This window comes from Gorilla gorilla, chromosome 8 (genome assembly GCF_029281585.2).
Source record: "Gorilla gorilla gorilla isolate KB3781 chromosome 8, NHGRI_mGorGor1-v2.1_pri, whole genome shotgun sequence".
Lineage (NCBI taxonomy): Eukaryota > Metazoa > Chordata > Mammalia > Primates > Hominidae > Gorilla > Gorilla gorilla.
In genome coordinates, this window is record NC_073232.2 from 74,700,851 (window position 1) to 74,772,939 (window position 72,089).

Sequence of the window (72,089 nt, forward strand, 5' to 3'; positions counted from 1 at the left end):
TTTCTAAAGTTGGTCCGAAATCGCTTGACATCTCCACATGCAAATTCCTCAAAAAGAGGGTTTCCAATCTGCTCTGTCTGAAGGAAGGTTCAACTCTGTGAGTTGAACACACACAAATCAAAGAAGTTTCTGAGAATTCTTCCTTCTAGCATTAGATGAAGAAATCCCGCTCCCAACGAAATCCTCAAAGAGGTCCTAATATCCACTTGCAGACTTTACAAACAGGGTGTTTCCAAACTGCTCTATGAAAAGAAAGGTTAAACTCTGTGAGTGGAACGCACACATCACAAAGTGGTTTCTGAGAATGATTCTCTCTAGTTTTTATTCGAGGATATTTCCTTTTCTACCGCTGGCCCCAAAACGCTTGAAATCTCCACATGCAAATTCCTCAAAAAGAGGGTTTCCAATCTGCTCTGTCTGAAGGAAGGTTCAACTCTGTTAGTTGAGCACACATAAATCAAAGAAGTTTCTGTGAATTCTTCCTTCTAGCATTAGATGAAGAAATCCCGTTTCCAACGAAATCCTCAAAAGGTCTAAATATCCACTTGCAGACTTCACAAACAGAGTGTTTCCAAACTGCTCTATGAAAAGAAAGGTTAAACTCTGTGAGTGGATCGCACACATCACAAAGTGGTTTCTGAGAATGATTCTCTCTAGTTTTTATACGAGGATATTTCCTTTTCTACCGTTGGCCCCAAATCGCTTGAAATCTCCACATGCAAATTCCTCAAAAAGAGGGTTTCCAATCTGCTCTGTCTAAAGGAAGGTTCAACCCTGTTAGTTGAACACACACAAATCAACGAAGTTAGTGAGAAATCTTCTGTATAGCATTATATAAAGAAATCCCACTTCCAACGAAATCCTCAAAGAGGTCCAAATATCCACTTGCAGACTTTACAAACAGAGTGTTTCCAAACTGCTCTATGAAAAGAAAGGTTAAACTCTGTGAGTGGAACGCACACATCACAAAGTTGGTTCTGAGAATGATTCTCTCTAGTTTTTATACGAGGATATTTCCTTTTCTAATGTTGGTCTGAAATCGCCTGAAATCTCCACATGCAAATTCCACAAAAAGAGGGTTTCCAATCTGCTCTGTCTAAAGGAGGGTTCAACTCTGTGAGTTGAACACACACAAATCAAAGAAGTTTCTGAGAATTCTTCCTTCTAGCATTAGATGAAGAAATCCCGCTTCCAACGAAATCCTCATAGAGGTCCAAATATCCACTTGCACACTTCACAAACAGAGTGTTTCCAAACTGCTCTATGAAAAGAAAGGTTAAACTCTGTGAGTGGAATGCACACATCACAAAGTGGTTTCTGAGAATGATTCTCTCTAGTTTTTATACGAGGATATTTCCTTTTCTACCGCTGGCCCCAAAACGCTTGAAATCTCCACATGCAAATTCCTCAAAAAGAGGGTTTCCAATCTGCTCTGTCTAAAGGAAGGTTCAACTCTGTGAGTTGAGCACACATAAATCAAAGAAGTTTCTGTGAATTCTTCCTTCTAGCATTAGATGAAGAAATCCCGCTTCCAACAAAATCCTCAAAGAGGTCTAAATATCCACTTGCAGACTTCACAAACAGAGTGTTTCCAAACTGCTCTATGAAAAGAAAGGTTAAACTCTGTGAGTGGATCGCACACATCACAAAGTGATTTCTGAGAATGATTCTCTCTAGTTTTTATACGAGGATATTTCCTTTTCTACCGTTGGCCCCAAATTGCTTGAAATCTCCACATGCAAATTTCTCAAAAAGAGGGTTTCCAATCTACTCTGTCTAGAGGAATGTTCAACCCTGTTAGTTGAACACACACAAATCAACGAAGTTACTGAGAAATCTTCTGTATAGCATTAGATGAAGAAATCCCACTTCCAACGAAATCCTCAAAGAGGTCCAAATATCCACTTGCAGACTTTACAAACAGAGTGTTTCCAAACTGCTCTATGAAAAGAAAGGTTAAACTCTGTGAGTGGAACGCACACATCACAAAGTGGTTTCCGAGAATGAATCTCTCTAGTTTTTATACGAGGATATTTCCTTTTCTAAAGTTGGTCCGAAATCGCTTGACATCTCCACATGCAAATTCCTCAAAAAGAGGGTTTCCAATCTGCTCTGTCTGAAGGAAGGTTCAACTCTGTGAGTTGAACACACACAAATCAAAGAAGTTTCTGAGAATTCTTCCTTCTAGCATTAGATGAAGAAATCCCGCTCCCAACGAAATCCTCAAAGAGGTCCTAATATCCACTTGCAGACTTTACAAACAGGGTGTTTCCAAACTGCTCTATGAAAAGAAAGGTTAAACTCTGTGAGTGGAACGCACACATCACAAAGTGGTTTCTGAGAATGATTCTCTCTAGTTTTTATTCGAGGATATTTCCTTTTCTACCGCTGGCCCCAAAACGCTTGAAATCTCCACATGCAAATTCCTCAAAAAGAGGGTTTCCAATCTGCTCTGTCTGAAGGAAGGTTCAACTCTGTTAGTTGAGCACACATAAATCAAAGAAGTTTCTGTGAATTCTTCCTTCTAGCATTAGATGAAGAAATCCCGTTTCCAACGAAATCCTCAAAAGGTCTAAATATCCACTTGCAGACTTCACAAACAGAGTGTTTCCAAACTGCTCTATGAAAAGAAAGGTTAAACTCTGTGAGTGGATCGCACACATCACAAAGTGGTTTCTGAGAATGATTCTCTCTAGTTTTTATACGAGGATATTTCCTTTTCTACCGTTGGCCCCAAATCGCTTGAAATCTCCACATGCAAATTCCTCAAAAAGAGGGTTTCCAATCTGCTCTGTCTAAAGGAAGGTTCAACCCTGTTAGTTGAACACACACAAATCAACGAAGTTAGTGAGAAATCTTCTGTATAGCATTATATAAAGAAATCCCACTTCCAACGAAATCCTCAAAGAGGTCCAAATATCCACTTGCAGACTTTACAAACAGAGTGTTTCCAAACTGCTCTATGAAAAGAAAGGTTAAACTCTGTGAGTGGAACGCACACATCACAAAGTTGGTTCTGAGAATGATTCTCTCTAGTTTTTATACGAGGATATTTCCTTTTCTAATGTTGGTCTGAAATCGCCTGAAATCTCCACATGCAAATTCCTCAAAAAGAGGGTTTCCAATCTGCTCTGTCTAAAGGAGGGTTCAACTCTGTGAGTTGAACACACACAAATCAAAGAAGTTTCTGAGAATTCTTCCTTCTAGCATTAGATGAAGAAATCCCGCTTCCAACGAAATCCTCATAGAGGTCCAAATATCCACTTGCACACTTCACAAACAGAGTGTTTCCAAACTGCTCTATGAAAAGAAAGGTTAAACTCTGTGAGTGGAACGCACACATCACAATGTGGTTTCTGAGAATGATTCTCTCTAGTTTTTATACGAGGATATTTCCTTTTCTACCGCTGGCCCCAAAACGCTTGAAATCTCCACATGCAAATTCCTCAAAAAGAGGGTTTCCAATCTGCTCTGTCTAAAGGAAGGTTCAACTCTGTGAGTTGAGCACACATAAATCAAAGAAGTTTCTGTGAATTCTTCCTTCTAGCATTAGATGAAGAAATCCCGCTTCCAACAAAATCCTCAAAGAGGTCTAAATATCCCCTTGCAGACTTCACAAACAGAGTGTTTCCAAACTGCTCTATGAAAAGAAAGGTTAAACTCTGTGAGTGGATCGCACACATCACAAAGTGATTTCTGAGAATGATTCTCTCTAGTTTTTATACGAGGATATTTCCTTTTCTACCGTTGGCCGCAAATTGCTTGAAATCTCCACATGCAAATTTCTCAAAAAGAGGGTTTCCAATCTACTCTGTCTAGAGGAAGGTTCAACCCTGTTAGTTGAACACACACAAATCAACGAAGTTACTGAGAAATCTTCTGTATAGCATTAGATGAAGAAATCCCACTTCCAACGAAATCCTCAAAGAGGTCCAATTATCCACTTGCAGACTTTTAAAACAGAGTGTTTCCAAACTGCTCTATGAAAAGAAAGGTTAAACTCTGTGAGTGGAACGCACACATCACAAAGTGGTTTCCGAGAATGATTCTCTCTAGTTTTTATACGAGGATATTTCCTTTTCTAATGTTGGTCCGAAATCGCTTGACATCTCCACATGCAAATTCCTCAAAAAGAGGGTTTCCAATCTGTTCTGTCTGAAGGAAGGTTCAACTCTGTGAGTTGAACACACACAAATCAAAGAAGTTTCTGAGAATTCTTCCTTCTAGCATTAGATTAAGAAATCCCGATCCCAACGAAATCCTCAAAGAGGTCCTAATATCCACTTGCAGACTTTACAAACAGGGTGTTTCCAAACTGCTCTATGAAAAGAAAGGTTAAACTCTGTGAGTGGAACGCACACATCACAAAGTGGTTTCTGAGAATGATTCTCTCTAGTTTTTATTCGAGGATATTTCCTTTTCTACCGCTGGCCCCAAAACGCTTGAAATCTCCACATGCAAATTCCTCAAAAAGAGGGTTTCCAATCTGCTCTGTCTGAAGGAAGGTTCAACTCTGTTAGTTGAGCACACATAAATCAAAGAAGTTTCTGTGAATTCTTCCTTCTAGCATTAGATGAAGAAATCCCGTTTCCAACGAAATCCTCAAAAGGTCTAAATATCCACTTGCAGACTTCACAAACAGAGTGTTTCCAAACTGCTCTATGAAAAGAAAGGTTAAACTCTGTGAGTGGATCGCACACATCACAAAGTGATTTCTGAGAATGATTCTCTCTAGTTTTTATATGTGGATATTTCCTTTTCTACCGTTGGCCCCAAAACGCTTGAAATCTCCACATGCAAATTTCTCAAAAAGAGGGTTTCCAATCTACTCTGTCTAGAGGAAGGTTCAACCCTGTTAGTTGAACACACACAAATCAACGAAGTTACTGAGAAATCTTCTGTATAGCATTAGATGAAGAAATCCCACTTCCAACGAAATCCTCAAAGAGGTCCAAATATCCACTTGCAGACTTTACAAACAGAGTGTTTCCAAACTGCTCTATGAAAAGAAAGGTTAAACTCTGTGAGTGGAACGCACACATCACAAAGTGGTTTCCGAGAATGAATCTCTCTAGTTTTTATACGAGGATATTTCCTTTTCTAAAGTTGGTCCGAAATCGCTTGACATCTCCACATGCAAATTCCTCAAAAAGAGGGTTTCCAATCTGCTCTGTCTGAAGGAAGGTTCAACTCTGTGAGTTGAACACACACAAATCAAAGAAGTTTCTGAGAATTCTTCCTTCTAGCATTAGATGAAGAAATCCCGCTCCCAACGAAATCCTCAAAGAGGTCCTAATATCCACTTGCAGACTTTACAAACAGGGTGTTTCCAAACTGCTCTATGAAAAGAAAGGTTAAACTCTGTGAGTGGAACGCACACATCACAAAGTGGTTTCTGAGAATGATTCTCTCTAGTTTTTATTCGAGGATATTTCCTTTTCTACCGCTGGCCCCAAAACGCTTGAAATCTCCACATGCAAATTCCTCAAAAAGAGGGTTTCCAATCTGCTCTGTCTGAAGGAAGGTTCAACTCTGTTAGTTGAGCACACATAAATCAAAGAAGTTTCTGTGAATTCTTCCTTCTAGCATTAGATGAAGAAATCCCGTTTCCAACGAAATCCTCAAAAGGTCTAAATATCCACTTGCAGACTTCACAAACAGAGTGTTTCCAAACTGCTCTATGAAAAGAAAGGTTAAACTCTGTGAGTGGATCGCACACATCACAAAGTGGTTTCTGAGAATGATTCTCTCTAGTTTTTATACGAGGATATTTCCTTTTCTACCGTTGGCCCCAAATCGCTTGAAATCTCCACATGCAAATTCCTCAAAAAGAGGGTTTCCAATCTGCTCTGTCTAAAGGAAGGTTCAACCCTGTTAGTTGAACACACACAAATCAACGAAGTTAGTGAGAAATCTTCTGTATAGCATTATATAAAGAAATCCCACTTCCAACGAAATCCTCAAAGAGGTCCAAATATCCACTTGCAGACTTTACAAACAGAGTGTTTCCAAACTGCTCTATGAAAAGAAAGGTTAAACTCTGTGAGTGGAACGCACACATCACAAAGTTGGTTCTGAGAATGATTCTCTCTAGTTTTTATACGAGGATATTTCCTTTTCTAATGTTGGTCTGAAATCGCCTGAAATCTCCACATGCAAATTCCTCAAAAAGAGGGTTTCCAATCTGCTCTGTCTAAAGGAGGGTTCAACTCTGTGAGTTGAACACACACAAATCAAAGAAGTTTCTGAGAATTCTTCCTTCTAGCATTAGATGAAGAAATCCCGCTTCCAACGAAATCCTCATAGAGGTCCAAATATCCACTTGCACACTTCACAAACAGAGTGTTTCCAAACTGCTCTATGAAAAGAAAGGTTAAACTCTGTGAGTGGAACGCACACATCACAATGTGGTTTCTGAGAATGATTCTCTCTAGTTTTTATACGAGGATATTTCCTTTTCTACCGCTGGCCCCAAAACGCTTGAAATCTCCACATGCAAATTCCTCAAAAAGAGGGTTTCCAATCTGCTCTGTCTAAAGGAAGGTTCAACTCTGTGAGTTGAGCACACATAAATCAAAGAAGTTTCTGTGAATTCTTCCTTCTAGCATTAGATGAAGAAATCCCGCTTCCAACAAAATCCTCAAAGAGGTCTAAATATCCACTTGCAGACTTCACAAACAGAGTGTTTCCAAACTGCTCTATGAAAAGAAAGGTTAAACTCTGTGAGTGGATCGCACACATCACAAAGTGGTTTCTGAGAATGATTCTCTCTAGTTTTTATACGAGGATATTTCCTTTTCTACCGTTGGCCCCAAATCGCTTGAAATCTCCACATGCAAATTCCTCAAAAAGAGGGTTTCCAATCTGCTCTGTCTAAAGGAAGGTTCAACCCTGTTAGTTGAACACACACAAATCAACGAAGATAGTGAGAAATCTTCTGTATAGCATTATATAAAGAAATCCCACTTCCAACGAAATCCTCAAAGAGGTCCAAATATCCACTTGCAGACTTTACAAACAGAGTGTTTCCAAACTGCTCTATGAAAAGAAAGGTTAAACTCTGTGAGTGGAACGCACACATCACAAAGTGGTTTCTGAGAATGATTCTCTCTAGTTTTTATTCGAGGATATTTCCTTTTCTACCGCTGGCCCCAAAACGCTTGAAATCTCCACAAGCAAATTCCTCAAAAAGAGGGTTTCCAATCTGCTCTGTCTAAAGGAAGGTTCAACTCTGTTAGTTGAGCACACATAAATCAAAGAAGTTTCTGTGAATTCTTCCTTCTAGCATTAGATGAAGAAATCCCGTTTCCAACGAAATCCTCAAAAGGTCTAAATATCCACTTGCAGACTTCACAAACAGAGTGTTTCCAAACTGCTCTATGAAAAGAAAGGTTAAACTCTGTGAGTGGATCGCACACATCACAAAGTGGTTTCTGAGAATGATTCTCTCTAGTTTTTATACGAGGATATTTCCCTTTCTACCGTTGGCCCCAAATCGCTTGAAATCTCCACATGCAAATTCCTCAAAAAGAGGGTTTCCAATCTGCTCTGTCTAAAGGAAGGTTCAACCCTGTTAGTTGAACACACACAAATCAACGAAGTTAGTGAGAAATCTTCTGTATAGCATTATATAAAGAAATCCCACTTCCAACGAAATCCTCAAAGAGGTCCAAATATCCACTTGCAGACTTCACAAACAGAGTGTTTCCAAACTGCTCTATGAACAGAAAGGTTAAACTCTGTGAGTGGAACGCACACATCACAAAGTGGATTCTGAGAATAATTCTCTCTAGTTTTTATACGAGGATATTTCCTTTTCTAATGTTGGTCTGAAATCGCCTGAAATCTCCACATGCAAATTCCTCAAAAAGAGGGTTTCCAATCTGCTCTGTCTAAAGGAAGGTTCAACTCTGTGAGTTGAACACACACAAATCAAAGAAGTTTCTGAGAATTCTTCCTTCTAGCATTAGATGAAGAAATCCCGCTTAAAACGAAATCCTCAAAGAGGTCCAAATATCCACTTGCACACTTCACAAACAGAGTACTTCCAAACTACTCTATGAAAAGAAAGGTTAAACTCTGTGAGTGGAACGCACACATCACAAAGTGGTTTCTGAGAATGATTCTCTCTAGTTTTAATAGGAGGATATTTCCTTTTCTACCGCTGGCCCCAAAACGCTTGAAATCTGCACATGCAAATTCCTCAAAAAGAGGGTTTCCAATCTGCTCTGTCTAAAGGAAGGTTCAACTCTGTGAGTTGAGCACACATAAATCAAAGAAGTTTCTGTGAATTCTTCCTTCTACCATTAGATGAAGAAATCCCGCTTCCAACAAAATCCTCAAAGAGGTCTAAATATCCACTTGCAGACTTCACAAACAGAGTGTTTCCAAACTGCTCTATGAAGAGAAAGGTTAAACTCTGTGAGTGGATCGCACACATCACAAAGTGATTTCTGAGAATGATTCTCTCTAGTTTTTATAAGAGGATGTTTCCTTTTCTACCGTTGGCCCCAAATTGCTTGAAATCTCCACATGCAAATTCCTCAAAAAGAGGGTTTCCAATCTGCTCTGTCTAGAGGAAGGTTCAACCCTGTTAGTTGAACACACACAAATCAAAGAAGTTACTGAGAAATCTTCTGTATAGCATTAGATGAAGAAATCCCGCTTCCAACGAAATCCTCAAAGAGGTCCAAATATCCACTTGCAGACTTCAAAACCAGAGTGTTTCCAAACTGCTCTATGAAAAGAAAGGTTAAACTCTGTGAGTGGAACGCTCACATGACAAAGTAGTTTCTTAGAATGATTCTCTCTAGTTTTTATACGAAGATACTTCCTTTTCTACCGTTCGCCCAAAAAGCTTGAAATCTCCACATGCATATTCCTCAAAAAGAGGGTTTCCAATCTGCTCTGTCTAAAGGAAGGTTGTACTCTGTTAGTTGAACACACACAAATCAACGAAGTTACTGAGAAATCTTCTGTGTAGCATTAGATGAAGAAATCCCGCTTCCAACGAAATCCTCAAAGAGGTCCAAATATCCACTTGCAGACTTTACAAACATAGTGATTCCAATCTGCTCTATGAAAAGAAAGGTTAAACTCTGTGAGTGGAACGCCCACATCACAAAGTGGTTTCTGAGAATGATACTCTCTAGTATTTATACGAGGATATTTCCTTTTCTACTGTTGGCCCCAAAACGCTTGAACCCTCCACATGCAAATTCCTCAAAAAGAGGGTTTCCAATCTGCTCTGTCTAAAGGAAGGTTCAACTCTGTGAGTTGAACACACACAAATCAAAGAAGTTTCTGAGAATTCTTCCTTCTAGCATTAGATTAAGAAATCCCGCTTCCAACGAAATCCTCAAAGAGGTCCAAATATCCACTTGCACACTTCACAAACAGAGTGTTTCCAAAGTGCTCTATGAAAAGAAAGGTTAAACTCTGTGAGTGGAAGTCACACATCACAAAGTGGTTTCTGAGAATGATTCTCTCTAGTTTGTATACGAGGATATTTCCTTCGCTAACGTTGTCCCCAAAACTCTTGAAATCTCCACATGCAAATTCCTCAAAAAGAGGGTTTCCCATCTGCTCTGTCTAAAGGAAAGTTCAACTCTGTGAGTTGAACACACACAAATCAAAGAAGTTTCTGAGAATTCTTCCTTCTAGCATTAGATGAAGAAATCCCGCTTCCAACGAAATCCTCAAAGAGGTCCAAATATCCACTTGCAGACTTTACAAACATAGTGTTTCCAAACTGCTCTATGAAAAGAAAGGTTAAACTCTGTGAGTGGAACGCACACATCACAAAGTGGTTTCTGAGAATGATTCTCTCTAGTTTTTATTCGAGGATATTTCCTTTTCTACCGCTGGCCCCAAAACGCTTGAAATCTCCACATGCAAATTCCTCAAAAAGAGGGTTTCCAATCTGCTCTCTCTAAAGGAAGGTTCAACTCTGTTAGTTGAACACACACAAATCAAAGAACTTTCTGAGAATTCTTCCTTCTAGCATTAGATGAAGAAATCCCGCTTCCTACGAAATCCTCAAAGAGGTCCAAATATCCACTTGCAGACTTTACAAACAGAGTGTTTCCAAACTGCTCTATGAAAAGAAAGGTTAAACTCTGTGAGAGGAACGCTCACATCACAAAGTGGGTTCTGAGAATGATTCTCTCTAGTTTTTATACGAGGATATTTCCTTTTCTACCGTTCGCCCCAAAAGCTTGAAATCTCCACATGCATATTCCTCAAAAAGAGGGTTTCCAATCTGCTCTGTCTAAAGGAAGGTTGTACTCTGTTAGTTGAACACACACAAATCAACGAAGTTACAGAGAAATCTTCTGTGTAGCATTAGATGGAGAAATCCCGCTTCCAACGAAATCCTCAAAGAGGTCCAAATATCCACTTGCAGACTTTACAAACATAGTGATTCCAATCTGCTCTATGAAAAGAAGGGTTAAACTCTGTGAGTGGAACGCCCACATCACAAAGTGGTTTCTGAGAATGATTCTCTCTAGTATTTATACGAGGATATTTCCTTTTCTACTGTTGGCCCCAAAACGCTTGAAATCTCCACATGCTAATTCCTCAAAAAGAGGGTTTCCAATCTGCTCTGTCTAAAGGAAGGTTCAACTCTGTGAGTTGAACACACACAAATCAAAGAAGTTTCTGAGAATTCTTCCTTCTAGCATTAGATGAAGAAATCCCGCTTCCAACGAAATCCTCAAAGAGGTCCAAATATCCACTTGCACACTTCACAAACAGAGTGTTTCCAAACTGCTCTATGAAAAGAAAGGTTAAACTCTGTGAGTGGAAGTCACACATCACAAAGTGGTTTCTGAGAATGATTCTCTCTAGTTTGTATACGAGGATATTTCCTTCTCTAACGTTGTCCCCAAAACTCTTGAAATCTCCACATGCAAATTCCTCAAAAAGAGGGTTTCCCATCTGCTCTGTCTAAAGGAAAGTTCAACTCTGTGAGTTGAACACACACAAATCAAAGAAGTTTCTGAGAATTCTTCCTTCTAGCATTAGATGAAGAAATCCCGCTTCCAACGAAATCCTCAAAGAGGTCCAAATATCCACTTGCAGACTTTACAAACATAGTGTTTCCAAACTGCTCTATGAAAAGAAAGGTTAAACTCTGTGAGTGGAACGCACACATCACAAAGTGGTTTCTGAGAATGATTCTCTCTAGTTTTTATTCGAGGATATTTCCTTTTCTACCGCTGGCCCCAAAACGCTTGAAATCTCCACATGCAAATTCCTCAAAAAGAGGGTTTCCAATATGCTCTCTCTAAAGGAAGGTTCAACTCTGTGAGTTGAACACACACAAATCAAAGAACTTTCTGAGAATTCTTCCTTCTAGCATTAGATGAAGAAATCCCGCTTCCTACGAAATCCTCAAAGAGGTCCAAATATCCACTTGCAGACTTTACAAACAGAGTGTTTCCAAACTGCTCTATGAAAAGAAAGGTTAAACTCTGTGAGTGGAACGCTCACATCACAAAGTGGGTTCTGAGAATGATTCTCTCTAGTTTTTATACGAGGATATTTGCTTTTCTACCGTTCGCCCCAAAAGCTTGAAATCTCCACATGCATATTCCTCAAAAAGAGGGTTTCCAATCTGCTCTGTCTAAAGGAAGGTTGTACTCTGTTAGTTGAACACACACAAATCAACGAAGTTACAGAGAAATCTTCTGTGTAGCATTAGATGGAGAAATCCCGCTTCCAACGAAATCCTCAAAGAGGTCCAAATATCCACTTGCAGATTTACAAACATAGTGATTCCAATCTGCTATATGAAAAGAAAGGTTAAACTCTGTGAGTGGAACGCCCACATCACAAAGTGGTTTCTGAGAATGATTCTCTCTAGTATTTATACGAGGATATTTCCTTTTCTACTGTTGGCCCCAAAACGCTTGAAATCTCCACATGCTAATTCCTCAAAAAGAGGGTTTCCAATCTGCTCTGTCTAAAGGAAGGTTCAACTGTGTGAGTTGAACACACACAAATCAAAGAAGTTTCTGAGAATTCTTCCTTCTAGCATTAGATGAAGAAATCCCCCTTCCAACGAAATCCTCAAAGAGGTCCAAATATCCACTTGCACACTTCACAAACAGAGTGTTTCCAAACTGCTCTATGAAAAGAAAGGTTAAACTCTGTGAGTGGAAGTCACACATCACAAAGTGGTTTCTGAGAATGATTCTCTCTAGTTTGTATACGAGGATATTTCCTTCTCTAACGTTGTCCCCAAAACTCTTGAAATCTCCGCATGCAAATTCCTCAAAAAGAGGGTTTCCCATCTGCTCTGTCTAAAGGAAAGTTCAACTCTGTGAGTTGAACACACACAAATCAAAGAAGTTTCTGAGAATTCTTCCTTCTAGCATTAGATGAAGAAATCCCGCTTCCAACGAAATCCTCATAGAGGTCCAAATATCCACTTGCAGACTTTACAAACATAGTGTTTCCAATCTACTCTATGAAAAGAAAGGTTAAACTCTGTGAGTGGAACGCCCACATCACAAACTGGTTTCTGAGAATGATTCTCTCTAGTATTTATACGAGGATATTTCTTTTTCTACCGTTGGCCCCAAATCGCATGAAATCTCCACATGCAAATTCCTCAAAAAGAGGGTTTCCATTCTGCTATGTCTGAAGGAAGGTTCAACTCTGTGAGTTGAACACACACAAATCAAAGAAGTTTCTGAGAATTCTTCCTTCTAGCATTAGATGAACAAATCCCGCTTCCAACGAAATCCTCAAAGAGGTCCAAGTATCCACTTGCAGACTTGAATACCAGAGTGTTTCCAAACTGCTCTATGAAAAGAAAGGTTAAACTCTGTGAGTGGAACGCACACATCACAAAATGGTTTCTGAGAATGATTCTCTCTAGTTTTTATACGAGGATATTTCCTTTTCTACCGTTGGCCCCAAAATGCTTGAAATCTCCACATGCATATTCCTCAAAAAGAGGGTTTCCAATCTGCTCTGTCTAAACGAAGGTTCAACTCTGTTAGTTGAACACACACAAATCAACGAAGTTACTGAGAAATCTTCTGTGTAGCATTAGATGAAGAAATCCCGCTTCCAACGAATTCCTCAAAGAGGTCCAAATATCCACTTGCAGACTTTACAAACAGAGTGTTTCCAAACTGCTCTATGAAAAGAAAGGTTAAACTCTGTGAGTGGAACGCACACATCACAAAGTGGTTTCTGAGAATGATTCTCTCTAGTTTTTATACGAGGATATTTCCTTTTCTACCGCAGGCCCCAAAAACGCTAGAAATCTCCACATGCAAATTCCTCAAAAAGAGGGTTTCCAATCTGCTCTGTCTAAAGGAAGGTTCAACTCTGTTAGTTGATCACACATAAATCAAAGAAGTTTCTGTGAATTCTTCCTTCTAGCATTAGATGAAGAAATCCCGCTTCCAACGAAATCCTCAAAGAGGTCTAAATATCCACTTGCAGACTTCACAAACAGAGTGTTTCGAAACTGCTCTATGAAAAGAAACGTTAAACTCTGTGAGTGGATCGCACACATCACAAAGTGATTTCTGAGAATGATTCTCTCTAGTTTTTATACGAGATTATTTCCTTTTCTACCGTTGGCCCCAAATCGCTTTAAATCTCCACATGCAAATTCCTCAAAAAGAGGGTTTCCAATCTGCTCTGTCTAAAGGAAGGTTCAACCCTGTTAGTTGAACACACACAAATCAACGAAGTTACTGAGAAATCTTCTGTATAGCATTAGATAAAGAAATCCCACTTCCAACGAAATCCTCAAAGAGGTCCAAATATCCACTTGCAGACTTTACAAACAGAGTGTTTCCAAACTGCTCTATGAAAAGAAAGGTTAAACTCTGTCAGTGGATCGCACACATCACAAAGTGGGTTCTGAGAATGACTCTCTCGAGTTTTTATACGAGGATATTTCCTTTTCTAACGTTGGTCTGAAATCGCCTGAAATCTCCACATGCAAATACCTCAAAAAGAGGGTTTCCAATCTGCTCTGTCTAAAGGAAGGTTCAACTCTGTGAGTTGAACACACACAAATCAAAGAAGTTTCTGAGAATTCTTCCTTCTAGCATTAGATGAAGAAATCCCGCTTCCAACGAAATCCTCAAAGAGGTCCAAATATCCACTTCCAGACTTTACAAACAGAGTGTTTCCAAACTGCTCTATGAAAAGAAAGGTTAAACTCTGTGAGTGGAACGCACACATCACAAAGTGGTTTCCGAGAATGATTCTCTCTAGTTTTTATACGAGGATATTTCCTTTTCTAACGTAGGTCCGAAATCGCTTGAAATCTCCACATGCAAATTCCTCAAAAAGAGGGTTTCCAATCTGCTCTGTCTGAAGGAAGGTTCAACTCTGTGAGTTGAACACACACAAATCAAAGAAGTTTCTGAGAATTCTTCCTTCTAGCATTAGATGAAGAAATCCCGCTTCCAACGAAATCCTCAAAGAGGTCCAAATATCCACTGGCAGACTTCAAAACCAGAGTGTTTCCAAACTGCTCTATGAAAAGAAAGGATAAACTCTGTGAGTGGAACGCTCACATCACAAAGTGGTTTCTGAGAATGATTCTCTCTAATTTTTATATGAGGATATTTCCTTTTCTACCGTTGGCCCCAAAATGCTTGAAATCTCCACATGCATATTCCTCAAAAAGAGGGTTTCCAATCTGCTCTGTCTAAAGGAAGGTTCAACTCTGTTAGTTGAACACACACAAATCAACGAAGTTACTGAGAAATCATTTGTGTAGCATTAGATGAAGAAATTCCGCTTCCAACGAATTCCTCAAACAGGTCCAAATATCCACTTGCAGACTTTACAAACAGACTGTTTGCAAACTGCTCTATGAAAAGAAAGGTTAAACTCTGTGAGTGGAACGCACACATCACAAAGTGGTTTCTGAGAATGATTCTCTCTAGTTTTTATACGAGGATATTTCCTTTTCTACCGCAGGCCCCAAAACGCTTGAAATCTCCACTTGCAAATTCCTCAAAAAGAGGGTTTCAAATCTGCTCTGTCTAAAGGAAGGTTGAACTCTGTTAGTTGATCACACATAAATCAACGAAGTTTCTGTGAATTCTTCCTTCTAGCATTAGATGAAGAAATCCCGCTTCCAACGAAATCCTCAAAGAGGTCTAAATATCCACTTGCAGACTTCACAAACAGAGTGTTTCCAAACTGCTCTATGAAAAGAAAGTTTAAACTCTGTGAGTGGAACGCACACATCACAAAGTGGTTTCTGAGAATGATTCTCTCTAGTTTTTATACGAGGATATTTCCTTTTCTACCGTTGGCCCCAAATCGCTTGAAATCTCCACATGCAAAATCCTCAAAAAGAGGGTTTCCAATCTGCTCTGTCTAAAGGAAGGTTCAACCCTGTTAGTTGAACACACAGAAATCAAAGAAGTTACTGAGAAATCTTCTGTATAGCATTAGATAAAGAAATCCCACTTCCAACGAAATCCTCAAAGAGGTCCAAATATCCACTTGCAGACTTTACAAACAGAGTGTTTCCAATCTGCTCTATGAAAAGAAAGGTTAAACTCTGTGAGTGGAACGCCCACATCTCAAAGTGGTTTCTGAGAATGATTCTCTCTAGTATTTATATGAGGATATTTCCTTTTCTACTGTTGGCCCCAAAACGCTTGAAATCTCCACATGCAAATTCCTCAAAAAGAGGGTTTCCAATCTGCTCTGTATAAAGGAAGGTTCAACTCTGTGAGTTGAACACACACAAATCAAAGAAGTTTCTGTGAATTCCTCCTTCTAGCATTAGATGAAGAAATCCCGCTTCCAACGAAATCCTCAAAGAGGTCCAAATATCCACTTGCAGTCTTTACAAAAAGAGTGTTTCCAAACTTCTCTATGAAAAGAAAGGTTAAACTCTGTGAGTGGAACGCACACATCACAAAGTGGGTTCTGAGAATGATTCTCTCTAGTTTTTATACGAGGATATTTCCTTTTCTACCGTTGGTCTGAAATCGCTTGAAATCTCCACATGCAAATTCCTCAAAAAGAGGGTTTCCAATCTGCTCTGTCTAAAGGAAGGTTCAACTCTGTGAGTTGAACACACACAAATCAAAGAACTTTCTGAGAATTCTTCCTTCTAGCATTAGATGAAGAAATCCCGCTTCCAACGAAATCCTCAAAGAGGTCCAAATATCCACTTGCAGGCTTTACAAACAGAGTGTTTCCAAACTGCTCTATGAAAAGAAAGGTTAAACTCTGTGAGTGGAACGCACACATCACAAAGTGGTTTCTGAGAATGATTCTCTCTAGTTTTTATACGAGGATATTTCCTTTTCTAACGTTGGTCCGAAATCGCTTGACATCTCCACATGCAAATTCCTCAAAAAGAGGGTTTCCAATCTGCTCTGTCTAAAGGAAGGTTCAACTCTGTGAGTTGAACACACACAAATCAAAGAACTTTCTGAGAATTCTTCCTTCTAGCATTAGATGAAGAAATCCCGCTTCCAACGAAATCCTCAAAGAGGTCCAAATATCCACTTGCAGACTTCAAAACCAGAGTGTTTCCAAACTGCTCTATGAAAAGAAAGGTTAAACTCTGTGAGTGGAACGCACACATCACAAAGTGATTTCTGAGAATGATTCTCTCTAGTTTTTATACGAGGATATTTCCTTTTCTTCCGATGGCCCCAAATTGCTTGAAATCTCCACATGCATATTCCTCAAAAAGAGGGTTTCCAATCTGCTCTGTCTAAAGGAAGGTTCAACTCTGTTAGTTGAACACACACAAATCAACGAAGTTACTGAGAAATCTTCTGTGTAGCTTTATATGAAGAAATCCCTCTTCCAACGAATTCCTCAAAGAGGTCCAAATATCCACTTGCAGACTTTACAAACAGAGTGTTTCCAAACTGCTCTATGAAAAGCAAGGTTAAACTCTGTGAGTGGAACGCACACATCACAAAGTGATTTCTGAGAATGATTCTCTCTAGTTTTTATACGAGGATATTTCCTTTTCTACCGATGGCCCAAAATGCTTGAAATCTCCACATGCGAATTCCTCAAAAAGAGGGTTTCCAATCTGCTCTGTCAAAAGGAAGGTTCAACTCTGTGAGTTGAACACACACAAATCAAAGAAGTTTCTGAGAATTCTTCCTTCTAGCATTAGATGAAGAAATCCCGCTTCCAACGAAATCCTCAAAGAGGTCCAAATATCCACTTGCAGACTTTACATACAGAGTGTTTCCAAACTGCTCTATGAAAAGAAAGGTTAAACTCTGTGAGTGGAACGCACACATCACAAAGTGGTTTCTGAGAATGATTCTCTCTAGTTTTTATTCGAGGATATTTCCTTTTCTACCGCTGGCCCAAATCGCTTGAAATCTCCACATGCAAATTCCTCAAAAAGAGGGTTTCCAATCTGCTCTGTCTAAGGGAAGGTTCAACTCTGTGAGTTGAACACACACAAATCAATGAAGTTTCTGAGAATTCTTCCTTCTAGCATTAGATGAAAAAATCCCGCTTCCAATGAAATCCTCAAAGACGTCCAAATATCCACTTGCAGACTTTACAAACACAGTGTTTCCAAACTGCTCTATGAAAAGAAAGGTTAAACTCTGTGAGTGGAATGCACACATCACAAAGTGGTTTCTGAGAATGATTCTCTCTAGTTTTTATAGGAGGATAGTTCCTTTTCTACAGTTGGCCCCAAAACGCTTGAAATCTCCACATGCAAATTCCTCAAAAAGAGGGTTTCCAATCTGCTCTGTCTAAAGGAAGGTTCAACTCTGTGATTTGAACACACACAAATCAAAGAACTTTCTGAGAATTCTTCCTTCTAGCATTAGATGAAGAAATCCCTCTTCCTACGAAATCCTCAAAGAGGTCCAAATATCTACTTGCAGACTTCACAAACAGAGTGTTTCCAAACTGCTCTATGAAAAGAAAGGTTAAACTCTGTGAGTGGAACGGCCACATCTCAAAGTGGTTTCTGAAAATGATTCTCTCTAGTATTTATACGAGGATATTTCCTTTTCTACTGTTGGCCCCAAAACGCTTGAAATCTCCACATGCAAATTCCTCAAAAAGAGGGTTTCCAATCTGCTCTGTCTAAAGGAAGGTTCAACTCTGTTAGTTGAACACACACAAATCAAAGAAGTTTCTGAGAATTGTTCCTCCTAGCATTAGATGAAGAAATCCCACTTCCAACGAAATCCTCAAAGAGGTCCAAACATCCACTTGCACACTTCACAAACAGAGTGTTTCCAAACTGCTCTATGAAAAGAAAGATTAAACTCTGTGAGTGGAACTCACACATCACAAAGTGGTTTCTGAGAATGATTCTCTCTAGTTTTTATACGAGGATATTTTCTTTTCTAACGTTGTCCCCAAAACGCTTGAAATCTCCACATGCAAATTCCTCAAAAAGAGGGTTTCCAATCTGCTCTGTATAAAGGAAGGTTCAACTCTGTGAGATGAACACACACAAATCAAAGAAGTTTCTGTGAATTCCTCCTTCTAGCATTAGATGAAGAAATCCCGCTTCCAACGAAATCCTCAAAGAGGTCCAAATATCCACTTGCAGACTTTACAAAAAGAGTGTTTCCAAACTTCTCTATGAAAAGAAAGGTTAAACTCTGTGAGTGGAACGCACACATCACAAAGTGGGTTCTGAGAATGATTCTCTCTAGTTTTTATACGAGGATATTTCCTTTTCTACCGTTGGTCTGAAATCGCTTGAAATCTCCACATGCAAATTCCTCAAAAAGAGGGTTTCCAATCTGCTCTGTCTAAAGGAAGGTTCAACTCTGTGAGTTGAACACACACAAATCAAAGAACTTTCTGAGAATTCTTCCTTCTAGCATTAGATGAAGAAATCCCGCTTCCAACGAAATCCTCAAAGAGGTCCAAATATCCACTTGCAGGCTTTACAAACAGAGTGTTTCCAAACTGCTCTATGAAAAGAAAGGTTAAACTCTGTGAGTGGAACGCACACATCACAAAGTGGTTTCTGAGAATGATTCTCTCTAGTTTTTCTACGAGGATATTTCCTTTTCTAAAGTTGGTCCGAAATCGCTTGACATCTCCACATGCAAATTCCTCAAAAAGAGGGTTTCCAATCTGCTCTGTCTAAAGGAATGTTCAACTCTGTGAGGTGAACACACACAAATCAAAGAACTTTCTGAGAATTCTTCCTTCTAGCATTAGATGAAGAAATCCCGCTTCCAACGAAATCCTCAAAGATGTCCAAATATCCACTTGCAGACTTCAAAACCAGAGTGTTTCCAAACTGCTCTATGAAAAGAAAGGTTAAACTCTGTGAGTGGAACGCACACATCACAAAGTGATTTCTGAGAATGATTCTCTCTAATTTTTATACGAGGATATTTCCTTTTCTTCCGATGGCCCCAAATTGCTTGAAATCTCCACATGCATATTCCTCAAAAAGAGGGTTTCCAATCTGCTCTGTCTAAAGGAAGGTTCAACTCTGTTAGTTGAACACACACAAATCAACGAATTTACTGAGAAATCTTCTGTGTAGCTTTAGATGAAGAAATCCCGCTTCCAACGAATTCCTCAAAGAGGTCCAAATATCGACTTGCAGACTTTACAAACAGAGTGTTTCCAAACTGCTCTATGAAAAGCAAGGTTAAACTCTGTGAGTGGAACGCACACATCACAAAGTGGTTTCTGAGAATGATTCTCTCTAGTTTTTATACGAGGATATTTCCTTTTCTACCGATGGCCCAAAACGCTTGAAATCTCCACATGCGAATGCCTCAAAAAGAGGGTTTCCAATCTGCTCTGTCAAAAGGAAGTTTCAACTCTGTGAGTTGAACACACACAAATCAAAGAAGTTTCTGAGAATTCTTCCTTCTAGCATTAGATGAAGAAATCCCGCTTCCAACGAAATCCTCAAAGAGGTCCAAATATCCACTTGCAGACTTTACATACAGAGTGTTTCCAAACTGCTCTATGAAAAGAAAGGTTAAACTCTGTGAGTGGAACGCACACATCACAAAGTGGTTTCTGAGAATGATTCTCTCTAGTTTTTATTCGAGGATATTTCCTTTTCTACCGCTGGCCCCAAATCGCTTGAAATCTCCACATGCAAATTCCTCAAAAAGAGAGTTTCCAATCTGCTCTGTCTAAGGGAAGGTTCAACTCTGTGAGTTGAACACACACAAATCAATGAAGTTTCTGAGAATTCTTCCTTCTAGCCTTAGATGAAAAAATCCCGCTTCCAATGAAATCCTCAAAGACGTCCAAATATCCACTTGCAGACTTTATAAACACAGTGTTTCCAAACTGCTCTATGAAAAGAAAGGTTAAACTCTGTGAGTGGAACGCACACATCACAAAGTGGGTTCTGAGAATGATTCTCTCTAGTTTTTATACGAGGATATTTCCTTTTCTACCGTTGGTCTGAAATCGCTTGAAATCTCCACATGCAAATTCCTCAAAAAGAGGGTTTCCAATCTGCTCTGTCTAAAGGAAGGTTCAACTCTGTGAGTTGAACACACACAAATCAAAGAACTTTCTGAGAATTCTTCCTTCTAGCATTAGATGAAGAAATCCCGCTTCCAACGAAATCCTCAAAGAGGTCCAAATATCCACTTGCAGGCTTTACAAACAGAGTGTTTCCAAACTGCTCTATGAAAAGAAAGGTTAAACTCTGTGAGTGGAACGCACACATCACAAAGTGGTTTCTGAGAATGATTCTCTCTAGTTTTTATACGAGGATATTTCCTTTTCTAAAGTTGGTCCGAAATCGCTTGACATCTCCACATGCAAATTCCTCAAAAAGAGGGTTTCCAATCTGCTCTGTCTAAAGGAAGGTTCAACTCTGTGAGTTGAACACACACAAATCAAAGAACTTTCTGAGAATTCTTCCTTCTAGCATTAGATGAAGAAATCCCGCTTCCAACGAAATCCTCAAAGATGTCCAAATATCCACTTGCAGACTTCAAAACCAGAGTGTTTCCAAACTGCTCTATGAAAAGAAAGGTTAAACTCTGTGAGTGGAACGCACACATCACAAAGTGATTTCTGAGAATGATTCTCTCTAGTTTTTATACGAGGATATTTCCTTTTCTTCCGATGGCCCCAAATTGCTTGAAATCTCCACATGCATATTCCTCAAAAAGAGGGTTTCCAATCTGCTCTGTCTAAAGGAAGGTTCAACTCTGTTAGTTGAACACACACAAATCAACGAATTTACTGAGAAATCTTCTGTGTAGATTTAGATGAAGAAATCCCTCTTCCAACGAATTCCTCAAAGAGGTCCAAATATCGACTTGCAGACATTACAAACAGAGTGTTTCCAAACTGCTCTATGAAAAGCAAGGTTAAACTCTGTGAGTGGAACGCACACATCACAAAGTGGTTTCTGAGAATGATTCTCTCTAGTTTTTATACGAGGATATTTCCTTTTCTACCGTTCACCACAAAAGCTTGAAATCTCCACATGCATATTCCTCAAAAAGAGGGTTTCCAATCTGCTCTGTCTAAAGGAAGGTTGTACTCTGTTAGTTGAACACACACAAATCAACGAAGTTACTGAGAAATCTTCTGTGTAGCATTAGATGAAGAAATCCCGCTTCCAACGAAATCCTCAAAGAGGTCCAAATATCCACTTGCAGACTTTACAAACATAGTGTTTCCAATCTGCTCTATGAAAAGAAAGGTTAAACTCTGTGAGTGGAACGGCCACATCTCAAAGTGGTTTCTGAGAATGATTCTCTCTAGTATTTATACGAGGATATTTCCTTTTCTACAGTTGGCCCCAAAACGCTTGAAATCTCCACATGCAAATTCCTCAAAAAGAGGGTTTCCAATCTGCTCTGTCTAAAGGAAGGTTCAACTCAGTGAGTTGAACACACACAAATCAAAGAAGTTTCTGTGAATTCTTCCTTCTAGCATTAGATGAAGAAATCCCGCTTCCAACGAAATCCTAAAAGAGGTCCAAATATCCACTTGCAGATTTTACAAAAAGAGTGTTTCCAAACTGCTCTATGAAAAGAAAGGTTAACCTCTGTGAGTGGAACGCACACATCACAAAGTGGGTTCTGAGAATGATTCTCTCTAGTTTTTATACGAGGATATTTCCTTTTCTACCATTGGTCTGAAATCGCTTGAAATCTCCACATGCAAATTCCTCAAAAAGAGGGTTTCCAATCTGCTCTGTCTAAAGGAAGGTTCAATTCTGTGAGTTGAGCACACATAAATCAAAGTAGTTTCTGTGAATTCTTCCTTCTAGCATTAGATGAAGAAATCCCGCTTCCAACGAAATCCTCAAAGAGGTCTAAATATCCACTTGCAGACTTCACAAACAGAGTGTTTCCAAACTGCTCTATGAAAAGAAAGGTTAAATTCTGTGAGTGGATCGCACACATCACAAAGTGGTTTCTGAGAATGATTCTCTCTAGTTTTTATACGAGGATATTTCCTTTTCTACCGTTGGCCCCAAAACGGTTGAAATCTCCACATGCAAATTCCTCAAAAAGAGGGTTTCCAATCTGCTCTGTCTAAAGGAAGGTTCAACTCTGTGAGTTGAACACACACAAATCAAAGAAGTTTCTGTGAATTCTTCCTTCTAGCATTAGATGAAGAAATCCCGCTTCCAACGAAATCCTCAAAGAGGTCCAAATATCCACTTGCAGATTTTACAAAAAGAGTGTTTCCAAACTGCTCTATGAAAAGAAAGGTTAAACTCTGTGAGTGGAACGCACACATCACAAAGTGGTTTCTGAGAATGATTCTCTCTAGTTTTTATACGAGGATATTTCCTTTTCTAACGTTGGTCCGAAATCGCATAATATCTCCACATGCAATTTCCTCAAAAAGAGGGTTTCCAATCTGCTCTGTCTAAAGGAAGGTTCAACTCTGTGAGTTGAACACACACTAATCAAAGAAGTTTCTGAGAATTCTTCCTTCTAGCATTAGATGAAGAAATCCCGCTTCAAACGAAATCCTCAAAGAGGTCCAAATATCGACAAGCAGACTTTACAAACAGAGTGTTTCCAAACTGCTCTATGAAAAGAAAGGTTAAACTCTGTGAGTGGAACGCACACATCACAAAGTGGTTTCTGAGAATGATTCTCTCTAGTTTTTATACGAGGATATTTCCTTTTCTACCGTTGGCCCCAAAACGCTTGAAATCTCCACATGCAAATTCCTCAAAAACAGGGTTTCCAATCTGCTCTGTCTAAAGGAAGGTTCAACTCCGTTAGTTGAGCACACATAAATCAAAGAAGTTTCTGTGAATTCTTCCTTCTAGCATTAGATGAAGAAATCCCGCTTCCTACGAAATCCTCAAAGAGGTCTAAATATCCACCTGCAGACTTCACAAACAGAGTGTTTCCAAACTGCTCTATGAAAAGAAAGGTTAAACTGTGTGAGTGGATCGCACACATCACAAAGTGGTTTCTTAGAATGATTCTCTCTCCTTTTTATACGAGGATATTTCCTTTTCTACCGTTGGCCCCAAATCGCTTGAAATCTCCAAATGCAAATTCCTCAAAAAGAGGGTTTCCAATCTGCTCTGTCTAAAGGAAGGTTCAACCCTGTTAGTTGAACACACACAAATCAACGAAGTTACTGAGAAATCTTCTGTATAGCATTAGATGAAGAAATCCCACTTCCAACGAAATCCTCAAAGAGGTCCAAATATCCACAAGCAGACTTTACAAACAGAGTGTTTCCAAACTGCTCTATGAAAAGAAAGGTTAAACTCTGTGAGTGGAACGCACACATCACAAAGTTGTTTCTGAGAATGATTCTCTCTAGTTTTTATTCGAGGATATTTCGTTTTCTACCGTTGGCCCCAAAGCGCTTGAAATCTCCACATGCAAATTCCTCAAAAAGAGGGTTTCCAATCTGCTCTGTCTAAAGGAAGGTTAAACTCTGTGAGTTGAACACACACAAATCAAAGAACTTTCTGAGAATTCTTCCTTCTAGCATTAGATGAAGAAATCCCGCTTCCAACGAAATCCTCAAAGAGGTCCAAATATCCACTTGCAGACTTTACAAACAGAGTGTTTCCAAACTGCTCTATGAAAAGAAACGTTAAACTCTGTGAGTGGAACTCACACATCACAAAGTGGTTTCTGAGAATGATTCTCTCTAGTTTTTATACGAGGATATTTCGTTTTCTACCGTTGGCCCCAAAACGCTTGAAATCTCCACATGCAAATTCCTCAAAAAGAGGGTTTCCAATCTGCTCTGTCTAAAGGAAGGTTCAACTCTGTGAGTTGAACACTCACAAATCAAAGAAGTTTCTGAGAATTCTTCCTTGTAGCATTAGATGAAGAAATCCCGCTTCCAACGAAATCCTCAAAGAGGTCCAAATATCCACTTGCAGACTTTACAAACAGAGTGTTTCCAAACTGCTCTATGAATAGAAAGGTTAAACTCTGTGAGTGGAACGCACACATCACAAAGTGGTTTCTGAGAATGATTCTCTGTAGTTTTTATACGAGGATATTTCCTTTTCTACCGCTGGCCCCAAAACGCTTGAAATCTCCACATGCAAATTCCTCAAAAAGAGGGTTTCCTATCTGCTCTCTCTAAAGGAAGGTTCAACTCTGTGAATTGAGCACAAATGAATCAAAGAAGTTTCTGTGAATTCTTCCTTCTAGCATTAGATGAAGAAATCCCGCTTCCAACGAAATCCTCAAAGAGGTCCAAATATCCACTTGCAGACTTTACAAACATAGTGTTTCCAATCTGCTCTATGAAAAGAAAGGTTAAACTCTGTGAGTGGAACGCCCACATCACAAAGTGGTTTCTGAGAATGATTCTCTCTAGTATTTATACGAGGATATTTCCTTTTCTACCGTTGGCAACAAATCGCTTGAAATCTCCAAATGCAAATTCCTCAAAAAGAGGGTTTCCAATCTGCTCTGTCTAAAGGAAGGTTCAACCCTGTTAGTTGAACACACACAAATCAACGAAGTTACTGAGAAATCTTCTGTATAGCATTAGATGAAGAAATCCCACTTCCAACGAAATCCTCAAAGAGGTCCAAATATCCACTTGCAGACTTTACAAACAGAGTGTTTCCAAACTGCTCTAAGAAAAGAAAGGTTAAACACTGTGAGTGGAACGCACACATCAAAAAGTTTTTTCCGAGAATGATTCTCTCTAGTTTTTATACGAGGATATTTCCTTTTCTAACGTTGGTCCTAAATCGCTTGACATCTCCACATGCAAATTCCTCAAAAAGAGGGTTTCCAATCTGCTCTGTCTGAAGGAAGGTTCAACTCTGTGAGTTGAACAGACACAAATCAAAGAAGTTTCTGAGAATTCTTCCTTCTATCATTAGATGAAGAAATCCCGCTTCCAACGAAATCCTCAAAGAGGTCCAAATATCCACTTGCAGACTTTACAAACAGAGTGTTTCCAAACTGCTCTATGAAAAGAAAGGTTAAACTCTGTGAGTGGAACGCACACATCACAAAGTGGTTTCTGAGAATGATTCTCTCTAGTTTTTATACGAGGATATTTCCTTTTCTAACGTTGGTCCGAAATCGCATAATATCTCCACATGCAATTTCCTCAAAAAGAGGGTTTCCAATCTGCTCTGTCTAAAGGAAGGTTCAACTCTGTGAGTTGAACACACACTAATCAAAGAAGTTTCTGAGAATTCTTCCTTCTAGCATTAGATGAAGAAATCCCGCTTCCAACGAAATCCTCAAAGAGGTCCAAATATCCACTTGCACACTTCACAAACAGAGTGTTTCCAAACTGTTCTATGAAAACAAAGGTTAAACTCTGTGAGTGGAACGCACACATCACAAAGTGGGTTCTGAGAATGATTCTCTCTGGTTTTTATACGAGGATATTTCCTTTTCTAACGTTGGTCCAAAATCGCTTGAAATCTCCACATGCAAATTCCTCAAAAAGAGGGTTTCCAATCTGCTCTGTCTAAAGGAAGGTTCAACCCTGTTAGTTGAACACACACAAATCAACGAAGTTACTGAGAAATCTTCTGTATAGCATTAGATGAAGAAATCCCACTTCCAACGAAATCCTCAAAGAGGTCCAAATATCGACAAGCAGACTTTACAAACAGAGTGTTTCCAAACTGCTCTATGAAAAGAAAGGTTAAACTCTGTGAGTGGAACGCACACATCACAAAGTGGTTTCTGAGAATGATTCTCTCTAGTTTTTATACGAGGATATTTCGTTTTCTACCGTTGGCCCCAAAACGCTTGAAATCTCCACATGCAAATTCCTCAAAAACAGGGTTTCCAATCTGCTCTGTCTAAAGGAAGGTTCAACTCCGTTAGTTGAGCACACATAAATCAAAGAAGTTTCTGTGAATTCTTCCTTCTAGCATTAGATGAAGAAATCCCGCTTCCTACGAAATCCTCAAAGAGGTCTAAATATCCACCTGCAGACTTCACAAACAGAGTGTTTCCAAACTGCTCTATGAAAAGAAAGGTTAAACTCTGTGAGTGGATCGCACACATCACAAAGTGGTTTCTTAGAATGATTCTCTCTCCTTTTTATACGAGGATATTTCCTTTTCTACCGTTGGCCCCAAATCGCTTGAAATCTCCAAATGCAAATTCCTCAAAAAGAGGGTTTCCAATCTGCTCTGTCTAAAGGAAGGTTCAACCCTGTTAGTTGAACACACACAAATCAACGAAGTTACTGAGAAATCTTCTGTATAGCATTAGATGAAGAAATCCCACTTCCAACGAAATCCTCAAAGAGGTCCAAATATCCACAAGCAGACTTTACAAACAGAGTGTTTCCAAACTGCTCTATGAAAAGAAAGGTTAAACTCTGTGAGTGGAACGCACACATCACAAAGTTGTTTCTGAGAATGATTCTCTCTAGTTTTTATTCGAGGATATTTCGTTTTCTACCGTTGGCCCCAAAACGCTTGAAATCTCCACATGCAAATTCCTCAAAAAGAGGGTTTCCAATCTGCTCTGTCTAAAGGAAGGTTCAACTCTGTGAGTTGAACACACACAAATCAAAGAACTTTCTGAGAATTCTTCCTTCTAGCATTAGATGAAGAAATCCCGCTTCCAACGAAATCCTCAAAGAGGTCCAAATATCCACTTGCAGACTTTACAAACAGAGTGTTTCCAAACTGCTCTATGAAAAGAAACGTTAAACTCTGTGAGTGGAACTCACACATCACAAAGTCGTTTCTGAGAATGATTCTCTCTACTTTTTATACGAGGATATTTCGTTTTCTACCGTTGGCCCCAAAACGCTTGAAATCTCCACATGCAAATTCCTCAAAAAGAGGGTTTCCAATCTGCTCTGTCTAAAGGAAGGTTCAACTCTGTGAGTTGAACACACACAAATCAAAGAAGTTTCTGAGAATTCTTCCTTGTAGCATTAGATGAAGAAATCCCGCTTCCAACGAAATCCTCAAAGAGGTCCAAATATCCACTTGCAGACTTTACAAACAGAGTGTTTCCAAACTGCTCTATGAAAAGAAAGGTTAAACTCTGTGAGTGGAACGCACACATCACAAAGTGGTTTCTGAGAATGATTCTCTCTAGTTTTTATACGAGGATATTTCCTTTTCTAACGTTGGTCCGAAATCGCATAATATCTCCACATGCAATTTCCTCAAAAAGAGGGTTTCCAATCTGCTCTGTCTAAAGGAAGGTTCAACTCTGTGAGTTGAACACACACTAATCAAAGAAGTTTCTGAGAATTCTTCCTTCTAGCATTAGATGAAGAAATCCCGCTTCCAACGAAATCCTCAAAGAGGTCCAAATATCCACTTGCACACTTCACAAACAGAGTGTTTCCAAACTGTTCTATGAAAACAAAGGTTAAACTCTGTGAGTGGAACGCACACATCACAAAGTGGGTTCTGAGAATGATTCTCTCTGGTTTTTATACGAGGATATTTCCTTTTCTAACGTTGGTCCAAAATCGCTTGAAATCTCCACATGCAAATTCCTCAAAAAGAGGGTTTCCAATCTGCTCTGTCTAAAGGAAGGTTCAACCCTGTTAGTTGAACACACACAAATCAACGAAGTTACTGAGAAATCTTCTGTATAGCATTAGATGAAGAAATCCCACTTCCAACGAAATCCTCAAAGAGGTCCAAATATCGACAAGCAGACTTTACAAACAGAGTGTTTCCAAACTGCTCTATGAAAAGAAAGGTTAAACTCTGTGAGTGGAACGCACACATCACAAAGTGGTTTCTGAGAATGATTCTCTCTAGTTTTTATACGAGGATATTTCGTTTTCTACCGTTGGCCCCAAAACGCTTGAAATCTCCACATGCAAATTCCTCAAAAACAGGGTTTCCAATCTGCTCTGTCTAAAGGAAGGTTCAACTCCGTTAGTTGAGCACACATAAATCAAAGAAGTTTCTGTGAATTCTTCCTTCTAGCATTAGATGAAGAAATCCCGCTTCCTACGAAATCCTCAAAGAGGTCTAAATATCCACCTGCAGACTTCACAAACAGAGTGTTTCCAAACTGCTCTATGAAAAGAAAGGTTAAACTCTGTGAGTGGATCGCACACATCACAAAGTGGTTTCTTAGAATGATTCTCTCTCCTTTTTATACGAGGATATTTCCTTTTCTACCGTTGGCCCCAAATCGCTTGAAATCTCCAAATGCAAATTCCTCAAAAAGAGGGTTTCCAATCTGCTCTGTCTAAAGGAAGGTTCAACCCTGTTAGTTGAACACACACAAATCAACGAAGTTACTGAGAAATCTTCTGTATAGCATTAGATGAAGAAATCCCACTTCCAACGAAATCCTCAAAGAGGTCCAAATATCCACAAGCAGACTTTACAAACAGAGTGTTTCCAAACTGCTCTATGAAAAGAAAGGTTAAACTCTGTGAGTGGAACGCACACATCACAAAGTTGTTTCTGAGAATGATTCTCTCTAGTTTTTATTCGAGGATATTTCGTTTTCTACCGTTGGCCCCAAAACGCTTGAAATCTCCACATGCAAATTCCTCAAAAAGAGGGTTTCCAATCTGCTCTGTCTAAAGGAAGGTTCAACTCTGTGAGTTGAACACACACAAATCAAAGAACTTTCTGAGAATTCTTCCTTCTAGCATTAGATGAAGAAATCCCGCTTCCAACGAAATCCTCAAAGAGGTCCAAATATCCACTTGCAGACTTTACAAACAGAGTGTTTCCAAACTGCTCTATGAAAAGAAACGTTAAACTCTGTGAGTGGAACTCACACATCACAAAGTCGTTTCTGAGAATGATTCTCTCTAGTTTTTATACGAGGATATTTCGTTTTCTACCGTTGGCCCCAAAACGCTTGAAATCTCCACATGCAAATTCCTCAAAAAGAGGGTTTCCAATCTGCTCTGTCTAAAGGAAGGTTCAACTCTGTGAGTTGAACACACACAAATCAAAGAAGTTTCTGAGAATTCTTCCTTGTAGCATTAGATGAAGAAATCCCGCTTCCAACGAAATCCTCAAAGAGGTCCAAATATCCACTTGCAGACTTTACAAACAGAGTGTTTCCAAACTGCTCTATGAATAGAAAGGTTAAACTCTGTGAGTGGAACGCACACATCACAAAGTGGTTTCTGAGAATGATTCTCTCTAGTTTTTATACGAGGATATTTCCTTTTCTACCGCTGGCCCCAAAACGCTTGAAATCTCCACATGCAAATTCCTCAAAAAGAGGGTTTCCTATCTGCTCTCTCTAAAGGAAGGTTCAACTCTGTGAATTGAGCACACATGAATCAAAGAAGTTTCTGTGAATTCTTCCTTCTAGCATTAGATGAAGAAATCCCGCTTCCAACGAAATCCTCAAAGAGGTCCAAATATCCACTTGCAGACTTTACAAACATAGTGTTTCCAATCTGCTCTATGAAAAGAAAGGTTAAACTCTATGAGTGGAACGCCCACATCACAAAGTGGTTTCTGAGAATGATTCTCTCTAGTATTTATACGAGGATATTCCCTTTTCTACCGTTGGCCCCAAAACGCTTGAAATCTCCACATGCAAATTCCTCAAAAAGAGGGTTTCCAATCTGCTCTGTCTAAAGGAAGGTTCAACTCAGTGAGTTGAACACACACAAATCAAAGAAGTTTCTGAGAATTCTTCCTTCTAGCATTAGATGAAGAAATCCCGCTTCCAACGAAATCCTCAAAGAGGTCCAAATATCCACTTGAACACTTCACAAACAGAGTGTTTCCAAACTGTTCTATGAAAACAAAGGTTAAACTCTGTGAGTGGAACGCACACATCACAAAGTGGGTTCTGAGAATGATTCTCTCTGGTTTTTATACGAGGATATTTCCTTTTCTAACGTTGGTCCGAAATCGCTTGAAATCTCCACATGCAAATTCCTCAAAAAGAGGGTTTCCAATCTGCTCTGTCTAAAGGAAGGTTCAACCCTGTTAGTTGAACACACACAAATCAACGAAGTTACTGAGAAATCTTCTGTATAGCATTAGATGAAGAAATCCCACTTCCAACGAAATCCTCAAAGAGGTCCAAATATCCACTTGCAGACTTTACAAACAGAGTGTTTCCAAACTGCTCTATGAAAAGAAAGGTTAAACTCTGTGAGTGGAACGCACACATCACAAAGTGGTTTCTGAGAATGATTCTCTCTAGTTTTTATACGAGGATATTTCCTTTTCTAACGTTGGTCCGAAATCGCTTGATATCTCCACATGCAATTTCCTCAAAAAGAGGGTTTCCAATCTGCTCTGTCTAAAGGAAGGTTCAACTCTGTGAGTTGAACACACACAAATCAAAGAAGTTTCTGAGAATTCTTCCTTCTAGCATTAGATGAAGAAATCCCGCTTCCAACGAAATCCTCAAAGAGGTCCAAATATCCACTTGCACACTTCACAAACAGAGTGTTTCCAAACTGTTCTATGAAAACAAAGGTTAAACTCTGTGAGTGGAACGCACACATCACAAAGTGGGTTCTGAGAATGATTCTCTCTGGTTTTTATACGAGGATATTTCCTTTTCTAACGTTGGTCCAAAATCGCTTGAAATCTCCACATGCAAATTCCTCAAAAAGAGGGTTTCCAATCTGCTCTGTCTAAAGGAAGGTTCAACCCTGTTAGTTGAACACACACAAATCAACGAAGTTACTGAGAAATCTTCTGTATAGCATTAGATGAAGAAATCCCTCTTCCAACGAAATCCTCAAAGAGGTCCAAATATCCACAAGCAGACTTTACAAACAGAGTGTTTCCAAACTGCTCTATGAAAAGAAAGGTTAAACTCTGTGAGTGGAACGCACACATCACAAAGTGGTTTCTGAGAATGATTCTCTCTAGTTTTTATACGAGGATATTTCGTTTTCTACCGTTGGCCCCAAAACGCTTGAAATCTCCACATGCAAATTCCTCAAAAACAGGGTTTCCAATCTGCTCTGTCTAAAGGAAGGTTCAACTCTGTGAGTTGAACACACACAAATCAAAGAAGTTTCTGAGAATTCTTCCTTCTAGCATTAGATGAAGAAATCCCGCTTCCAACGAAATCCTCAAAGAGGTCCAAATATCCACTTGCAGACTTTACAAAAAGAGTGTTTCCAAACTGCTCTATGAATAGAAAGGTTAAACTCTGTGAGTGGAATGCACACATCACAAAGTGGTTTCTGAGAATGATTCTCTCTAGTTTTTATACGAGGATATTTCCTTTTCTACCGCTGTCCCCAAAACGCTTGAAATCTCCACATGCAAATTCGTCAAAAAGAGGGTTTCCAATCTGCTCTGTCTAAAGGAAGGTTCAACTCTGTGAGTTGAGCACACATGAATCAAAGAAGTTTCTGTGAATTCTTCCTTCTAGCATTAGATGAAGAAATCCCGCTTAAAACGAAATCCTCAAAGAGGTCTAAATATCCACTTGCAGACGTCACAAACAGAGTGTTTCCAAACTGCTCTATGAAAAGAAAGGTTAAACTCTGTGAGTGGATCGCACACATCACAAAGTGATTTCTGAGAATGATTCTCTCTAATTTTTATACGAGGATATTTCCTTTTCTACCGTTGGCCCCAAAACGCTTGAAATCTCCACATGCAAATTCCTCAAAAAGAGGGTTTCCCATCTGCACTGTCTAAAGGAAGGTTGTACTCTGTTAGTTGAACACACACAAATCAACGAAGTTACTGAGAAATCTTCTGTGTAGCATTAGATGAAGAAATCCCGCTTCCAACGAAATCCTCAAAGAGATCCTAATATCCACTTGCAGACTTTACAAACATAGTGTTTCCAATCTGCTCTATGAAAAGAAAGGTTAAACTCTGTGAGTGGAACGCCCACACCTCAAAGTGGTTTCTGAGAATGATTCTCTCTAGTATTTATACGAGGATATTTCCTTTTCTACTGTTGGCCCCAAAACGCTTGAAATCTCCACATGCAAATTCCTCAAAAAGAGGGTTTCCAATCTGCTCTGTCTAAAGGAAGGTTCAACACTGAGAGTTGAACACACACAAATCAAAGAAGTTTCTGAGAATTCTTCCTTCTAGCATTAGATGAAGAAATCCCGCTTCCAACGAAATCCTCAAAGAGGTCCGAATATCCACTTGCACACTTCACAAACAGAGTGTTTCCAAACTGCTCTATGAAAAGAAAGGTTAAACTCTGTGAGTGGAACTCACACATCACAAAGTGGTTTCTGCGAATGATTCTCTCTAGTTTTTATACGAGGATATTTCCTTTTCTACCGCTGGCCCCAAAACGCTTGAAATCTCCACATGCAAATTCCTCAAAAAGAGGGTTTCCAATCTGCTCTGTCTAAAGGAAGGTTCAACTCTGTGAGTTGAACACACACAAATCAAAGAAGTTTCTGAGAATTCTTCCTTCTAGCATTACATGAAGAAATCCCGCTTCCAACGAAATCCTCAAAGAGGTCCAAATATCCACTTGAACACTTCACAAACAGAGTGTTTCCAAACTGTTCTATGAAAACAAAGGTTAAACTCTGTGAGTGGAACGCACACATCACAAAGTGGGTTCTGAGAATGATTCTCTCTAGTTTTTATACGAGGATATTTCCTTTTCTAACGTTGGTCCGAAATCGCTTGAAATCTCCACATGCAAATTCCTCAAAAAGAGGGTTTCCAATCTGCTCTGTCTAAAGGAAGGTTCAACTCTGTGAGTTGAGCACACATAAATCAAAGAAGTTTCTGTGAATTCTTCCTTCTAGCATTAGATGAAGAAATCCCGCTTCCAACGAAATCCTCAAAGAGGTCTAAATATCCACTTGCAGACGTCACAAACAGAGTGTTTCCAAACTGCTCTATGAAAAGAAAGGTTAAACTCTGTGAGTGGATCGCACACATCACAAAGTGATTTCTGAGAATGATTCTCTCTAATTTTTATACGAGGATATTTCCTTTTCTACCGTTGGCTCCAAAACGCTTGAAATCTCCACATGCAAATTCCTCAAAAAGAGGGTTTCCCATCTGCTCTGTCTAAAGGAAGGTTGTACTCTGTTAGTTGAAAACACACAAATCAACGAAGTTACTGAGAAATCTTCTGTGTAGCATTAGACGAAGAAATCCCGCTTCCAACGAAATCCTCAAAGAGGTCCTAATATCCACTTGCAGACTTTACAAACATAGTGTTTCCAATCTGCTCTATGAAAAGAAAGGTTAAACTCTGTGAGTGGAACGCCCACACCTCAAAGTGGTTTCTGAGAATGATTCTCTCTAGTATTTATACGAGGATATTTCCTTTTCTACTGTTGGCCCCAAAACGCTTGAAATCTCCACATGCAAATTCCTCAAAAAGATGGTTTCCAATCTGCTCTGTCTAAAGGAAGGTTCAACTCTGAGAGTTGAACACACACAAATCAAAGAAGTTTCTGAGAATTCTTCCTTCTAGCATTAGATGAAGAAATCCCGCTTCCAACGAAATCCTCAAAGAGGTCCGAATATCCACTTGCACACTTCACAAACAGAGTGTTTCCAAACTGCTCTATGAAAAGAAAGGTTAAACTCTGTGAGTGGAACTCACACATCACAAAGTGGTTTCTGCGAATGATTCTCTCTAGTTTTTATACGAGGATATTTCCTTTTCTACCGTTGGCCCCAAAACGCTTGAAATCTCCACATGCAAATTCCTCAAAAAGAGGGTTTCCAATCTGCTCTGTCTAAAGGAAGGTTCAACTCTGTGAGTTGAACACACACAAATCAAAGAAGTTTCTGAGAATTCCTCCTTCTAGCATTAGATGAAGAAATCCCGCTTCCAACGAAATCCTCAAAGAGGTCCAAATATCCACTTGAACACTTCACAAACAGAGTGTTTCCAAACTGTTCTATGAAAACAAAGGTTAAACTCTGTGAGTGGAACGCACACATCACAAAGTGGGTTCTGAGAATGATTCTCTCTAGTTTTTATACGAGGATATTTCCTTTTCTAACGTTGGTCCGAAATCGCTTGAAATCTCCACATGCAGATTCCTCAAAAAGAGGGTTTCCAATCTGCTCTGTCTAAAGGAAGGTTCAACTCTGTGAGTTGAGCACACATAAATCAAAGAAGTTTCTGTGAATTCTTCCTTCTAGCATTAGATGAAGAAATCCCGCTTCCAACGAAATCCTCAAAGAGGTCTAAATATCCACTTGCAGACGTCACAAACAGAGTGTTTCCAAACTGCTCTATGAAAAGAAAGGTTAAACTCTGTGAGTGGATCGCACACATCACAAAGTGATTTCTGAGAATGATTCTCTCTAATTTTTATACGAGGATATTTCCTTTTCTACCGTTGGCCCCAAAACGCTTGAAATCTCCACATGCAAATTCCTCAAAAAGAGGGTTTCCAATCTGCTCTGTCTAAAGGAAGGTTCAACTCTGTGAGTTGAACACACACAAATCAAAGAACTTTCTGAGAATTCTTCGTTCTAGCATTAGATGAAGAAATCCCGCTTCCAACGAAATCCTCAAAGAGGTCCAAATATCCACTTGAACACTTCACAAACAGAGTGTTTCCAAACTGTTCTATGAAAACAAAGGTTAAACTCTGTGAGTGGAACGCACACATCACAAAGTGGGTTCTGAGAATGATTCTCTCTGGTTTTTATACGAGGATATTTCCTTTTCTAACGTTGGTCCGAAATCGCTTGAAATCTCCACATGCAAATTCCTCAAAAAGAGGGTTTCCAATCTGCTCTGTCTAAAGGAAGGTTCAACCCTGTTAGTTGAACACACACAAATCAACGAAGTTACTGAGAAATCTTCTGTATAGCATTAGATGAAGAAATCCCACTTCCAACGAAATCCTCAAAGAGGTCCAAATATCCACTTGCAGACTTTACAAACAGAGTGTTTCCAAACTGCTCTATGAAAAGAAAGGTTAAACTCTGTGAGTGGAACGCACACATCACAAAGTGGTTTCTGAGAATGATTCTCTCTAGTTTTTATACGAGGATATTTCCTTTTCTAACGTTGGTCCGAAATCACTTGATATCTCCACATGCAATTTCCTCAAAAAGAGGGTTTCCAATCTGCTCTGTCTAAAGGAAGGTTCAACTCTGTGAGTTGAACACACACAAATCAAAGAAGTTTCTGAGAATTCTTCCTTCTAGCATTAGATGAAGAAATCCCGCTTCCAACGAAATCCTCAAAGAGGTCCAAATATCCACTTGCACACTTCACAAACAGAGTGTTTCCAAACTGTTCTATGAAAACAAAGGTTAAACTCTGTGAGTGGAACGCACACATCACAAAGTGGGTTCTGAGAATGATTCTCTCTGGTTTTTATACGAGGATATTTCCTTTTCTAACGTTGGTCCGACATCGCTTGAAATCTCCACATGCAAATTCCTCAAAAAGAGGGTTTCCAATCTGCTCTGTCTAAAGGAAGGTTCAACCCTGTTAGTTGAACACACACAAATCAAAGAAGTTACTGAGAAATCTTCTGTATAGCATTAGATGAAGAAATCCCACTTCCAACGAAATCCTCAAAGAGGTCCAAATATCCACAAGCAGACTTTACAAACAGAGTGTTTCCAAACTGCTCTATGAAAAGAAAGGTTAAACTCTGTGAGTGGAACGCACACATCACAAAGTGGTTTCTGAGAATGATTCTCTCTAGTTTTTATACGAGGATATTTCGTTTTCTACCGTTGGCCCCAAAACGCTTGAAATCTCCACATGCAAATTCCTCAAAAACAGGGTTTCCAATCTGCTCTGTCTAAAGGAAGGTTCAACTCTGTGAGTTGAGCACACATAAATCAAAGAAGTTTCTGTGAATTCTTCCTTCTAGCATTAGATGAAGAAATCCCTCTTCCAACGAAATCCTCAAAGAGGTCTAAATATCCACTTGCAGACTTCACAAACAGAGTGTTTCCAAACTGCTCTATGAAAAGAAAGGTTAAACTCTGTGAGTGGAACGCACACATCACAAAGTGGTTTCTGAGAATGATTCTCTCTAGTTTTTATACGAGGATATTTCCTTTTCTACCGTTGGCCCCAAATCGCTTGAAATCTCCACATGCACATTCCTCAAAAAGAGGGTTTCCAATCTGCTCTGTCTAAAGGAATGTTCAACCCTGCTGGTTGAACACACACAAATCAACGAACTTACTGAGAAATCTTCTGTATAGCATTAGATGAAGAAATCCCACTTCCAACGAAATCCTCAAAGAGGTCCAAATATCCACAAGCAGACTTTACAAAGAGAGTGTTTCCAAACTGCTCTATGAAAAGAAAGGTTAAACTCTGTGAGTGGAACGCACACATCACAAAGTTGTTTCTGAGAATGATTCTCTCTAGTTTTTATACGAGGATATTTCGTTTTCTACCGTTGGCCCCAAAACGCTTGAAATCTCCACATGCAAATTCCTCAAAAAGAGGGTTTCCAATCTGCTCTGTCTAAAGGAAGGTTCAACTCTGTGAGTTGAACACACACAAATCAAAGAACTTTCTGAGAATTCTTCCTTCTAGCATTAGATGAAGAAATCCCGCTTCCAACGAAATCCTCAAAGAGGTCCAAATATCCACTTGCAGACTTTACAAACAGAGTGTTTCCAAACTGCTCTATGAAAAGAAACGTTAAACTCTGTGAGTGGAACTCACACATCACAAAGTGGTTTCTGAGAATGATTCTCTCTAGTTTTTATACGAGGATATTTCGTTTTCTACCGTTGGCCCCAAAACGCTTGAAATCTCCACATGCAAATTCCTCAAAAAGAGGGTTTCCAATCTGCTCTGTCTAAAGGAAGGTTCAACTCTGTGAGTTGAACACACACAAATCAAAGAAGTTTCTGAGAATTCTTCCTTCTAGCATTAGATGAAGAAATCCCGCTTCCAACGAAATCCTCAAAGAGGTCCAAATATCCACTTGCAGACTTTACAAACAGAGTGTTTCCAAACTGCTCTATGAATAGAAAGGTTAAACTCTGTGAGTGGAACGCACACATCACAAAGTGGTTTCTGAGAATGATTCTCTCTAGTTTTTATACGAGGATATTTCCTTTTCTTCCGCTGGCCCCAAAACGCTTGAAATCTCCACATGCAAATTCCTCAAAAAGAGGGTTTCCTATCTGCTCTCTCTAAAGGAAGGTTCAACTCTGTGAGTTGAGCACACATGAATCAAAGAAGTTTCTGTGAATTCTTCCTTCTAGCATTAGATGAAGAAATCCCGCTTCCAACGAAATCCTCAAAGAGCTCCAAATATCCACTTGCAGACTTTACAAACATAGTGTTTCCAATCTGCTCTATGAAAAGAAAGGTTAAACTCTGTGAGTGGAACGCCCACATCACAAAGTGGTTTCTGAGAATGATTCTCTCTAGTATTTATACGAGGATATTTCCTTTTCTACTGTTGGCCCCAAAACGCTTGAAATCTCCACATGCAAATTCCTCAAAAAGAGGGTTTCCAATCTGCTCTGTCTAAAGGAAGGTTCAACTCAGTGAGTTGAACACACACAAATCTAAGAAGTTTCTGAGAATTCTTCCTTCTAGCATTAGATGAAGAAATCCCGCTTCCAACGAAATCCTCAAAGAGGTCCAAATATCCACTTGAACACTTCACAAACAGAGTGTTTCCAAACTGTTCTATGAAAACAAAGGTTAAATTCTGTGAGTGGAACGCACACATCACAAAGTGGGTTCTGAGAATGATTCTCTCTGGTTTTTATACGAGGATATTTCCTTTTCTAACGTTGGTCCGAAATCGCTTGAAATCTCCACATGCAAATTCCTCAAAAACAGGGTTTCCAATCTGCTCTGTCTAAAGGAAGGTTCAACCCTGTTAGTTGAACACACACAAATCAACGAAGTTACTGAGAAATCTTCTGTATAGCATTAGATGAAGAAATCCCACTTCCAACGAAATCCTCAAAGAGGTCCAAATATCCACTTGCAGACTTTACAAACAGAGTGTTTCCAAACTGCTCTATGAAAAGAAAGGTTAAACTCTGTGAGTGGAACGCACACATCACAAAGTGGTTTCTGAGAATGATTCTCTCTAGTTTTTATACGAGGATATTTCCTTTTCTAACGTTGGTCCGAAATCGCTTGATATCTCCACATGCAATTTCCTCAAAAAGAGGGTTTCCAGTCTGCTCTGTCTAAAGGAAGGTTCAACTCTGTGAGTTGAACACACACTAATCAAAGAAGTTTCTGAGAATTCTTCCTTCTAGCATTAGATGAAGAAATCCCGCTTCCAACGAAATCCTCAAAGAGGTCCAAATATCCACTTGCACACTTCACAAACAGAGTGTTTCCAAACTGTTCTATGAAAACAAAGGTTAAACTCTGTGAGTGGAACGCACACATCACAAAGTGGGTTCTGAGAATGATTCTCTCTGGTTTTTATACGAGGATATTTCCTTTTCTAACGTTGGTCCGACATCGCTTGAAATCTCCACATGCAAATTCCTCAAAAAGAGGGTTTCCAATCTGCTCTGTCTAAAGGAAGGTTCAACCCTGTTAGTTGAACACACACAAATCAAAGAAGTTACTGAGAAATCTTCTGTATAGCATTAGATGAAGAAATCCCACTTCCAACGAAATCCTCAAAGAGGTCCAAATATCCACAAGCAGACTTTACAAACAGAGTGTTTCCAAACTGCTCTATGAAAAGAAAGGTTAAACTCTGTGAGTGGAACGCACACATCACAAAGTGGTTTCTGAGAATGATTCTCTCTAGTTTTTATACGAGGATATTTCGTTTTCTACCGTTGGCCCCAAAACGCTTGAAATCTCCACATGCAAATTCCTCAAAAACAGGGTTTCCAATCTGCTCTGTCTAAAGGAAGGTTCAACTCTGTGAGTTGAACACACACAAATCAAAGAAGTTTCTGAGAATTCTTCCTTCTAGCATTAGATGAAGAAATCCCGCTTCCAACGAAATCCTCAAAGAGGTCCAAATATCCACTTGCAGACTTTACAAACAGAGTGTTTCCAAACTGCTCTATGAATAGAAAGGTTAAACTCTGTGAGTGGAATGCACACATCACAAAGTGGTTTCTGAGAATGATTCTCTCTAGTTTTTATACGAGGATATTTCCTTTTATACCGCTGGCCCCAAAACGCTTGAAATCTCCACATGCAAATTCGTCAAAAAGAGGGTTTCCAATCTGCTCTGCCTAAAGGAAGGTTCAACTCTGTGAGTTGAGCACACATGAATCAAAGAAGTTTCTGTGAATTCTTCCTTCTAGCATTAGATGAAGAAATCCCTCTTCCAACGAAATCCTCAAAGAGGTCTAAATATCCACTTGCAGACGTCACAAACAGAGTGTTTCCAAACTGCTCTATGAAAAGAAAGGTTAAACTCTGTGAGTGGATCGCACACATCACAAAGTGATTTCTGAGAATGATTCTCTCTAATTTTTATACGAGGATATTTCCTTTTCTACCGTTGGCCCCAAATTGCTTGAAATCTCCACATGCAAATTCCTCAAAAAGAGGGTTTCCAATCTGCTCTGTCTAAAGGAAGGTTCAACCCTGTTAGTTGAACACACACAAATCAACGAAGTTACTGAGAAATCTTCTGTATAGCATTAGATGAAGAAATCCCACTTCCAACGAAATCCTCAAAGAGGTCCAAATATCCACTTGCAGACTTTACAAACAGAGTGTTTCCAAACTGCTCTATGAAAAGAAAGGTTAAACTCTGTGAGTGGAACTCACACATCACAAAGTGGTTTCTGCGAATGATTCTCTCTAGTTTTTATACGAGGATATTTCCTTTTCTACCGTTGGCCCCAAAACGCTTGAAATCTCCACATGCAAATTCCTCAAAAAGAGGGTTTCCAATCTGCTCTGTCTAAAGGAAGGTTCAACTCTGTGAGTTGAACACACACAAATCAAAGAAGTTTCTGAGAATTCTTCCTTCTAGCATTAGATGAAGAAATCCCGCTTCCAACGAAATCCTCAAAGAGGTCAAAATATCCACTTGAACACTTCACAAACAGAGTGTTTCCAAACTGTTCTATGAAAACAAAGGTTAAACTCTGTGAGTGGAACGCACACATCACAAAGTGGGTTCTGAGAATGATTCTCTCTAGTTTTTATACGAGGATATTTCCTTTTCTAACGTTGGTCCGAAATCGCTTGAAATCTCCACATGCAAATTCCTCAAAAAGAGGGTTTCCAATCTGCTCTGTCTAAAGGAAGGTTCAACTCTGTGAGTTGAGCACACATAAATCAAAGAAGTTTCTGTGAATTCTTCCTTCTAGCATTAGATGAAGAAATCCCGCTTCCAACGAAATCCTCAAAGAGGTCTAAATATCCACTTGCACACTTCACAAACAGAGTGTTTCCAAACTGCTCTATGAAAAGAAAGGTTAAACTATGTGAGTGGATCGCACACATCACAAAGTGGTTTCTGAGAATGATTCTCTCTAGTTTTTATACGAGGATATTTCCTTTTCTACCGTTGGCCCCAAATCGCTTGAAATCTCCACATGCAAATTCCTCAAAAAGAGGGTTTCCAATCTGCTCTGTCTAAAGGAAGGTTCAACCCTGCTAGTTGAACACACACAAATCAACGAACTTACTGAGAAGTCTTCTGTATAGCATTAGATGAAGAAATCCCACTTCCAACGAAATCCTCAAAGAGGTCCAAATATCCACTTGCAGACTTTACAAACAGAGTGTTTCCAAACTGCTCTATGAAAAGAAAGGTTAAACTCTGTGAGTGGAACGCACACATCACAAAGTTGTTTCTGAGAATGATTCTCTCTAGTTTTTATACGAGGATATTTCCTTTTCTAACATTGGTCCGAAATCGCTTGACATCTCCACATGCAATTTCCTCAAAAAGAGGGTTTCCAATCTGCTCTGTCTAAAGGAAGGTTCAACTCTGTGAGTTGAACACACACAAATCAAAGAAGTTTCTGAGAATTCTTCCTTCTAGCATTAGATGAAGAAATCCCGCTTCCAACGAAATCCTCAAAGAGGTCGAAATATCCACTTGCACACTTCACAAACAGAGTGTTTCCAAACTGTTCTATGAAAAGAAAGGTTAAACTCGGTGAGTGGAACGCACACATCACAAAGTGGGTTCTGAGAATGATTCTCTCTAGTTTTTTTACGAGGATATTTCCTTTTCTAACGTTGGTCCGAAATCGCTTGAAATCTCCACATGCAAATTCCTCAAAAAGAGGGTTTCCAATCTGCTCTGTCTAAAGGAAGGTTCAACCCTGTTAGTTGAACACACACAAATCAACGAAGTTACTGAGAAATCTTCTGTATAGCATTAGATGAAGAAATCCCACTTCCAACGAAATCCTCAAAGAGGTCCAAATATCCACAAGCAGACTTTACAAACAGAGTGTTTCCAAACTGCTCTATGAAAAGGAAGGTTAAACTCTGTGAGTGGAACGCACACATCACAAATTGGTTTCTGAGAATGATTCTCTCTAGTTTTTACGCGAGGATATTTCGTTTTCTACCGTTGGCCCCAAAACGCTTGAAATCTCCACATGCAAATTCCTCAAAAAGAGGGTTTCCAATCTGCTCTGTCTAAAGGAAGGTTCAACTCTGTGAGTTGAACACACACAAATCAAAGAAGTTTCTGAGAATTCTTCCTTCTAGCATTAGATGAAGAAATCCCGCTTCCAACGAAATCCTCAAAGAGGTCCAAATATCCACTTGCAGACTTTACAAACAGAGTGTTTCCAAACTGCTCTATGAAAAGAAAGGTTAAACTTTGTGAGTGGAACGCACACATCACAAAGTGGTTTCTGAGAATGATTCTCTCTAGTTTTTATACGAGGATATTTCCTTTTCTACTGCCGGCCACAAAACGCTTGAAATCTCCACATGCAAATTCCTCAAAAAGAGGGTTTCCAATCTGCTCTGTCTAAAGGAAGGTTCAACTCTGTGAGTTGAGCACACATGCATCAAAGAAGTTTCTGTGAATTCTTCCTTCTAGCATTAGATGAAGAAATCCCGCTTCCAACGAAATCCTCAAAGAGGTCCAAATATCCACTTGCAGACTTTACAAACATAGTGTTTCCAATCTGCTCTATGAAAAGAAAGGTTAAACTCTGTGAGTGGAACGCCCACATCAGAAAGTGGTTTCTGAGAATGATTCTCTCTAGTATTTATACGAGGATATTTCCTTTTCTACTGTTGGCCCCAAAACGCTTGAAATCTCCACATGCAAATTCCTCAAAAAGAGGGTTTCCAATCTGCTCTGTCTAAAGAAAGGTTCAACTCTGTGAGTTGAACACACACAAATCAAAGAAGTTTCTGAGAATTCTTCCTTCTAGCATTAGATGAAGAAATCCCGCTCCCAACGAAATCCTCTAAGAGGTCCAAATATCCACTTGCACACTTCAAAACCAGAGTGTTTCCAAACTGCTCTATGAAAAGAAAGGTTAAACTCTGTGAGTGGAACGCACACATCACAAAGTGGGTTCTGAGAATGATTCTCTCTAGTTTTTATACGAGGATATTTCCTTTTCTAACGTTGGTCCGAAATCACTTGAAATCTCCACATGCAAATTCCTCAAAAAGAGGGTTTCCAATCTGCTCTGTCTAAAGGAAGGTTCAACCCTGTTAGTTGAACACACACAAATCAACGAAGTTACTGAGAAATCTTCTGTATAGCATTAGATGAAGAAATCCCACTTCCAACGAAATCCTCAAAGAGGTCCAAATATCCACAAGCAGACTTTACAAACAGAGTGTTTCCAAACTGCTCTATGAAAAGAAAGGTTAAACTCTGTGAGTGGAACGCCCACACCTCAAAGTGGTTTCTGAGAATGATTCTCTCTAGTATTTATACGAGGATATTTCCTTTTCTACTGTTGGCCCCAAAACGCTTGAAATCTCCACATGCAAATTCCTCAAAAAGAGGGTTTCCAATCTGCTCTCTCTAAAGGAAGGTTCAACTCTGAGAGTTGAACACACACAAATCAAAGAAGTTTCTGAGAATTCTTCCTTCTAGCATTAGATGAAGAAATCCCGCTTCCAACGAAATCCTCAAAGAGGACCGAATATCCACTTGCACACTTCACAAACAGAGTGTTTCCAAACTGCTCTATGAAAAGAAAGGTTAAACTCTGTGAGTGGAACTCACACATCACAAAGTGGTTTCTGCGAATGATTCTCTCTAGTTTTTATACGAGGATATTTCCTTTTCTACCGTTGGCCCCAAAACGATTGAAATCTCCACATGCAAATTCCTCAAAAAGAGGGTTTCCAATCTGCTCTGTCTAAAGGAAGGCTCAACTCTGTGAGTTGAACACACACAAATCAAAGAAGTTTCTGAGAATTCTTCCTTCTAGCATTAGATGAAGAAATCCCGCTTCCAACGAAATCCTCAAAGAGGTCCAAATATCCACTTGAACACTTCACAAACAGAGTGTTTCCAAACTGTTCTATGAAAACAAAGGTTAAACTCTGTGAGTGGAACGCACACATCACAAAGTGGGTTCTGAGAATGATTCTCTCTAGTTTTTATACGAGGATATTTCCTTTTCTAACGTTGGTCCGAAATCGCTTGAAATCTCCACATGCAAATTCCTCAAAAAGAGGGTTTCCAATCTGCTCTGTCTAAAGGAAGGTTCAACTCTGTGAGTTGAGCACACATAAATCAAAGAAGTTTCTGTGAATTCTTCCTTCTAGCATTAGATGAAGAAATCCCGCTTCCAACGAAATCCTCAAAGAGGTCTAAATATCCACTTGCACACTTCACAAACAGAGTGTTTCCAAACTGCTCTATGAAAAGAAAGGTTAAACTATGTGAGTGGATCGCACACATCACAAAGTGGTTTCTGAGAATGATTCTCTCTAGTTTTTATACGAGGATATTTCCTTTTCTACCGTTGGCCCCAAATCGCTTGAAATCTCCACATGCAAATTCCTCAAAAAGAGGGTTTCCAATCTGCTCTGTCTAAAGGAAGGTTCAACCCTGCTAGTTGAACACACACAAATCAACGAACTTACTGAGAAGTCTTCTGTATAGCATTAGATGAAGAAATCCCACTTCCAACGAAATCCTCAAAGAGGTCCAAATATCCACTTGCAGACTTTACAAACAGAGTGTTTCCAAACTGCTCTATGAAAAGAAAGGTTAAACTCTGTGAGTGGAACGCACACATCACAAAGTTGTTTCTGAGAATGATTCTCTCTAGTTTTTATACGAGGATATTTCCTTTTCTAACATTGGTCCGAAATCGCTTGACATCTCCACATGCAATTTCCTCAAAAAGAGGGTTTCCAATCTGCTCTGTCTAAAGGAAGGTTCAACTCTGTGAGTTGAACACACACAAATCAAAGAAGTTTCTGAGAATTCTTCCTTCTAGCATTAGATGAAGAAATCCCGCTTCCAACGAAATCCTCAAAGAGGTCGAAATATCCACTTGCACACTTCACAAACAGAGTGTTTCCAAACTGTTCTATGAAAAGAAAGGTTAAACTCGGTGAGTGGAACGCACACATCACAAAGTGGGTTCTGAGAATGATTCTCTCTAGTTTTTTTACGAGGATATTTCCTTTTCTAACGTTGGTCCGAAATCGCTTGAAATCTCCACATGCAAATTCCTCAAAAAGAGGGTTTCCAATCTGCTCTGTCTAAAGGAAGGTTCAACCCTGTTAGTTGAACACACACAAATCAACGAAGTTACTGAGAAATCTTCTGTATAGCATTAGATGAAGAAATCCCACTTCCAACGAAATCCTCAAAGAGGTCCAAATATCCACAAGCAGACTTTACAAACAGAGTGTTTCCAAACTGCTCTATGAAAAGGAAGGTTAAACTCTGTGAGTGGAACGCACACATCACAAATTGGTTTCTGAGAATGATTCTCTCTAGTTTTTACGCGAGGATATTTCGTTTTCTACCGTTGGCCCCAAAACGCTTGAAATCTCCACATGCAAATTCCTCAAAAAGAGGGTTTCCAATCTGCTCTGTCTAAAGGAAGGTTCAACTCTGTGAGTTGAACACACACAAATCAAAGAAGTTTCTGAGAATTCTTCCTTCTAGCATTAGATGAAGAAATCCCGCTTCCAACGAAATCCTCAAAGAGGTCCAAATATCCACTTGCAGACTTTACAAACAGAGTGTTTCCAAACTGCTCTATGAAAAGAAAGGTTAAACTTTGTGAGTGGAACGCACACATCACAAAGTGGTTTCTGAGAATGATTCTCTCTAGTTTTTATACGAGGATATTTCCTTTTCTACTGCCGGCCACAAAACGCTTGAAATCTCCACATGCAAATTCCTCAAAAAGAGGGTTTCCAATCTGCTCTGTCTAAAGGAAGGTTCAACTCTGTGAGTTGAGCACACATGCATCAAAGAAGTTTCTGTGAATTCTTCCTTCTAGCATTAGATGAAGAAATCCCGCTTCCAACGAAATCCTCAAAGAGGTCCAAATATCCACTTGCAGACTTTACAAACATAGTGTTTCCAATCTGCTCTATGAAAAGAAAGGTTAAACTCTGTGAGTGGAACGCCCACATCAGAAAGTGGTTTCTGAGAATGATTCTCTCTAGTATTTATACGAGGATATTTCCTTTTCTACTGTTGGCCCCAAAACGCTTGAAATCTCCACATGCAAATTCCTCAAAAAGAGGGTTTCCAATCTGCTCTGTCTAAAGAAAGGTTCAACTCTGTGAGTTGAACACACACAAATCAAAGAAGTTTCTGAGAATTCTTCCTTCTAGCATTAGATGAAGAAATCCCGCTCCCAACGAAATCCTCTAAGAGGTCCAAATATCCACTTGCACACTTCAAAACCAGAGTGTTTCCAAACTGCTCTATGAAAAGAAAGGTTAAACTCTGTGAGTGGAACGCACACATCACAAAGTGGGTTCTGAGAATGATTCTCTCTAGTTTTTATACGAGGATATTTCCTTTTCTAACGTTGGTCCGAAATCACTTGAAATCTCCACATGCAAATTCCTCAAAAAGAGGGTTTCCAATCTGCTCTGTCTAAAGGAAGGTTCAACCCTGTTAGTTGAACACACACAAATCAACGAAGTTACTGAGAAATCTTCTGTATAGCATTAGATGAAGAAATCCCACTTCCAACGAAATCCTCAAAGAGGTCCAAATATCCACAAGCAGACTTTACAAACAGAGTGTTTCCAAACTGCTCTATGAAAAGAAAGGTTAAACTCTGTGAGTGGAACGCCCACACCTCAAAGTGGTTTCTGAGAATGATTCTCTCTAGTATTTATACGAGGATATTTCCTTTTCTACTGTTGGCCCCAAAACGCTTGAAATCTCCACATGCAAATTCCTCAAAAAGAGGGTTTCCAATCTGCTCTCTCTAAAGGAAGGTTCAACTCTGAGAGTTGAACACACACAAATCAAAGAAGTTTCTGAGAATTCTTCCTTCTAGCATTAGATGAAGAAATCCCGCTTCCAACGAAATCCTCAAAGAGGACCGAATATCCACTTGCACACTTCACAAACAGAGTGTTTCCAAACTGCTCTATGAAAAGAAAGGTTAAACTCTGTGAGTGGAACTCACACATCACAAAGTGGTTTCTGCGAATGATTCTCTCTAGTTTTTATACGAGGATATTTCCTTTTCTACCGTTGGCCCCAAAACGCTTGAAATCTCCACATGCAAATTCCTCAAAAAGAGGGTTTCCAATCTGCTCTGTCTAAAGGAAGGTTCAACTCTGTGAGTTGAACACACACAAATCAAAGAAGTTTCTGAGAATTCTTCCTTCTAGCATTAGATGAAGAAATCCCGCTTCCAACGAAATCCTCAAAGAGGTCCAAATATCCACTTGAACACTTCACAAACAGAGTGTTTCCAAACTGTTCTATGAAAACAAAGGTTAAACTCTGTGAGTGGAACGCACACATCACAAAGTGGGTTCTGAGAATGATTCTCTCTAGTTTTTATACGAGGATATTTCCTTTTCTAACGTTGGTCCGAAATCGCTTGAAATCTCCACATGCAAATTCCTCAAAAAGAGGGTTTCCAATCTGCTCTGTCTAAAGGAAGGTTCAACTCTGTGAGTTGAGCACACATAAATCAAAGAAGTTTCTGTGAATTCTTCCTTCTAGCATTAGATGAAGAAATCCCGCTTCCAACGAAATCCTCAAAGAGGTCTAAATATCCACTTGCACGCTTCACAAACAGAGTGTTTCCAAACTGCTCTATGAAAAGAAAGGTTAAACTATGTGAGTGGATCGCACACATCACAAAGTGGTTTCTGAGAATGATTCTCTCTAGTTTTTATACGAGGATATTTCCTTTTCTACCGTTGGCCCCAAATCGCTTGAAATCTCCACATGCAAATTCCTCAAAAAGAGGGTTTCCAATCTGCTCTGTCTAAAGGAAGGTTCAACCCTGCTAGTTGAACACACACAAATCAACGAACTTACTGAGAAGTCTTCTGTATAGCATTAGATGAAGAAATCCCACTTCCAACGAAATCCTCAAAGAGGTCCAAATATCCACTTGCAGACTTTACAAACAGAGTGTTTCCAAACTGCTCTATGAAAAGAAAGGTTAAACTCTGTGAGTGGAACGCACACATCACAAAGTGGTTTCTGAGAATGATTCTCTCTAGTTTTTATACGAGGATATTTCCTTTTCTAACATTGGTCCGAAATCGCTTGACATCTCCACATGCAATTTCCTCAAAAAGAGGGTTTCCAATCTGCTCTGTCTAAAGGAAGGTTCAACTCTGTGAGTTGAACACACACAAATCAAAGAAGTTTCTGAGAATTCTTCCTTCTAGCATTAGATGAAGAAATCCCGCTTCCAACGAAATCCTCAAAGAGGTCCAAATATCCACTTGCACACTTCACAAACAGAGTGTTTCCAAACTGTTCTATGAAAAGAAAGGTTAAACTCGGTGAGTGGAACGCACACATCACAAAGTGGGTTCTGAGAATGATTCTCTCTAGTTTTTTTACGAGGATATTTCCTTTTCTAACGTTGGTCCGAAATCGCTTGAAATCTCCACATGCAAATTCCTCAAAAAGAGGGTTTCCAATCTGCTCTGTCTAAAGGAAGGTTCAACCCTGTTAGTTGAACACACACAAATCAACGAAGTTACTGAGAAATCTTCTGTATAGCATTAGATGAAGAAATCCCACTTCCAACGAAATCCTCAAAGAGGTCCAAATATCCACAAGCAGACTTTACAAACAGAGTGTTTCCAAACTGCTCTATGAAAAGGAAGGTAAAACTCTGTGAGTGGAACGCACACATCACAAAGTGGTTTCTGAGAATGATTCTCTCTAGTTTTTACGCGAGGATATTTCGTTTTCTACCGTTGGCCCCAAAACGCTTGAAATCTCCACATGCAAATTCCTCAAAAAGAGGGTTTCCAATCTGCTCTGTCTAAAGGAAGGTTCAACTCTGTGAGTTGAACACACACAAATCAAAGAAGTTTCTGAGAATTCTTCCTTCTAGCATTAGATGAAGAAATCCCGCTTCCAACGAAATCCTCAAAGAGGTCCAAATATCCACTTGCAGACTTTACAAACAGAGTGTTTCCAAACTGCTCTATGAAAAGAAAGGTTAAACTTTGTGAGAGGAACGCACACATCACAAAGTGGTTTCTGAGAATGATTCTCTCTAGTTTTTATACGAGGATATTTCCTTTTCTACTGCCGGCCCCAAAACGCTTGAAATCTCCACATGCAAATTCCTCAAAAAGAGGGTTTCCAATCTGCTCTGTCTAAAGGAAGGTTCAACTCTGTGAGTTGAGCACACATGAATCAAAGAAGTTTCTGTGAATTCTTCCTTCTAGCATTAGATGAAGAAATCCCTCTTCCAACGAAATCCTCAAAGAGGTCCAAATATCCACTTGCAGACTTTACAAACATAGTGTTTCCAATCTGCTCTATGAAAAGAAAGGTTAAACTCTGTGAGTGGAACGCCCACATCACAAAGTGGTTTCTGAGAATGATTCTCTCTAGTATTTATACGAGGATATTTCCTTTTCTACTGTTGGCCCCAAAACGCTTGAAATCTCCACATGCAAATTCCTCAAAAAGAGGGTTTCCAATCTGCTCTGTCTAAAGGAAGGTTCAACTCAGTGAGTTGAACACACATAAATCAAAGAAGTTTCTGAGAATTCTTCCTTCTAGCATTAGATGAAGAAATCCCGCTTCCAACGAAATCCTCAAAGAGGTCCAAATATCCACCTGCAGACTTCACAAACAGAGTGTTTCCAAACTGCTCTATGAAAAGAAAGGTTAAACTCTGTGAGTGGATCGCACACATCACAAAGTGGTTTCTTAGAATGATTCTCTCTCCTTTTTATACGAGGATATTTCCTTTTCTACCGTTGGCCCCAAATCGCTTGAAATCTCCAAATGCAAATTCCTCAAAAAGAGGGTTTCCAATCTGCTCTGTCTAAAGGAAGGTTCAACCCTGTTAGTTGAACACACACAAATCAACGAAGTTACTGAGAAATCTTCTGTATAGCATTAGATGAAGAAATCCCACTTCCAACGAAATCCTCAAAGAGGTCCAAATATCCACAAGCAGACTTTACAAACAGAGTGTTTCCAAACTGCTCTATGAAAAGAAAGGTTAAACTCTGTGAGTGGAACGCACACATCACAAAGTTGTTTCTGAGAATGATTCTCTCTAGTTTTTATTCGAGGATATTTCGTTTTCTACCGTTGGCCCCAAAACGCTTGAAATCTCCACATGCAAATTCCTCAAAAAGAGGGTTTCCAATCTGCTCTGTCTAAAGGAAGGTTCAACTCTGTGAGTTGAACACACACAAATCAAAGAACTTTCTGAGAATTCTTCCTTCTAGCATTATATGAAGAAATCCCGCTTCCAACGAAATCCTCAAAGAGGTCCAAATATCCACTTGCAGACTTTACAAACAGAGTGTTTCCAAACTGCTCTATGAAAAGAAACGTTAAACTCTGTAAGTGGAACTCACACATCACAAAGTCGTTTCTGAGAATGATTCTCTCTAGTTTTTATACGAGGATATTTCGTTTTCTACCGTTGTCCCCAAAACGCTTGAAATCTCCACATGCAAATTCCTCAAAAAGAGGGTTTCCAATCTGCTCTGTCTAAAGGAAGGTTCAACTCTGTGAGTTGAACACACACAAATCAAAGAAGTTTCTGAGAATTCTACCTTGTATCATTAGATGAAGAAATCCCGCTTCCAACGAAATCCTCAAAGAGGTCCAAATATCCACTTGCAGACTTTACAAACAGAGTGTTTCCAAACTGCTCTATGAATAGAAAGGTTAAACTCTGTGAGTGGAACGCACACATCACAAAGTGGTTTCTGAGAATGATTCTCTCTAGTTTTTATACGAGGATATTTCCTTTTCTACCGCTGGCCCCAAAACGCTTGAAATCTCCACATGCAAATTCCTCAAAAAGAGGGTTTCCTATCTGCTCTCTCTAAAGGAAGGTTCAACTCTGTGAATTGAGCACACATGAATCAAAGAAGTTTCTGTGAATTCTTCCTTCTAGCATTAGATGAAGAAATCCCGCTTCCAACGAAATCCTCAAAGAGGTCCAAATATCCACTTGCAGACTTTACAAACATAGTGTTTCCAATCTGCTCTATGAAAAGAAAGGTTAAACTCTGTGAGTGGAACTCCCACATCACAAAGTGGTTTCTGAGAATGATTCTCTCTAGTATTTATACGAGGATATTTCCTTTTCTACTGTTGGCCCCAAAACGCTTGAAATCTCCACATGCAAATTCCTCAAAAAGAGGGTTTCCAATCTGCTCTGTCTAAAGGAAGGTTCAACTCAGTGAGTTGAACACACACAAATCAAAGAAGTTTCTGAGAATTCTTCCTTCTAGCATTAGATGAAGAAATCCCGCTTCCAACGAAATCCTCAAAGAGGTCCAAATATCCACTTGAACACTTCACAAACAGAGTGTTTCCAAACTGTTCTATGAAAACAAAGGTTAAACTCTGTGAGTGGAACGCACACATCACAAAGTGGGTTCTGAGAATGATTCTCTCTGGTTTTTATACGAGGATATTTCCTTTTCTAACGTTGGTCCGAAATCGCTTGAAATCTCCACATGCAAATTCCTCAAAAAGAGGGTTTCCAATCTGCTCTGTCTAAAGGAAGGTTCAACCCTGTTAGTTGAACACACACAAATCAACGAAGTTACTGAGAAATCTTCTGTATAGCATTAGATGAAGAAATCCCACTTCCAACGAAATCCTCAAAGAGGTCCAAATATCCACTTGCAGACTTTACAAACAGAGTGTTTCCAAACTGCTCTATGAAAAGAAAGGTTAAACTCTGTGAGTGGAACGCACACATCACAAAGTGGTTTCTGAGAATGATTCTCTCTAGTTTTTATACGAGGATATTTCCTTTTCTAACGTTGGTCCGAAATCGCTTGATATCTCCACATGCAATTTCCTCAAAAAGAGGGTTTCCAATCTGCTCTGTCTAAAGGAAGGTTCAACTCTGTGAGTTGAACACACACTAATCAAAGAAGTTTCTGAGAATTCTTCCTTCTAGCATTAGATGAAGAAATCCCGCTTCCAACGAAATCCTCAAAGAGGTCCAAATATCCACTTGCACACTTCACAAACAGAGTGTTTCCAAACTGTTCTATGAAAACAAAGGTTAAACTCTGTGAGTGGAACGCACACATCACAAAGTGGGTTCTGAGAATGATTCTCTCTGCTTTTTATACGAGGATATTTCCTTTTCTAACGTTGGTCCAAAATCGCTTGAAATCTCCACATGCAAATTCCTCAAAAAGAGGGTTTCCAATCTGCTCTGTCTAAAGGAAGGTTCAACCGTGTTAGTTGAACACACACAAATCAACGAAGTTACTGAGAAATCTTCTGTATAGCATTAGATGAAGAAATCCCACTTCCAACGAAATCCTCAAAGAGGTCCAAATATCGACAAGCAGACTTTACAAAAAGAGTGTTTCCAAACTGCTCTATGAAAAGAAAGGTTAAACTCTGTGAGTGGAACGCACACATCACAAAGTGGTTTCTGAGAATGATTCTCTCTAGTTTTTATACGAGGATATTTCGTTTTCTACCGTTGGCCCCAAAACGCTTGAAATCTCCACATGCAAATTCCTCAAAAACAGGGTTTCCAATCTGCTCTGTCTAAAGGAAGGTTCAACTCTGTGAGTTGAACACACACAAATCAAAGAAGTTTCTGAGAATTCTTCCTTCTAGCATTAGATGAAGAAATCCCGCTTCCAACGAAATCCTCAAAGAGGTCCAAATATCCACTTGCAGACTTTACAAACAGAGTGTTTCCAAACTGCTCTATGAATAGAAAGGTTAAACTCTGTGAGTGGAATGCACACATCACAAAGTGGTTTCTGAGAATGATTCTCTCTAGTTTTTATACGAGGATATTTCCTTTTCTACCGCTGTCCCCAAAACGCTTGAAATCTCCACATGAAATTCGTCAAAAAGAGGGTTTCCAATCTGCTCTGTCTAAAGGAAGGTTCAACTCTGTGAGTTGAGCACACATGAATCAAAGAAGTTTCTGTGAATTCTTCCTTCTAGCATTAGATGAAGAAATCCCGCTTAAAACGAAATCCTCAAAGAGGTCTAAATATCCACTTGCAGACGTCACAAACAGAGTGTTTCCAAACTGCTCTATGAAAAGAAAGGTTAAACTCTGTGAGTGGATCGCACACATCACAAAGTGATTTCTGAGAATGATTCTCTCTAATTTTTATACGAGGATATTTCCTTTTCTACCGTTGGCCCCAAAACGCTTGAAATCTCCACATGCAAATTCCTCAAAAAGAGGGTTTCCCATCTGCTCTGTCTAAAGGAAGGTTGTACTCTGTTAGTTGAACACACACAAATCAACGAAGTTACTGAGAAATCTTCTGTGTAGCATTAGATGAAGAAATCCCGCTTCCAACGAAATCCTCAAAGAGGTCCTAATATCCACTTGCAGACTTTACAAACATAGTGTTTCCAATCTGCTCTATGAAAAGAAAGGTTAAACTCTGTGAGTGGAACGCCCACACCTCAAAGTGGTTTCTGAGAATGATTCTCTCTAGTATTTATACGAGGATATTTCCTTTTATACTGTTGGCCCCAAAACGCTTGAAATCTCCACATGCAAATTCCTCAAAAAGAGGGTTTCCAATCTGCTCTGTCTAAAGGAAGGTTCAACTCTGAGAGTTGAACACACACAAATCAAAGAAGTTTCTGAGAATTCTTCCTTCTAGCATTAGATGAAGAAATCCCGCTTCCAACGAAATCCTCAAAGAGGTCCGAATATCCACTTGCACACTTCACAAACAGAGTGTTTCCAAACTGCTCTATGAAAAGAAAGGTTAAACTCTGTGAGTGGAACTCACACATCACAAAGTGGTTTCTGCGAATGATTCTCTCTAGTTTTTATACGAGGATATTTCCTTTTCTACCGCTGGCCCCAAAACGCTTGAAATCTCCACATGCAAATTCCTCAAAAAGAGGGTTTCCAATCTGCTCTGTCTAAAGGAAGGTTCAACTCTGTGAGTTGAACACACACAAATCAAAGAAGTTTCTGAGAATTCTTCCTTCTAGCATTAGATGAAGAAATCCCGCTTCCAACGAAATCCTCAAAGAGGTCCAAATATCCACTTGAGCACTTCACAAACAGAGTGTTTCCAAACTGTTCTATGAAAACAAAGGTTAAACTCTGTGAGTGGAACGCACACATCACAAAGTGGGTTCTGAGAATGATTCTCTCTAGTTTTTATACGAGGATATTTCCTTTTCTAACGTTGGTCCGAAATCGCTTGAAATCTCCACATGCAAATTCCTCAAAAAGAGGGTTTCCAATCTGCTCTGTCTAAAGGAAGGTTCAACCCTGTGAGTTGAGCACACATAAATCAAAGAAGTTTCTGTGAATTCTTCCTTCTAGCATTAGATGAAGAAATCCCGCTTCCAACGAAATCCTCAAAGAGGTCTAAATATCCACTTGCAGACGTCACAAACAGAGTGTTTCCAAACTGCTCTATGAAAAGAAAGGTTAAACTCTGTGAGTGGATCGCACACATCACAAAGTGATTTCTGAGAATGATTCTCTCTAATTTTTATACGAGGATATTTCCTTTTCTACCGTTGGCCCCAAAACGCTTGAAATCTCCACATGCAAATTCCTCAAAAAGAGGGTTTCCCATCTGCTCTGTCTAAAGGAAGGTTGTACTCTGTTAGTTGAACACACACAAATCAACGAAGTTACTGAGAAATCTTCTGTGTAGCATTAGATGAAGAAATCCCGCTTCCAACGAAATCCTCAAAGAGGTCCTAATATCCACTTGCAGACTTTACAAACATAGTGTTTCCAATCTGCTCTATGAAAAGAAAGGTTAAACTCTGTGAGTGGAACGCCCACACCTCAAAGTGGTTTCTGAGAATGATTCTCTCTAGTATTTATACGAGGATATTTCCTTTTATACTGTTGGCCCCAAAACGCTTGAAATCTCCACATGCAAATTCCTCAAAAAGAGGGTTTCCAATCTGCTCTGTCTAAAGGAAGGTTCAACTCTGAGAGTTGAACACACACAAATCAAAGAAGTTTCTGAGAATTCTTCCTTCTAGCATTAGATGAAGAAATCCCGCTTCCAACGAAATCCTCAAAGAGGTCCGAATATCCACTTGCACACTTCACAAACAGAGTGTTTCCAAACTGCTCTATGAAAAGAAAGGTTAAACTCTGTGAGTGGAACTCACACATCACAAAGTGGTTTCTGCGAATGATTCTCTCTAGTTTTTATACGAGGATATTTCCTTTTCTACCGCTGGCCCCAAAACGCTTGAAATCTCCACATGCAAATTCCTCAAAAAGAGGGTTTCCAATCTGCTCTGTCTAAAGGAAGGTTCAACTCTGTGAGTTGAACACACACAAATCAAAGAAGTTTCTGAGAATTCTTCCTTCTAGCATTAGATGAAGAAATCCCGCTTCCAACGAAATCCTCAAAGAGGTCCAAATATCCACTTGAGCACTTCACAAACAGAGTGTTTCCAAACTGTTCTATGAAAACAAAGGTTAAACTCTGTGAGTGGAACGCACACATCACAAAGTGGGTTCTGAGAATGATTCTCTCTAGTTTTTATACGAGGATATTTCCTTTTCTAACGTTGGTCCGAAATCGCTTGAAATCTCCACATGCAAATTCCTCAAAAAGAGGGTTTCCAATCTGCTCTGTCTAAAGGAAGGTTCAACTCTGTGAGTTGAGCACACATAAATCAAAGAAGTTTCTGTGAATTCTTCCTTCTAGCATTAGATGAAGAAATCCCGCTTCCAACGAAATCCTCAAAGAGGTCTAAATATCCACTTGCAGACGTCACAAACAGAGTGTTTCCAAACTGCTCTATGAAAAGAAAGGTTAAACTCTGTGAGTGGATCGCACACATCACAAAGTGATTTCTGAGAATGATTCTCTCTAATTTTTATACGAGGATATTTCCTTTTCTACCGTTGGCTCCAAAACGCTTGAAATCTCCACATGCAAATTCCTCAAAAAGAGGGTTTCCCATCTGCTCTGTCTAAAGGAAGGTTGTACTCTGTTAGTTGAACACACACAAATCAACGAAGTTACTGAGAAATCTTCTGTGTAGCATTAGACGAAGAAATCCCGCTTCCAACGAAATCCTCAAAGAGGTCCTAATATCCACTTGCAGACTTTACAAACATAGTGTTTCCAATCTGCTCTATGAAAAGAAAGGTTAAACTCTGTGAGTGGAACGCCCACACCTCAAAGTGGTTTCTGAGAATGATTCTCTCTAGTATTTATACGAGGATATTTCCTTTTCTACTGTTGGCCCCAAAACGCTTGAAATCTCCACATGCAAATTCCTCAAAAAGAGGGTTTCCAATCTGCTCTGTCTAAAGGAAGGTTCAACTCTGAGAGTTGAACACACACAAATCAAAGAAGTTTTTGAGAATTCTTCCTTCTAGCATTAGATGAAGAAATCCCGCTTCCAACGAAATCCTCAAAGAGGTCCGAATATCCACTTGCACACTTCACAAACAGAGTGTTTCCAAACTGCTCTATGAAAAGAAAGGTTAAACTCTGTGAGTGGAACTCACACATCACAAAGTGGTTTCTGCGAATGATTCTCTCTAGTTTTTATACGAGGATATTTCCTTTTCTACCGTTGGCCCCAAAACGCTTGAAATCTCCACATGCAAATTCCTCAAAAAGAGGGTTTCCAATCTGCTCTGTCTAAAGGAAGGTTCAACTCTGTGAGTTGAACACACACAAATCAAAGAAGTTTCTGAGAATTCCTCCTTCTAGCATTAGATGAAGAAATCCCGCTTCCAACGAAATCCTCAAAGAGGTCCAAATATCCACTTGAACACTTCACAAACAGAGTGTTTCCAAACTGTTCTATGAAAACAAAGGTTAAACTCTGTGAGTGGAACGCACACATCACAAAGTGGGTTCTGAGAATGATTCTCTCTAGTTTTTATACGAGGATATTTCCTTTTCTAACGTTGGTCCGAAATCGCTTGAAATCTCCACATGCAGATTCCTCAAAAAGAGGGTTTCCAATCTGCTCTGTCTAAAGGAAGGTTCAACTCTGTGAGTTGAGCACACATAAATCAAAGAAGTTTCTGTGAATTCTTCCTTCTAGCATTAGATGAAGAAATCCCGCTTCCAACGAAATCCTAAAAGAGGTCTAAATATCCACTTGCAGACGTCACAAACAGAGTGTTTCCAAACTGCTCTATGAAAAGAAAGGTTAAACTCTGTGAGTGGATCGCACACATCACAAACTGATTTCTGAGAATGATTCTCTCTAATTTTTATACGAGGATATTTCCTTTTCTACCGTTGGCCCCAAAACGCTTGAAATCTCCACATGCAAATTCCTCAAAAAGAGGGTTTCCAATCTGCTCTGTCTAAAGGAAGGTTCAACTCTGTGAGTTGAACACACACAAATCAAAGAACTTTCTGAGAATTCTTCGTTCTAGCATTAGATGAAGAAATCCCGCTTCCAACGAAATCCTCAAAGAGGTCCAAATATCCACTTGAACACTTCACTAACAGAGTGTTTCCAAACTGTTCTATGAAAACAAAGGTTAAACTCTGTGAGTGGAACGCACACATCACAAAGTGGGTTCTGAGAATGATTCTCTCTGGTTTTTATACGAGGATATTTCCTTTTCTAACGTTGGTCCGAAATCGCTTGAAATCTCCACATGCAAATTCCTCAAAAAGAGGGTTTCCAATCTGCTCTGTCTAAAGGAAGGTTCAACCCTGTTAGTTGAACACACACAAATCAACGAAGTTACTGAGAAATCTTCTGTATAGCATTAGATGAAGAAATCCCACTTCCAACGAAATCCTCAAAGAGGTCCAAATATCCACAAGCAGACTTTACAAAGAGAGTGTTTCCAAACTGCTCTATGAAAAGAAAGGTTAAACTCTGTGAGTGGAACGCACACATCACAAAGTTGTTTCTGAGAATGATTCTCTCTAGTTTTTATACGAGGATATTTCGTTTTCTACCGTTGGCCCCAAAACGCTTGAAATCTCCACATGCAAATTCCTCAAAAAGAGGGTTTCCAATCTGCTCTGTCTAAAGGAAGGTTCAACTCTGTGAGTTGAACACACACAAATCAAAGAACTTTCTGAGAATTCTTCCTTCTAGCATTAGATGAAGAAATCCCGCTTCCAACGAAATCCTCAAAGAGGTCCAAATATCCACTTGCAGACTTTACAAACAGAGTGTTTCCAAACTGCTCTATGAAAAGAAACGTTAAACACTGTGAGTGGAACTCACACATCACAAAGTGGTTTCTGAGAATGATTCTCTCTAGTTTTTATACGAGGATATTTCGTTTTCTACCGTTGGCCCCAAAACGCTTGAAATCTCCACATGCAAATTCCTCAAAAAGAGGGTTTCCAATCTGCTCTGTCTAAAGGAAGGTTCAACTCTGTGAGTTGAACACACACAAATCAAAGAAGTTTCTGAGAATTCTTCCTTCTAGCATTAGATGAAGAAATCCCGCTTCCAACGAAATCCTCAAAGAGGTCCAAATATCCACTTGCAGACTTTACAAACAGAGTGTTTCCAAACTGCTCTATAAATAGAAAGGTTAAACTCTGTGAGTGGAACGCACACATCACAAAGTGGTTTCTGAGAATGATTCTCTCTAGTTTTTATACGAGGATATTTCCTTTTCTTCCACTGGCCCCAAAACGCTTGAAATCTCCACATGCAAATTCCTCAAAAAGAGGGTTTCCTATCTGCTCTCTCTAAAGGAAGGTTCAACTCTGTGAGTTGAGCACACATGAATCAAAGAAGTTTCTGTGAATTCTTCCTTCTAGCATTAGATGAAGAAATCCCGCTTCCAACGAAATCCTCAAAGAGGTCCAAATATCCACTTGCAGACTTTACAAACATAGTGTTTCCAATCTGCTCTATGAAAAGAAAGGTTAAACTCTGTGAGTGGAACGCCCACATCACAAAGTGGTTTCTGAGAATGATTCTCTCTAGTATTTATACGAGGATATTTCCTTTTCTACTGTTGGCCCCAAAACGCTTGAAATCTCCACATGCAAATTCCTCAAAAAGAGGGTTTCCAATCTGCTCTGTCTAAAGGAAGGTTCAACTCAGTGAGTTGAACACACACAAATCAAAGAAGTTTCTGAGAATTCTTCCTTCTAGCATTAGATGAAGAAATCCCGCTTCCAACGAAATCCTCAAAGAGGTCCAAATATCCACTTGAACACTTCACAAACAGAGTGTTTCCAAACTGTTCTATGAAAACAAAGGTTAAATTCTGTGAGTGGAACGCACACATCACAAAGTGGGTTCTGAGAATGATTCTCTCTGGTTTTTATACGAGGATATTTCCTTTTCTAACGTTGGTCCGAAATCGCTTGAAATCTCCACATGCAAATTCCTCAAAAACAGGGTTTCCAATCTGCTCTGTCTAAAGGAAGGTTCAACCCTGTTAGTTGAACACACACAAATCAACGAAGTTACTGAGAAATCTTCTGTATAGCATTAGATGAAGAAATCCCACTTCCAACGAAATCCTCAAAGAGGTCCAAATATCCACTTGCAGACTTTACAAACAGAGTGTTTCCAAACTGCTCTATGAAAAGAAAGGTTAAACTCTGTGAGTGGAACGCACACATCACAAAGTGGTTTCTGAGAATGATTCTCTCTAGTTTTTATACGAGGATATTTCCTTTTCTAACGTTGGTCCGAAATCGCTTGATATCTCCACATGCAATTTCCTCAAAAAGAGGGTTTCCAATCTGCTCTGTCTAAAGGAAGGTTCAACTCTGTGAGTTGAACACACACTAATCAAAGAAGTTTCTGAGAATTCTTCCTTCTAGCATTAGATGAAGAAATCCCGCTTCCAACGAAATCCTCAAAGAGGTCCAAATATCCACTTGCACACTTCACAAACAGAGTGTTTCCAAACTGTTCTATGAAAACAAAGGTTAAACTCTGTGAGTGGAACGCACACATCACAAAGTGGGTTCTGAGAATGATTCTCTCTGGTTTTTATACGAGGATATTTCCTTTTCTAACGTTGGTCCGACATCGCTTGAAATCTCCACATGCAAATTCCTCAAAAAGAGGGTTTCCAATCTGCTCTGTCTAAAGGAAGGTTCAACCCTGTTAGTTGAACACACACAAATCAAAGAAGTTACTGAGAAATCTTCTGTATAGCATTAGATGAAGAAATCCCACTTCCAACGAAATCCTCAAAGAGGTCCAAATATCCACAAGCAGACGTTACAAACAGAGTGTTTCCAAACTGCTCTATGAAAAGAAAGGTTAAACTCTGTGAGTGGAACGCACACATCACAAAGTGGTTTCTGAGAATGATTCTCTCTAGTTTTTATACGAGGATATTTCGTTTTCTACCGTTGGCCCCAAAACGCTTGAAATCTCCACTTGCAAATTCCTCAAAAACAGGGTTTCCAATCTGCTCTGTCTAAAGGAAGGTTGAACTCTGTGAGTTGAACACACACAAATCAAAGAAGTTTCTGAGAATTCTTCCTTCTAGCATTAGATGAAGAAATCCCGCTTCCAACGAAATCCTCAAAGAGGTCCAAATATCCACTTGCAGACTTTACAAACAGAGTGTTTCCAAACTGCTCTATGAATAGAAAGGTTAAACTCTGTGAGTGGAATGCACACATCACAAAGTGGTTTCTGAGAATGATTCTCTCTAGTTTTTATACGAGGATATTTCCTTTTATACCGCTGGCCCCAAAACGCTTGAAATCTCCACATGCAAATTCGTCAAAAAGAGGGTTTCCAATCTGCTCTGCCTAAAGGAAGGTTCAACTCTGTGAGTTGAGCACACATGAATCAAAGAAGTTTCTGTGAATTCTTCCTTCTAGCATTAGATGAAGAAATCCCTCTTCCAACGAAATCCTCAAAGAGGTCTAAATATCCACTTGCAGACGTCACAAACAGAGTGTTTCCAAACTGCTCTATGAAAAGAAAGGTTAAACTCTGTGAGTGGATCGCACACATCACAAAGTGATTTCTGAGAATGATTCTCTCTAATTTTTATACGAGGATATTTCCTTTTCTACCGTTGGCCCCAAATTGCTTGAAATCTCCACATGCAAATTCCTCAAAAAGAGGGTTTCCAATCTGCTCTGTCTAAAGAAAGGTTCAACTCTGTGAGTTGAACACACACAAATCAAAGAAGTTTCTGAGAATTCTTCCTTCTAGCATTAGATGAAGAAATCCCGCTCCCAACGAAATCCTCTAAGAGGTCCAAATATCCACTTGCACACTTCAAAACCAGAGTGTTTCCAAACTGCTCTATGAAAAGAAAGGTTAAACTCTGTGAGTGGAACGCACACATCACAAAGTGGGTTCTGAGAATGATTCTCTCTAGTTTTTATACGAGGATATTTCCTTTTCTAACGTTGGTCCGAAATCACTTGAAATCTCCACATGCAAATTCCTCAAAAAGAGGGTTTCCAATCTGCTCTGTCTAAAGGAAGGTTCAACCCTGTTAGTTGAACACACACAAATCAACGAAGTTACTGAGAAATCTTCTGTATAGCATTAGATGAAGAAATCCCACTTCCAACGAAATCCTCAAAGAGGTCCAAATATCCACAAGCAGACTTTACAAACAGAGTGTTTCCAAACTGCTCTATGAAAAGAAAGGTTAAACTCTGTGAGTGGAACGCCCACACCTCAAAGTGGTTTCTGAGAATGATTCTCTCTAGTATTTATACGAGGATATTTCCTTTTCTACTGTTGGCCCCAAAACGCTTGAAATCTCCACATGCAAATTCCTCAAAAAGAGGGTTTCCAATCTGCTCTCTCTAAAGGAAGGTTCAACTCTGAGAGTTGAACACACACAAATCAAAGAAGTTTCTGAGAATTCTTCCTTCTAGCATTAGATGAAGAAATCCCGCTTCCAACGAAATCCTCAAAGAGGACCGAATATCCACTTGCACACTTCACAAACAGAGTGTTTCCAAACTGCTCTATGAAAAGAAAGGTTAAACTCTGTGAGTGGAACACACACATCACAAAGTGGTTTCTGAGAATGATTCTCTCTAGTTTTTATACGAGGATATTTCCTTTTCTACCGTTGGCCCCAAAACGCTTGAAATCTCCACATGCAAATTCCTCAAAAAGAGGGTTTCCAATCTGCTCTGTCTAAAGGAAGGTTCAACTCTGTGAGTTGAACACACACAAATCAAAGAAGTTTCTGAGAATTCTTCCTTCTAGCATTAGATGAAGAAATCCCGCTTCCAACGAAATCCTCAAAGAGGTCCAAATATCCACTTGAACACTTCACAAACAGAGTGTTTCCAAACTGTTCTATGAAAACAAAGGTTAAACTCTGTGAGTGGAACGCACACATCACAAAGTGGGTTCTGAGAATGATTCTCTCTAGTTTTTATACGAGGATATTTCCTTTTCTAACGTTGGTCCGAAATCGCTTGAAATCTCCACATGCAAATTCCTCAAAAAGAGGGTTTCCAATCTGCTCTGTCTAAAGGAAGGTTCAACTCTGTGAGTTGAGCACACATAAATCAAAGAAGTTTCTGTGAATTCTTCCTTCTAGCATTAGATGAAGAAATCCCGCTTCCAACGAAATCCTCAAAGAGGTCTAAATATCCACTTGCACGCTTCACAAACAGAGTGTTTCCAAACTGCTCTATGAAAAGAAAGGTTAAACTATGTGAGTGGATCGCACACATCACAAAGTGGTTTCTGAGAATGATTCTCTCTAGTTTTTATACGAGGATATTTCCTTTTCTACCGTTGGCCCCAAATCGCTTGAAATCTCCACATGCAAATTCCTCAAAAAGAGGGTTTCCAATCTGCTCTGTCTAAAGGAAGGTTCAACCCTGCTAGTTGAACACACACAAATCAACGAACTTACTGAGAAGTCTTCTGTATAGCATTAGATGAAGAAATCCCACTTCCAACGAAATCCTCAAAGAGGTCCAAATATCCACTTGCAGACTTTACAAACAGAGTGTTTCCAAACTGCTCTATGAAAAGAAAGGTTAAACTCTGTGAGTGGAACGCACACATCACAAAGTGGTTTCTGAGAATGATTCTTTCTAGTTTTTATACGAGGATATTTCCTTTTCTAACATTGGTCCGAAATCGCTTGACATCTCCACATGCAATTTCCTCAAAAAGAGGGTTTCCAATCTGCTCTGTCTAAAGGAAGGTTCAACTCTGTGAGTTGAACACACACAAATCAAAGAAGTTTCTGAGAATTCTTCCTTCTAGCATTAGATGAAGAAATCCCGCTTCCAACGAAATCCTCAAAGAGGTCCAAATATCCACTTGCACACTTCACAAACAGAGTGTTTCCAAACTGTTCAATGAAAAGAAAGGTTAAACTCGGTGAGTGGAACGCACACATCACAAAGTGGGTTCTGAGAATGATTCTCTCTAGTTTTTTTACGAGGATATTTCCTTTTCTAACGTTGGTCCGAAATCGCTTGAAATCTCCACATGCAAATTCCTCAAAAAGAGGGTTTCCAATCTGCTCTGTCTAAAGGAAGGTTCAACCCTGTTAGTTGAACACACACAAATCAACGAAGTTACTGAGAAATCTTCTGTATAGCATTAGATGAAGAAATCCCACTTCCAACGAAATCCTCAAAGAGGTCCAAATATCCACAAGCAGACTTTACAAACAGAGTGTTTCCAAACTGCTCTATGAAAAGGAAGGTAAAACTCTGTCAGTGGAACGCACACATCACAAAGTGGTTTCTGAGAATGATTCTCTCTAGTTTTTATACGAGGATATTTCGTTTTCTACCGTTGGCCCCAAAACGCTTGAAATCTCCACATGCAAATTCCTCAAAAAGAGGGTTTCCAATCTGCTCTGTCTAAAGGAAGGTTCAACTCTGTGAGTTGAACACACACAAATCAAAGGAGTTTCTGAGAATTCTTCCTTCTAGCATTAGATGAAGAAATCCCGCTTCCAACGAAATCCTCAAAGAGGTCCAAATATCCACTTGCAGACTTTACAAACAGAGTGTTTCCAAACTGCTCTATGAAAAGAAAGGTTAAACTTTGTGAGTGGAACGCACACATCACAAAGTGGTTTCTGAGAATGATTCTCTCTAGTTTTTATACGAGGATATTTCCTTTTCTACTGCCGGCCCCAAAACGCTTGAAATCTCCACATGCAAATTCCTCAAAAAGAGGGTTTCCAATCTGCTCTGTCTAAAGGAAGGTTCAACTCTGTGAGTTGAGCACACATGCATCAAAGAAGTTTCTGTGAATTCTTCCTTCTAGCATTAGATGAAGAAATCCCGCTTCCAACGAAATCCTCAAAGAGGTCCAAATATCCACTTGCAGACTTTACAAACATAGTGTTTCCAATCTGCTCTATGAAAAGAAAGGTTAAACTCTGTGAGTGGAACGCCCACATCAGAAAGTGGTTTCTGAGAATGATTCTCTCTAGTATTTATACGAGGATATTTCCTTTTCTACTGTTGGCCCCAAAACGCTTGAAATCTCCACATGCAAATTCCTCAAAAAGAGGGTTTCCAATCTGCTCTGTCTAAAGGAAGGTTCAACTCAGTGAGTTGAACACACACAAATCAAAGAAGTTTCTGAGAATTCTTCCTTCTAGCATTAGATGAAGAAATCCCGCTTCCAACGAAATCCTCAAAGAGGTCCAAATATCCACTTGAACACTTCACAAACAGAGTGTTTCCAAACTGTTCTATGAAAACAAAGGTTAAACTCTGTGAGTGGAACGCACACATCACAAAGTGGGTTCTGAGAATGATTCTCTCTGGTTTTTATACGAGGATATTTCCTTTTCTAACGTTGGTCCGAAATCGCTTGAAATCTCCACATGCAAATTCCTCAAAAAGAGGGTTTCCAATCTGCTCTGTCTAAAGGAAGGTTCAACCCTGTTAGTTGAACACACACAAATCAACGAAGTTACTGAGAAATCTTCTGTATAGCATTAGATGAAGAAATCCCACTTCCAACGAAATCCTCAAAGAGGTCCAAATATCCACTTGCAGACTTTACAAACAGAGTGTTTCCAAACTGCTCTATGAAAAGAAAGATTAAACTCTGTGAGTGGAACGCACACATCACAAAGTGGTTTCTGAGAATGATTCTCTCTAGTTTTTATACGAGGATATTTCCTTTTCTAACGTTGGTCCGAAATCGCTTGATATCTCCACATGCAATTTCCTCAAAAAGAGGGTTTCCAATCTGCTCTGTCTAAAGGAAGGTTCAACTCTGTGAGTTGAACACACACAAATCAAAGAAGTTTCTGAGAATTCTTCCTTCTAGCATTAGATGAAGAAATCCCGCTTCCAACGAAATCCTCAAAGAGGTCCAAATATCCACTTGCACACTTCACAAACAGAGTGTTTCCAAACTGTTCTATGAAAACAAAGGTTAAACTCTGTGAGTGGAACGCACACATCACAAAGTGGGTTCTGAGAATGTTTCTCTCTGGTTTTTATACGAGGATATTTCCTTTTCTAACGTTGGTCCAAAATCGCTTGAAATCTCCACATGCAAATTCCTCAAAAATAGGGTTTCCAATCTGCTCTGTCTAAAGGAAGGTTCAACCCTGTTAGTTGAACACTCACAAATCAACGAAGTTACTGAGAAATCTTCTGTATAGCATTAGATGAAGTAATCCCACTTCCAACGAAATCCTCAAAGAGGTCCAAATATCCACAAGCAGACTTTACAAACAGAGTGTTTCCAAACTGCTCTATGAAAAGAAAGGTTAAACTCTGTGAGTGGAACGCACACATCACAAAGTGGTTTCTGAGAATGATTCTCTCTAGTTTTTATACGAGGATATTTCCTTTTCTAACGTTGGTCCGAAATCGCTTGATATCTCCACATGCAATTTCCTCAAAAAGAGGGTTTCCAATCTGCTCTGTCTAAAGGAAGGTTCAACTCTGTGAGTTGAACACACACAAATCAAAGAAGTTTCTGAGAATTCTTCCTTCTAGCATTAGATGAAGAAATCCCGCTTCCAACGAAATCCTCAAAAGGTCCAAATATCCACTTGCACACTTCACAAACAGAGTGTTTCCAAACTGTTCTATGAAAACAAAGGTTAAACTCTGTGAGTGGAACGCACACATCACAAAGTGGGTTCTGAGAATGATTCTCTCTGGTTTTTATACGAGGATATTTCCTTTTCTAACGTTGGTCCAAAATCGCTTGAAATCTCCACATGCAAATTCCTCAAAAAGAGGGTTTCCAATCTGCTCTGTCTAAAGGAAGGTTCAACCCTGTTAGTTGAACACACACAAATCAACGAAGTTACTGAGAAATCTTCTGTATAGCATTAGATGAAGAAATCCCACTTCCAACGAAATCCTCAAAGAGGTCCAAATATCCACAAGCAGACTTTACAAACAGAGTGTTTCCAAACTGCTCTATGAAAAGAAAGGTTAAACTCTGTGAGTGGAACGCACACATCACAAAGTGGTTTCTGAGAATGATTCTCTCTAGTTTTTATACGAGGATATTTCCTTTTCTACCGTTGGCCCCAAAATGCTTGAAATCTCCACATGCATATTCCTCAAAAAGAGGGTTTCCAATCTGCTCTGTCTAAAGGAAGGTTCAACTCTCTTAGTTGAACACACACAAATCAACGAAGTTACTGAGAAATCTTCTGTGTAGCATTAGATGAAGAAATCCCGCTTCCAAAGAAATCCTCAAAGAGGTCCAAATATCCACTTGCAGACTTTACAAAAAGAGTGTTTCCAAACTGCTCTATGAAAAGAAAGGTTAAACTCTGTGAGTGGAACGCACACATCACAAAGTGGGTTCTGAGAATGATTCTCTCTAGTTTTTATACGAGGATATTTCCTTTTCTACCGCTGGCCCCAAAACGCTTGAAATCTCCACATGCAAATTCCTCAAAAAGAGGGTTTCCAATCTGCTCTGTCTAAAGGAATGTTCAACTCTGTGAGTAGAGCACACATGAATCAAAGAAGTTTCTGTGAATTCTTCCTCCTAGCATTAGATGAAGAAATCCCGCTTCCAACGAAATCCTCAAAGAGGTCTAAATATCCACTTGCAGACGTCACAAACAGAGTGTTTCCAAACTGCTCTATGAAAAGAAAGGTTAAACTCTGTGAGTGGAACGCACACATCACAAAGTGGTTTCTGAGAATGATTCTCTCTAGTTTTTATACGAGGATATTTCCTTTTCTACCGTTGGCCCCAAATTGCTTGAAATCTCCACATGCATATTCCTCAAAAAGAGGGTTTCCAATCTGCTCTGTCTGAAGGAAGGTTCCACTCTGTTAGTTGAACACACACAAATCAACGAAGTTACTGAGAAATCTTCCGTGTAGCATTAGATGAAGAAATCCCGCTTCCAACGAAATCCTCAAAGAGGTCCAAATATCCACTTGCAGACTATACAAACATAGTGTTTCCAATCTGCTCTATGAAAAGAAAGGTTAAACTCTGTGAGTGGAACGCCCACATCACAAAGTGGTTTCTGAGAATGATTCTCTCTAGTATTTATACGAGGATATTTCCTTTTCTACTGTTGGCCCCAAAACGCTTGAAATCTCCACATGCAAATTCCTCAAAAAGAGGGTTTCCAATCTGCTCTGTCTAAAGGAAGGTTCAACTCTGTGAGTTGAACACACACAAATAAAAGAAGTTTCTGAGAATTCTTCCTTCTAGCATTAGATGAAGAAATCCCGCTTCCAACGAAATCCTCAAAGAGGTCCAAATATCCACTTGCAGACTTTACAAAAAGAGTGTTTCCAAACTGCTCTATGAAAAGAAAGGTTAAACTCTGTGAGTGGAACGCACACATCACAAAGTGGGTTCTGAGAATGATTCTCTCTAGTTTTTATACGAGGATATTTCCTTTTCTACCGCTGGCCCCAAAACGCTTGAAATCTCCACATGCAAATTCCTCAAAAAGAGGGTTTCCAATCTGCTCTGTCTAAAGGAAGGTTCAACTCTGTGAGTTGAACACACACAAATCAAAGAAGTTTCTGAGAATTCTTCCTTCTAGCATTAGATGAAGAAATCCCGCTTCCAACGAAATCCTCAAAGAGGTCCAAATATCCACTTGCAGACTTTACAAACAGAGTGTTTCCAAACTGCTCTATGAAAAGAAAGGTTAAACTTTGTGAGTGGAACGCACACATCACAAAGTGGTTTCTGAGAATGATTCTCTCTAGTTTTTATACGAGGATATTTCCTTTTCTACTGCCGGCCCCAAAACGCTTGAAATCTCCACATGCAAATTCCTCAAAAAGAGGGTTTCCAATCTGCTCTGTCTAAAGGAAGGTTCAACTCTGTGAGTTGAGCACACATGCATCAAAGAAGTTTCTGTGAATTCTTCCTTCTAGCATTAGATGAAGAAATCCCGCTTCCAACGAAATCCTCAAAGAGGTCCAAATATCCACTTGCAGACTTTACAAACATAGTGTTTCCAATCTGCTCTATGAAAAGAAAGGTTAAACTCTGTGAGTGGAACGCCCACATCAGAAAGTGGTTTCTGAGAATGATTCTCTCTAGTATTTATACGAGGATATTTCCTTTTCTACTGTTGGCCCCAAAACGCTAGAAATCTCCACATGCAAATTCCTCAAAAAGAGGGTTTCCAAACTGCTCTGTCTAAAGGAAGGTTCAACTCAGTGAGTTGAACACACACAAATCAAAGAAGTTTCTGAGAATTCTTCCTTCTAGCATTAGATGAAGAAATCCCGCTTCCAACGAAATCCTCAAAGAGGTCCAAATATCCACTTGAACACTTCACAAACAGAGTGTTTCCAAACTGTTCTATGAAAACAAAGGTTAAACTCTGTGAGTGGAACGCACACATCACAAAGTGGGTTCTGAGAATGATTCTCTCTGGTTTTTATACGAGGATATTTCCTTTTCTAACGTTGGTCCGAAATCGCTTGAAATCTCCACATGCAAATTCCTCAAAAAGAGGGTTTCCAATCTGCTCTGTCTAAAGGAAGGTTCAACCCTGTTAGTTGAACACACACAAATCAACGAAGTTACTGAGAAATCTTCTGTATAGCATTAGATGAAGAAATCCCACTTCCAACGAAATCCTCAAAGAGGTCCAAATATCCACTTGCAGACTTTACAAACAGAGTGTTTCCAAACTGCTCTATGAAAAGAAAGATTAAACTCTGTGAGTGGAACGCACACATCACAAAGTGGTTTCTGAGAATGATTCTCTCTAGTTTTTATACGAGGATATTTCCTTTTCTAACGTTGGTCCGAAATCGCTTGATATCTCCACATGCAATTTCCTCAAAAAGAGTGTTTCCAATCTGCTCTGTCTAAAGGAAGGTTCAACTCTGTGAGTTGAACACACACAAATCAAAGAAGTTTCTGAGAATTCTTCCTTCTAGCATTAGATGAAGAAATCCCGCTTCCAACGAAATCCTCAAAGAGGTCCAAATATCCACTTGCACACTTCACAAACAGAGTGTTTCCAAACTGTTCTATGAAAACAAAGGTTAAACTCTGTGAGTGGAACGCACACATCACAAAGTGGGTTCTGAGAATGTTTCTCTCTGGTTTTTATACGAGGATATTTCCTTTTCTAACGTTGGTCCAAAATCGCTTGAAATCTCCACATGCAAATTCCTCAAAAATAGGGTTTCCAATCTGCTCTGTCTAAAGGAAGGTTCAACCCTGTTAGTTGAACACTCACAAATCAACGAAGTTACTGAGAAATCTTCTGTATAGCATTAGATGAAGTAATCCCACTTCCAACGAAATCCTCAAAGAGGTCCAAATATCCACAAGCAGACTTTACAAACAGAGTGTTTCCAAACTACTCTATGAAAAGAAAGGTTAAACTCTGTGAGTGGAACGCACACATCACAAAGTGGTTTCTGAGAATGATTCTCTCTAGTTTTTATACGAGGATATTTCCTTTTCTAACGTTGGTCCGAAATCGCTTGATATCTCCACATGCAATTTCCTCAAAAAGAGGGTTTCCAATCTGCTCTGTCTAAAGGAAGGTTCAACTCTGTGAGTTGAACACACACAAATCAAAGAAGTTTCTGAGAATTCTTCCTTCTAGCATTAGATGAAGAAATCCCGCTTCCAACGAAATCCTCAAAAGGTCCAAATATCCACTTGCACACTTCACAAACAGAGTGTTTCCAAACTGTTCTATGAAAACAAAGGTTAAACTCTGTGAGTGGAACGCACACATCACAAAGTGGGTTCTGAGAATGATTCTCTCTGGTTTTTATACGAGGATATTTCCTTTTCTAACGTTGGTCCAAAATCGCTTGAAATCTCCACATGCAAATTCCTCAAAAAGAGGGTTTCCAATCTGCTCTGTCTAAAGGAAGGTTCAACCCTGTTAGTTGAACACACACAAATCAACGAAGTTACTGAGAAATCTTCTGTATAGCATTAGATGAAGAAATCCCACTTCCAACGAAATCCTCAAAGAGGTCCAAATATCCACAAGCAGACTTTACAAACAGAGTGTTTCCAAACTGCTCTATGAAAAGAAAGGTTAAACTCTGTGAGTGGAACGCACACATCACAAAGTGGTTTCTGAGAATGATTCTCTCTAGTTTTTATACGAGGATATTTCCTTTTCTACCGTTGGCCCCAAAATGCTTGAAATCTCCACATGCATATTCCTCAAAAAGAGGGTTTCCAATCTGCTCTGTCTAAAGGAAGGTTCAACTCTCTTAGTTGAACACACACAAATCAACGAAGTTACTGAGAAATCTTCTGTGTAGCATTAGATGAAGAAATCCCGCTTCCAAAGAAATCCTCAAAGAGGTCCAAATATCCACTTGCAGACTTTACAAAAAGAGTGTTTCCAAACTGCTCTATGAAAAGAAAGGTTAAACTCTGTGAGTGGAACGCACACATCACAAAGTGGGTTCTGAGAATGACTCTCTCTAGTTTTTATACGAGGATATTTCCTTTTCTACCGCTGGCCCCAAAACGCTTGAAATCTCCACATGCAAATTCCTCAAAAAGAGGGTTTCCAATCTGCTCTGTCTAAAGGAATGTTCAACTCTGTGAGTAGAGCACACATGAATCCAAGAAGTTTCTGTGAATTCTTCCTCCTAGCATTAGATGAAGAAATCCCGCTTCCAACGAAATCCTCAAAGAGGTCTAAATATCCACTTGCAGACGTCACAAACAGAGTGTTTCCAAACTGCTCTATGAAAAGAAAGGTTAAACTCTGTGAGTGGAACGCACACATCACAAAGTGGTTTCTGAGAATGATTCTCTCTAGTTTTTATACGAGGATATTTCCTTTTCTACCGTTGGCCCCAAAATGCTTGAAATCTCCACATGCATATTCCTCAAAAAGAGGGTTTCCAATCTGCTCTGTCTGAAGGAAGGTTCCACTCTGTTAGTTGAACACACACAAATCAACGAAGTTACTGAGAAATCTTCCGTGTAGCATTAGATGAAGAAATCCCGCTTCCAACGAAATCCTCAAAGAGGTCCAAATATCCACTTGCAGACTATACAAACATAGTGTTTCCAATCTGCTCTATGAAAAGAAAGGTTAAACTCTGTGAGTGGAACGCCCACATCACAAAGTGGTTTCTGAGAATGATTCTCTCTAGTATTTATACGAGGATATTTCCTTTTCTACTGTTGGCCCCAAAACGCTTGAAATCTCCACATGCAAATTCCTCAAAAAGAGGGTTTCCAATCTGCTCTGTCTAAAGGAAGGTTCAACTCTGTGAGTTGAACACACACAAATAAAAGAAGTTTCTGAGAATTCTTCCTTCTAGCATTAGATGAAGAAATCCCGCTTCCAACGAAATCCTCAAAGAGGTCCAAATATCCACTTGCAGACTTTACAAAAAGAGTGTTTCCAAACTGCTCTATGAAAAGAAAGGTTAAACTCTGTGAGTGGAACGCACACATCACAAAGTGGGTTCTGAGAATGATTCTCTCTAGTTTTTATACGAGGATATTTCCTTTTCTACCGCTGGCCCCAAAACGCTTGAAATCTCCACATGCAAATTCCTCAAAAAGAGGGTTTCCAATCTGCTCTGTCTAAAGGAATGTCCAACTCTGTGAGTAGAGCACACATGAATCAAAGAAGTTTCTGTGAATTCTTCCTTCTAGCATTAGATGAAGAAATCCCGCTTCCAACGAAATCCTCAAAGAGGTCCAAATATCCACTTGCAGACTTCAAAACCAGAGTGTTTCCAAACTGCTCTATGAAAAGGAAGGTTAAACTCTGTGAGTGGAACGCACACATCACAAAGTGGGTTCTGAGAATGATTCTCTCTAGTTTTTATACGAGGATATTTCCTTTTCTAACGTTGGTCCGAAATCAC